Source organism: Leptonychotes weddellii, chromosome 9 (genome assembly GCF_054177405.1).
Source record: "Leptonychotes weddellii isolate Sample4059 chromosome 9, ASM5417740v2, whole genome shotgun sequence".
Lineage (NCBI taxonomy): Eukaryota > Metazoa > Chordata > Mammalia > Carnivora > Phocidae > Leptonychotes > Leptonychotes weddellii.
This window is the reverse complement of record NC_138377.1, coordinates 1640998-1702092: the sequence shown is the minus strand read 5'-3', so window position 1 is coordinate 1702092 and position 61095 is coordinate 1640998. Positions and strand designations below refer to the sequence as shown.

The following is a 61095-nucleotide window of genomic DNA, read 5'->3' as shown; positions in this document are numbered from 1 at the left end:
GATGCGGGGCTCGATCCCAGGACCCTGGGATCATGACCTGAGCTGAAGGCAGACGCTTAACGACTGAGCCACCCAGGCGCCCCTGTCCTCAAAAAATTCTTACGTTGAAGTTGTAACTCCCAACAGTACCTCAGAAGGTGACTGTATTTGGAGATAAGGCCTTTAAGAAAGTGACTAAGTTAAAATGAGGCCATTAGGGTGAGTCCTAATCCTATATGACTGGTGTCCTTATAAGAACAGGAGACACGCACAGACACGCACAGAGGGACGACTGTGTGAGGATGTGGGGAGAGGATAGCGTCTACCCGCCCAGAGAGAGGGCTCAGGAGACGCCTGCTCTGCTGACACTTGGATCTCGGATTTCCAGCCTCCAGAACTTTGAAAAAATAAATGTCTGCTGTTTAAGCCCCCCAGCCAGGGGTACTGTGTTCTGGCAGAGCCCTCGGACACTAACGCACGAGCTTGTCTCCACCTGCCCTCCTCTGCCCCCTGCCCCAGTGGCTCCAGCCTGCTTGGGACAGGCCTGGATCAGTCCTCCTTGGATTTTCCCTAAGTTTTTTCCAAGGATGCCAGCAGCGGAATCCCCCCATGAAGACATGTGGCCTGCCTCTTCTGGGAAGTCTCGGTGACCCTCTCCACAAATCATCTCCAGCCTGATCCACTGTGGAGGAGGAGGCCTGTGCTCACAGCCTCGCTGACCCCTGCCCAGAAGGCCATCGCTCCTCACTCCTGAGGGGAATCCTTCTCTCCTTTAGCCCCCTTCCACGCCAGCTCCTGAAGCCCTCTGGAATGGCCTGTGGCTTCTGATACTCCCTTTGCTGTCACTGTGACATCCTCCCCGAACCGCCCTCACCCCCAGTGCCCCGTGGCCCACGTTTCTGCGCTCCTGGCTCTCGATGCCAGGCAGGGGCTCTCAGGATGAGCTTGGCACACAGGCCCTGGAGGGAGGGCTACTTCCGGGCTGGGGTGCTGTGGGCTCGTGTCCCCCTCCCACACCCCGCGCACCCCGGCAGGCCGGCGCCTCTGGCCTCTGGCCTCAGTGTGCCCCCAGAAGGGGCTGTCCAGCAGTCCCTGCAGGGTCCCTCCCCCACTGCCTTGAGCCGTGAGGGGCTGCCCCTCCCCTCGCGTGCTCCCTGAAGCCTGAGCCATGGATGGCTAGGAATCAAAGGTTGGAGTGATAGTGTCTGGAATGGAAAGGGGGTGGGAGCACTTCTGAAAGTGAAACTACGGGGTTGGAGTGGGGGGGTGGGGCAAGGGGTGGGGCCGGTGGGCCCAGGGCAGCGCAGACCAGGCCGGGAAGTCCCAGCTGTTGGTCACTCACTCTCCAACAGTGTTGTGAGAGTGAGTGACTGCCCCAGCGGCCTCACCACCGAGGCCCAGCTCTGGGGCCCTGGCTCCGCTGGCTTCCCCTGGCCGCCCTGTCTTGCCTGGGGCCCCGGGCTCTCCTCACCCAGCAGGTATGTTTGGTGCAGGTGGAGCAGGAGAGCTGCAGGGATGCTGTGGGCAGTGGGCGGGGACTCAGGGGACTGAGGACAGATCCCGGCCTGCCCAGTGGCTTTCCGGGCCAAGGGCCTCAGCTCGGAGCCCAGGCCGGAGTGCCAGCTCAAATCGCCGTGTGCAGACACAGACACGCAGAACGCGGATGTGCAGACGTAAAGACACGCACGCGGGCCCAGACAGACACACACGGACGCACGGCCAGAGCCGCTCGCAGGCCTCTGAGGCACACGGAGTTGGAGACACACGAGGCCCCTCCGCACAAAAGTGGCAACATTCCCCCCCCCCCCAGGGCTTACCCTCACATTAGGTTGCTTATCTGTTTTCCTTGGGTCCCTGCCATGTACTGGCCGGGCCTGGCTGGGGTGCTGAGTCAGGCCCACTCCCTGCCCTGGGGGGCTCGTGGCCAAGGGGCAGAGGCCCCGGACCATGCCACCGTCCCTCAGCCACGGGAGAAGTTATGCCCAGGGCTGGGACCAGGTCCGCAGCGGGAGGCGCTGGGGGGGAAGGGCTGCTGGGTGCTGGGTGCTGAGGCTTGCGGGAGCTGGGACAGCCTGTGTGGAGGTGTGGAAGGGAAGGGAGCTGGTTAGGGTGGGGGAGTGGGTGGGAGCGGGCACGGAGGGGTGGATGATGAAGGGCCTCGAGGGCCCACCCATGGAGGGGTCAGCTTCTCCTGCAGGCGCTGCGGGTCCCGGAGTCTTTTCTGTTGTCGCTTCTGAGAAGAGGAGCCTTTCAAGCGCCCTTTTCTACAGGCTTTGCTAATATATAGGAAAACTCTTTTCTAAGCAAATGATCACCTTGCCCACGAATAATGACAGATTTACCAGGTCCTTCCCAATATTGAAACCTCACTTATTTTCTTGTCTTATTGCCTTAACTAATCTTTCAAATGTTGAATAGAATGGCAAGAACATACACCAGTCCCGAGCCCCCCGCGTAGGAGCCGGGGCCTCTGAACGTTCAGGGCAATGGGGCCAGAGGGCCAGGGAGAGAAAGAGCCAGAGAGAGTCCTCACAGGTATGAGGAGGCAGGTACGGGTCAGGGACCAAGGTAGAGTCAGCAGGGCACCGAGTCCAACAGATACCGGTGTGGTGCCTGGCCAGGCAAACCTGGGAGAGGGGTGACCCTGACCCTGATGGTCCACTCCTCCTCCAGGCTGGCTCTGGGCTGATGGGGAGGGGGCGGATAGACAGAGGCTCCCGGGACGGTAAGGAAGGCCCCATTGCCACAGGGACAGTGGGGCAGCACAGCCCAAAGACACCTTGGAGGTGGGGGCACCCATACCCCTGGGCCCTGAAATCTGGGTCAGATTTGGAGAGCAAAGATGGGGAGGCTAGGAGAGGGAGCAGCCTGAGAGGAAGCTGGGAGGCTGGACATTTGAGGGACAGAGAGGCACCGGGAGGCAGGATGGGTGCAGGTCAAGGAGGCCCAGAGGTCAGGTTGGAGGAAGTTCGGGGATGGGAAGGCTTTGGGTGCCAGGCTCTGGGGAGCCACGGAATGGTTTAAAACAAGGGAGTGACCTCGTTGACTTGTGCTGTGGGAAGGTCAATAATGGATTGGGAAACTGTGGGAGCAAGGTCAGAGGGGGCAGAGAGACCAGCCGGGGGCCTCGATGGGCCTTCAGGACAGGTCCAGTTCCAGATGAGGGTGGGGGGGACCCGTGTGCTTGTGTCCTCACATAAGACCCAAACTGCCAGCCGCCCTTCCTCCCCCCAGAACCTGCCTCTCGGCCCCACTCCTGGCATCTGGACGCTGCCCCCACCGTGGGCCCAGTGACCAGGGGAAAGGGTTCCTTGGGCAGCAGCCCTGGCTCACTGGGGCTGGGAGACTCGGGGGAACCTGGCCTCTGCTCCTGGGGCCGCACGGGCCTGGGTTGGCCGAGGCTCCCTGACCCTGAGCTGTGTGGCTGGAGGCAAGACCCTGCCTCTTTTCAGAGCCTGTTTGCTCACCTATGAGATGAAGTGACACCCTACAACTTTGTTGTTAGGGGGATCTGATGTGCGCCAGGCCTTGGGCTGGGCACACAGTAGGTGCTTACTAAGTGTGAACTCTCCCCAGCCAAGCCCTTGCCCACATGCCCCTGGTGATGGCACTCAAAGCACATCTGGGCAGAGCACAGGCCACCCGGACCCTGCTGGTGACTGAGGGGCCCCAGGGAGAGGGGAGTTGGGGGTGGGGAGGGCAGAAAGCTCTTGGGACAATGTTCCCTGCATGTGTGGAACAGTCAAATCAGGGCAGGGTCCCCGAGTCCCGGTGCCCAGGAGAGGACGATGACCTGTGGCCTGGGCAGGGCTGATAAGAACCCATCAATCACCTGGGCCTGCCTCTCCCTCAACAGGGCCTCTCTCCAGCTGTTAGGTGGCCTCTGGGCAGAGGGAGGGAGGCCTCCGCTGACCACCTGCGTGTCTGACCCCTGGAGGGCTTTGGGGGTGGGTGAGGGTCTGGGCCCTGCCCATCCCAGTGTCATCCCCCCCAAGGCAAATGGGGACCTGGGGAGAGGTGTTCCTGCCCGATGTCACCCAAGGGTCAGGTGATAGCCTGACCTTTGTCCTGTGGGTGGGGGGAGCCGGGGGATGGGCTGGGGGCTCTGGCCTCTGGTTGGCCAGTGACTTCAGTAAGTCCAGCCTTCCTTTTGGCCAGCTTCTCCAAGGCTAAAGTAAGACCTTGCTGGTCTAAGACAGCCCCCCCACCCATAACACCCTCACAGAGGGGTGGGTGGGAGGTCCCCTCAGGCTGAGGAGGTCCCACCTCAGCTTAACCTAAAGCCAGAAAATCAAACATGGGCCAGGCTGTGCCGGAAGGGAGTGCGGGTACAGCCTATGGAAGGCCTGAGGCCCAGGTGGGCAGGGGCAGCCCCTGCTTTGCACCTCCTGCCCTAGGGACCCCCTCATCACCCCCTCTGGGGGGGGCAGAGCACACCAGGGCTGGGTGGGGAGGAGACGCAATGGGTGAGTACTGCCCCGGGGGGCCCCCCAGCCCCGGGTTAAATATAGACCTGTGGCCCCTCCCACCACTCCCCCTACAGTGCTGCAAGCCCGGATAGGCAGATAAGCCTTAGGGGCATCCAGGGGTGGCCACAGACCTCAGGCCTGACCCCGCCTCCCTCCAGTTCTGAGCTACCCAGAGAAGGAGGTAGTCTCTTACACAGGGGTCCCTGAGCTCCCCTTTCAGCAGAAGCAGTTAGGCCTGATGGGTTGAATGGGGGTGAGCTGAGGGCTTTGGTGAGCGGGGAGGGCAGTGAAGGCTAGGGGGTGGGGAGAGTGGTCATTTTAGGCCTCAGGACCTAACATCCAGGAAATCCTGGCTGTGGTTGCTGGGCCCAGCCCCGGGGGCTGTGGGCTGTGGCTTGGGCTGTTCAACTCTCCCGCAAGTTCAACTCTCCTCTCCAGCTCTGACAGGAGGGTCTGGCCTGGCAGAGCCAGGGAGCCTGGGCACCTGGGGGTACCCTGGGGAAGGTGGTGTCACGGAAGTTTTCCAGAAGGAGGTAGCTGTCTGCATCTCAGTGCCAGCTGCAGCCTGGCACGAAGACGGCTCTGGCCTCGAGAGCTGCCTGGTGCCAGCCTGGGGGTCATCTCCTGGGAGAAGCTGGCCTGACCAGGCCCAGCCACTGGGCTCCGTCAGGCCTCACAGGGTTCTCAAGCGGTTTCTGGGCCCATTCCCCAGGGCTGGGTGCCACCCCCCTCCCTCACCCCAGGCCTCCTGAGCCTCCTTTTCATCTCCAGCTTTCCTGCTACCAAGATGTCATTGCCACGGACAGTGACCTCCGGGCCGGAGCTGCACAGCCCTGAGGGGGCTGCAAAGAAGCTGCAGACCCCACCAGTGCGGGGAACTTGGCGGGCAAGCAGTGAAGGCACACCCAGCACCCACCGTGAGGACAGTTGGCCCGGCCTGGGCACCCTTCGGCGGGCCTTCTCCCGAACAAGCCAGCAGGCCTCAGGCCAGGCCCCCGGGGAGGACGTGGGCCTGTTCCAACGCAGCTCCCGCTTCCTGTTCCGGTCTTTACGGCGTGCCCAGGATGATGGCTCCCCTGCCCACCAGCCCCAGGCCACTGCTGTGCCAGGGGTGATGACCCAAGGCCCAGAGGTGCCCTCCAGGGTCATGGATGGTGGTCGCCGGCAGTCCTCTGCTGGGGTGGGGCGTGAGGAGCTGGAACCTGAGGCAGGTGAGAGCTTCACAAACAATACTGGGCATGCGGGGAAACTGAGGCCAGAGGGTGAGCATCAGGGTCCAGGCTTCCTGACAGGCTGTCCTCCCCAGCTCCCCCAAACACTGCCCTGCACGATTGCATTTTACATTCCCCCAGCATTTCAACCAGGGGAGCATCCACTGCGCAGCTCAGAGAGCTGAGAGTGAGCCAAGTGAGACTCAAGAGAGGTTGAGTGACTTGCCTCACGTCTCACAGCCAGGGAGTGGAGAAATGGGATTTGAACCCACCCCTGCAGGACCCCAGAACCCTCACCTCTCCACAGCCTTCCAGAGCCTGGCTCCTGGCCAAACCCGAGGGCTGGACAAGGCCCTGGCCCTCTCAGGTCCCAGGGTCCCAGAGGGCGCCTGGCAGCCATGTGCGCGTGGGGGCTGCCAGGGCGGGACACACCGGAGCTGGGCCCCAAGGATGCTGAGGCGGTACCCCTCACTGCCGCTTTCCTCGCCTGTCCTTGCAAAAGGCAAATCTGTGGCCGACCTCATCACCGAGCGGCGGCTGCTGCCGGCCTTCGAACAGCTGCGGCAGCTGGAGGTGCGGCTCGTGGCCGAGAAGGCCTCGCACACCTTCGAGGAGGACCCCACCGGCTTCGCGCGGCGCGCCATGGACGTGTGCCTGCACTACGACGGGCTGGCGGCCGAGATCGGCGCCATCGTGCGCGAGACGCTGGGCCCCGACGGCGTGGACGCGGCGGCGCTGGGCGAGCTGGCCCGCGTGGTGCGCGCGGAGGAGGCGGCGCACCCGGTGCCCCCCGCCGACGGCGACTTCCTGCTCACCCCGCGCCGCTGGCGCCAGCACTGGGAGGACGCGGTGAGGCGCAGCGCGCAGGAGCGCGTGCGGCAGGCGGGCGCCGGGGAGGCTCGGGGGGCAGCCGAGGCCGAGGGCGCATCGGGCCTCGCCCAGCTTCTGGCCGAGCTCGGCCACTTGGTTCGCAGCGACCTGCACAAGGTGCGGCGGGAGGTGCAGCCGGCTTACTCGGCCGCCGGCCTCCCGGCGTGGGAAGCCTACCTGCGCGCCTTCCACGGCGCGGTGGCCCAGCGCCTGCAGGAGCTCGCGCAGGACGCCCGGGGCTGCGAGCAGCTCTATGTCCTGCTGGACTGGGCGGCCAATGTCTACGGCAGGTGAGGCCCCAGCCAGAGCGCCGCGGGGGGGGGGGGGCGGAGGGGCTGGCACTGCCCGCCCGGAGACCTTTGGGAGCCCCCCCGCCCCCGGCTCTGAGGAGCATGGGGCACTTTTCTTCTCTCTTTCCTCCCTGGGAGAGGCTGGTGGTTGGGCGTCCGAGATCCCTGGGACTTGGACATCCTTTTCTTCCTGCTCTGGGCCATGGTACTCTCCCGTCAGGATTTTCTTAAGGGGCCACCCATGCACCTGTTCCTGAAAGCAGGAAAGCATCTGAAGGGAGTCCAGGTAGAGGGCTCATGCTAGTCCACAGGGCACCTGTGTGCATTTACAAAAGGGCAGCCCTCCAGGCAGGACACGGCTGCGGATCACAGATGCTGGGCATGGGTTGGATCTCACCGCCACTCTTCCCTTTGGACGGGCACCTAGGTACAGGGCCCAGCCTGTTATCAGCTCCCACCCCCAGCTCTGCGCGGTGTGATGGGGTGGATTGCCTTTGCTGCTGAGCACTCCTCGGCTCTGAAGGCCAGAGAGCAGGTGGGAAGAGGGTGACTAAACACTCCTGGGTTCATGAATTGGCTGTGTGGCCTCAGGCAGGTGCCCATCACTCTCTGGACCTCCCTGGCGTGGGCTGGAGAGTGGCAGATCCCTGAGCTGTGTGGTGCTTGGTGATGGTGTCAGGCTTTGGCCAGGGGGAAACTGGGACAGCCGCTAGGCCCTCAGCCCCTCCCCTGCCTTCCAGTCCTGACTTCCTGGGTGCCCCGGACCTGACTCTGTCCACAGAGCCACTACCCCCACTCCTGGCACCTGCCTTGTGGGCCCGCCTGCAGAGTGACTACACCAGCTTCCTAGAGGTGAGGCCGGGGCAGGGCCAGGCCTGAGGGGCACGAGCCAGGTTGAACGTGGCTCCCTCACTGTGGGGAGGTGTGGCACCCAGAATCACCCTGGGTCGGTGGCCCTGGCTCAGGCCAGAGCCACTTCTCACCCTGTGGCCTTTGGCATGGGCCTATGCCCTGGCAGGGTGGTCCTTTTCTCCAAGGGCACACGACAGAGTGCTGGAGGTAGGGGAACTGGGACCTCCTTCTTGGGAGGGTCTCACTGTGCCCCTCTCCCCACCTGTCACAGACCAAGATCACGAGCTGCTTCGATAGCATCCTGCAGCTAGAACAGAGTCGTTGGGCGGACGCTAAGGCCCCCGATGTGCTACAGGGCCTCTACCACACACCGCTATCCGTTGATGTCCACATGGTGAGCCTCAGGAGGAGGGATGTATATTTGGGCCCCTGGTGGTGTTTGGTCCCCCTTGAGGTGAGGACACCCAGAACTATACAACCCAGTCCCAAACTCCCTTCCCCAGTAGCCGAGAGCCTGAGGACCCACCTGGGGCGGAATCAGGGACCCCGGGTCTCCTGCCAGCTTGGGAGCCCCGGGGCATAGCGCCCAGCTTAGCCAGTGGCCGGTGGATGTGGGGAGTCGGGAAGAGCTTCTGGAAGCTGTAGCCGAGATGGGGAGACGTCGCTGGGCCACAGGTGGGGGACAGGGGGCGTCGGGATCTGGGCTCTGATGTGGGTTCAGCGGGCGGCATCTCTTGCAGCTCGTGGCAGAGCACGTGAAGGCGGCTGGTGCCATCTCTGCGGAACTGGAGGCCACCACCCTGTGCATCTGCACGCGGGCGCTCAGCCTCTTCTTGCCCAGGTGCGGGCACATCCTCCCCACCAGGATGGGTGGGTGGAGTGGCCAGGGTTGGACGGCTGTCGTCCCTGGGGGAGGGCCCAACCTGCTTGCTCAAAGTCTGAGATCCCGGGACAGGGGAGAGGAAGGGGCCTCGTTATAAGGCTGGGGGTCTGGGTGGGGACCTGAGGGGAGGGCGGACCCTGGGTCATAGCGCCTCCAGTAAGGGTCCCTATGCCCTCTGCATACTTCACCCCCAGGTTTGAAAAGGCTTTTCTAGAGTCGAAGGCAGTGAACGAGCCTCATCTGGGCGCCAATATCAACGCCTGCGAGGAGCTCAGGTGGGTCTCCCCGCTCCTCCGCAGGGGAGGTGCCCGGAACGGCCAGCAGGGGGCGCGCGAGCTCGGGGAGCGGGGTAGAGTAAGCTCCTGGCGGCCAGCGCAGGGGAGAAGAATCTGGCGCCGGCGGCCGCCTTGGGGGACTTCCCAGAAGGCCTCCATGGATGGCCCCCCTCTCCGCTCCCGCCCCCGCTGTGAGGTCCTCCCTCCGCCCTGCAGAGCTGGGGCCCTGGAAGGGACGCAGGGAGTTTCAACGCTGAGCCGAGGCTAAGTTCCAGCCACCCCAGTCATGGCCGTTGCCTGCCCAGTGTGTCCCACGCCACCTTGGGCTCCTTTCTTTCCTCCCTTCATCCAAGTTAGCCATCTTCCTTTTCAGGGACACTCCCTTCTCCGGGAAGCCCTCCCTGACCCTCCGTCCCCCCTCCCCTCTACCCTGGGGGTGGCACCTGGGTCCCTTGGCCCCAAAAGCAGAGCCCCCGCTTTCTGCTGGCAGCAGCAGCCCCCCTTCTATGCTTTCAACACCAAGACCAGCTTCAGTGTTCCCACATGTGGAGGCACCAGCAGCTATGGGCGTGGACTTTGAGTCACCCCGGCTGGGCTCCCATCCCAGCTCGGCCACCTGCTCGCTGTGTGCCTCGAGATAAGTCACTTCCCTCTCTGTGCCTCCTTTTGTCATCTGTGAAACGGAGATCGGAGCACCTGCTCCCGAGGGCTGCATGGGGACTCAGTGCCTTAGAGGGATCATTTTGCCTTCAGGGTTACTACCCCGTGCAGCCCTAGGGGCTGCCCTTCACATTCTAGTCTAAGTGACTGGAGTTGGTGTGGCACCTAGCCTCCATGGCTGTATGCCAGAACTCGTTCCACAGCCTGCTCCTCCTTGCCCACTTCCTCCCCTGTCCTGGCCCCTCCCCAGGACCCATCTTCTGACCAGGTTCCCAGGAACCTTTGAAGAACTGGAGAAACCTCTAGTGGCTGCCACCTGTACCTTCCAGAAGCGGCTGCTCCAGGGCCTGCAGTGTGATGTGCAAGTGAGTGCGACTTCCCTCCCCACTTTCCACACCCAGCAGGTGCTACCTGTGCCCTGGAGCCCGGGGGGCCAGTTCGTAGCATTCACGTACCCCCGGGGCAGCTTCAGGGGTGGTACATTGTGGGGCGGGCAAGGGACCTGAGCTGAGCAGTGAGGTCAGGAGACACCTACTTACTTCAGTCTCCGCCTCTCAGAGAAGGTGGGTCAAGGAACCAGACCCCTCACCCAGCCCATCAAGGCCTCCCCAGGTTCCCCTCAGCAAGGCCTGCCCAGAGGCTCAAACTCAAACCCTGTCCATTGGAGCTCAGGGCCTGGAGGAGGCATTCCTGCCAAAGGCCTAGTGACATTCGTGGCCGAGAGAGGAAATGTTACGAGGGTGACTTTAGAAAGGAGTCAGATAGCCCCTCCAGAGTTTCTTCCCAGGAACAGGTTGTCCTTTGGCCTGAAACGCCCCATGAGGAGCCAGGCACTGGGCTCTGAGGGGAGGGTCTGGGGAGGAGGAGGATACGGTTGGAAGACTCCTGTCCCCCTCTGCTCCCAGCCGCTTTTCAGGGTCCTGTGCACCAAGGCCTGGCTGACACAGGACGTGCTGCAGCCGATCATGGACAAGGTGGTGGCCTTTGCCCGCCATTTGGAGCACGTGGCCCCACTGCGGGCGCAGGTATCTCAAGGCAAGGGCTCTGGAGGGGACGCACCCTGGGCTGGGGCTGTTAGCTCTGACTGACCCTGACCCTGCTCCCTGGCCCGCCCAGGAGACTCTGCAGGAGGTGCATCGGTACGTGGTCCGTGAGTACCTGGCCCAGGTGCTGAGCCCGCGTGAGCGGTTCCGGGGTGAGGAGCGCATGACTGGCTCCCAGAAGATGGGCCTCGACAGCCAGGCCATTGGCGATACCTTCCAGGGCTTGGTAGGAGCATCAGCTGACGGCCCCAAGTGCTTGCCTCCTCTAGGGCCTCTGGCCTGTGGACCCTCCACTGGCACCCCCATTCCCATTTTAGTGGCCTCCGCAAGAGCCCCCGCGGGGTGGGCTTTGGCAGAAGTGGCTCTCCCCACTCTCCATCAACCAGGAGAGGGATTGGGGGTTCTGGCATGGCTGGGGCGGGGCCAGGTGGAGGTCATCTCCATATATTTGCATACAGTTGGGGGGGTGAGTAGGGAAGGGGCGGGGCCTGTGGGAGGCTTTTCCAGCACCCCTGACCCAGCCGTTGGAGCTGAGGCACTTCATACACACACACCCCTTATCTGGGCCGTTGGTCCCCCACAGGCTGTAGGATTCCGGGCAGTACTTCCGGGCCAGGGCCTCAGTTTACCCATCTGAGCAGAGATGGGAAGACGTCTCTGCACTGTATCGTGGGAGGGGAAGACGAATATTGCTCCGTGGCTGAGTCCACAGCACCAGGCCCGAGTCCCCAGTCACAGCGGGGACACGGTGGTGGCTGCAGGGGGCGGGCTTGCTGTGCCCTGTGGAGGGGTTGCGGGCATGGATGGCAAGGAGGCTCCCCGGGCAGGTGGCCGGTCTGGCACTGTCTCCGTGTCTCCACAGGGCTCTGAGGCCACGTGGCTGGACCAGGCTATCCCGTGTGTAGCTGACATCCTGGGCGAGACTTACAAAGACGACATCCGGAGGCACCTGGAGACACTCATCGGGAGCTACCCTGACATCAGGTCCGTTACCCACCTGCTCCCTCACTGGGCGCCGAGGACAGAGCACCGCCAGGCCCGGGGGCGGGGGGCGGGCAGGGACCCTTCAGAGGGTCCCTGTGGTTCTAGGTGGGCAGGTGAGGAGCCACAGGGAGGCACAGCTTGTTCCAGTGGGGAGGGGAGCCACGGTGCAGGTGGGGTGGGCACCCCCCCCCCCGCCGCGGGCTACTATGTGCATGTGCGTGGGGACCTGGGGACGGTGGCCCCTGACCTTCAGGCCGGGGTGGGGGTGGGGCGGAGGAGCGGGGGCTGCCCCTCCTTCAGAAGCTATTCTTGGCCATTCTCCTTCAGTGCCGTGGGGTGGGGAGGACCCTAGAGCCTGGGATGGGGGTCGGGGTCCGGGCCCCTTCCTGGTCATCAGGCGTGGAGACAAGTACCCGCATCCGCGAGTCTGAAGGGGAGGGGCAGCCCTCTCTGCGAGAAAGCCCTGTTGGGAGCCCGACTCCTGACACCAGCCAGGAGGAAGGAGGCTTTGATCCCCGGGCGTGTGTTGGGGGGAATGGTGAGTCATCGATCCTGTGGAAATTCCAGCCCGAATCTCTCCCTAGCCTTGGAGATTCCAGGATGGAGAGGCCACAGAGAGCCCCGGGCAAAGCCCTTTTCCCCAGCCGGGACTGTCTCTGCCTTTGGCTGGAAATGACTACCCCTCACAGCTCAGGGGTTTCCGCCCTGGTCCCTGGGGTTCCCCTACACTCAGCCGGCTCTGCCCTCTGGGGGGCAGGAGGAGGGACTCCGTCCATATGCTGCTGGGCCAGGGCTCCCGCAGTGCCTCTCTCCCTGCTGCATGTCCGTGTGGCTCCCTGCACAGTGGTCTCAGGAAGAGGCCTGGGACATCTCCTGGCCTGGACCGGCTCTCCTTGAAGCCGTATCACTCCCTCGCTCACTCCTCCACTGTTTCTTGAAGCTCAGCTTAGACTGTTTTGCCTGATGGGCATGCCCCTCCTCCTCCCCACCCAGCTCCACACCCTTGGAGCCCCAGCCACCCTGTCCAGGGGCACTGCCCGCCCCCCCCACACCGGCCTTGGTCATTCTTGGCCTTTCTCGGTCCAGGCCCCAGGAATGCCAGGTGCCCCTGTACTTAAGGTTCCCCTCACTTAAGGTTGGGACTGCCGATGGAGATGTTGGGCCTACGGTGACCGGGGCGTGTCTTTGCAGGCGGGACCATGTGCTGGCCATTCTGGCTCTGCGCAGACTGGGCCGCCGGCGGAACCAGCGGCTCCTGCAACATGCCCAGTACCTGCTGAGGGCTGCGGCCGAGGCGGGCGGCTCCGGGGCTGCTGGGGGACACGTGCTCTTCGAAGAGATCGAGGTGCCTACCTCCATGGACCTGCTGATCACCTGCATCTAATGCTCCTGGGTCTGACAGGGGGCGGGCTCAGGTGGGGGGCTGCATCAGCTAAAAGGTCTAAGCCCCAAGCTTGGAGCCCAGGGAGGCACGCTCAGCCCCACTCCCAACCTTGAAGCCCATCATAAGGAATCCTCATCCTCAGCCCTGCGCGGCTGCTTACCAGAAGGCACGGCAAGAAGAGAGGCATTTCAGGCATGTGTGGGGGAGTGCTTGGGGTGGCAGAGGTTCCCTTCGGTACAGCCCACCCCCTGCCTCCCTGCCTAACTGTCCAGCACCACCCCCAGTGTGAATGTGAAGACCAGAGTATTTATTTTTAAAATAAAGGTGAATTAAAATGTGCCTCCCTAAAGAGGGGGTGGGTCCGAGTTGGCCAGGAGCAGGAGGTATGGGTCCCCATGTAGTGAGGGGTCAGGATGGAAAGTTCTGTGATGACTCCATTTGGTTGATGGACCTTTCCTGCCCATTGTACAAATGGGGAGACTGAGGCAGGTCCAGAGCTGGGAAAGCCCGTGCCTATGGCTGTGCGGATTAAACAGCCTTTAACCCTGGGATCCTGGGTCCACTGGCCTCATGGGCCAAGTGAGCCTCACTCAGCAGGGGTGGGCACTGTTCTGTCGTGTTCTAAACAGGCCTGGGCTCCTGGTCTTGTCTCCTGGGAGACAAGAAAAGGCCAAGGCATGTTCTGCAGCTTGAAGTGTTTGGGTTAGATGTAAGAGGGACTTTCTAGCAGGGCAAGTGTCACCCAAGGAGTATGTGGGGAGGGTGCTGATCCTGCTGGCCTCAGCTCTGCAGGCGGAGCTGCAAGGAGATTGCCCCAGTGTGCACCTGTCCCCCCCCCCCCTGCCCCCCCTTCGCTCCCAGAAGGCTGGCACTGGAATTTGACTCCAGCCTCCTGGCAAGGCTACAAGGAAACTCATTTGCATGAGCAGCCTCCAGCTTGCCAGGGAGGCTGAGCGCTGAGATGGTGGGGGGAGACACTGAGACGGGCAGCCGTGGGTGCCTTCCCACCGCCCTTCTGCAGCAGACCAGCGGCTCTCTGAGCCTGACCTTGACCCCGGCAGTGGTAGGAGGCAAGTGACTGCAGGTGGGCCAAGGTTCTAAGAACCCAGGGATGTTGAGTCTCCTGAGCACAGGGCGAGGGTTCTAACAGACTGCAGGCCCAGGCAGGTGGGGGATAGGACTCTCCTGCCTCCCCCGGGCCCACCTCCCCACACCACAGACAGCGAGGGGCAGTGCCCGGGCAGGTCTGCCACGGCCCCTATGCCAAGGCTGGAGAACACAGCCAGATCTGAGTGTTGTCGGGGTCCTGAAGGGAGTGGAAGCAGGTACCAGGGGCAGCCCCCTCCACGAATACCTGGGGGCTGGGGGTCAGGGGTGGGGCAGGAAGGAGGCTGAGGGGGTGTCCAGACCTCCCTAAGCGGGGAACCCAGTGGGGTGGGGCAGGAATGAGGATGAGGAGAGGCTGCGGTTCAGTTTGCAGGCTCCAGGTCGGGGCGGGCGGTGGGGGGGGGGGCTGTTCCGGCGCTGCTGATGACAAGCAGTTGTCGTGTCTTTCCTCTGTGGGGAAACTGAGGCCCACAGAGGGTGGAGGTTGCTGCACACCAGGCCCCAGCACAGGTAGCCTGAGACCCTCAGAGCCAGGGGGAAGGGAGGTGTTGGAGGGGCACCGCCTGGCTGGGGTGGGCTGTAGGAGGGCTGGATCAGATCCTGTCCAGGTTCTCCCTAGGAGCCCATACCCCATGTTGGAGCCCCAGTCGCCTCGTGGAAGCCTCCTCCTGCAGCCCCTGGCCCTGACCCTAACAGGCCTGGCCCTGCCTGAGCCCCTTGGCTGGAGGCTGAGGGTCCCGGCGCTGGGTTTCCAAGACAGGTTGGAGAGGTAGGGAGGGGTTCAGTCCCAGCCATGAGACAGCAGGCAAATTCCTTTACTTCCCTGTGCCTCTGTTTTCCCTAGCCATGAAATGGGGGTGCTGTCTGTGCCCCCCGGGCTGGGGAGGCTGAAGTATAAGCCAGCCTGAAAGCCAGAACCCTGGCCCTCCTGTCACCCCGTGTGCCCGGGGCCCGGCCAGACCATAGTCTGCAAACAGAAGCTAAGCGGTTCTGGGCAGGAGTGGGGGTGCTCTGAGTGGTAGCGAAGCCTGAGGTCTGTGAGGTCGGTGAGTGGGGCAGGTGCCCGGGAGGAGGCTGGGAAGAGGCACTGAAGCTGAGGAGCTGCTCTCTGACAGGAGCTTCCTGCCTCAGTGGAAAGGGTTCAGGCTGAGACCCGGGCCATCTTCCTGAGCGCGTCTGGGCCTGGAGACAGGAAGTCAGGTTTTCCTGGCTGGAACCTTCATGCCCAAGCGGGTATGTGTGCGTCGTGTGTGTTCCTGTGAGCCTAGCAGTGTCTGGACACTGGGGCTGGCTTCCCGAGATTAAGTTGGGATGAGCAGAAAGCTGGATAGCAGCTCCTACGAAGGTGGAGTCAGGAAGGCTGGGGCCCAGAGGAGGACCAGACCAAGGGAGCCGGTGTTTGGCCATTGACCATTCTGCCCGAGACCCTCCCGTTCTCCCTGCCCACCAGGTCCTAGGAGGCCTTGCCGAGAGTCTAGCGTATTTCCTTGGCCATCCTGTTGTCCAGGCCAAGCATGGGGGAGGGGCCGGCGCTCAGAGGGCAGCTTCCGGACTTGTGGGCCAGGTTGTCTGGCTGATAAGGAAGCCCGTGTGCATGTGTGTTCCTGCAGTGCCTGGGGATGGAGGAGCCATGCCCAGTGTCTGTATTCCCCTGCATTCTGGAGCAAGACATCCTATTTGCCCCCAGAACTTGGGTCCTGGGCCCTACCAGCTGATCCCTGGTGTCATCTCTGCCTGGCCACTCTTTCTCTGGCATAGCTCCCTGCTCTTTCTCCTCCAGCTCAGCTTGGCTTCCTTCAGTGCCACACTTCCTGGGGCTCCTTCATGGATCGGGGGTTGCTTCTGGTCTCTGGCCCCGAGCCTGTGGGACAAACAAGGCCCCCTCTAGCAGTTTTTGGGACCCCAGCCCAGCCTGGGGAGGGCAGTGAGAAAGTGCAGAGGGGCATCCTGCCCAGGGCAGAGGGCTCAGGTCCAAGGACACGATGGGTACCACAGCCTGCCAGTCCTCTGCCAGGCCAAAGACAATCCTGGGGTGTCGGGAGGGGATCTGAGTGCCCCTACCCCTAGCTCAGCCTGGGCCTTGTGCCTTCTCTGGGTACCTCTCCCTGCTGGTCCCCTGGCGCTCAGGCCCAGCTCCCCTCAAGCGTGTTGTGTGTACACACCCACGGGGCCACACCAGGCGGGAGGAGTGTGTTCAGGTCTCGGCCCTGCCCTCCTCTTGCCGATGACCATTTCCACTCAGAGGCTCCGTCTCCTCTGAGGCACGGGGTAGATGAGAGCATCCACAGGTCCTGGAAGCGTCGCGTCAGCATGTCGTCTCCGTGCCTGCATAGTCTCTCCCTCTTCCTTGTTTGCCTGGTGACCCCAGCCCCTTCCTTCCTGGCCCCACACCTCATGCGGTCAGCATCCTCATCGGCCAGGATGCGGTCCTTGCAGGCCCCCACCACTGCAGGGGAGGGGAGAGGAGGAGGCTGCAGCATTCCCAGGGTCAGCCCCCATCCCATCGTCACTTCCTTCCTTTGCTACCATGAGGTCCCTCTGGGAATTCAGCAGGCCGGAGGGGCCCTTCTCCTCGTGGAGCTCTGGGCAGTGGGCCTGTGCGCAGGTCTGGGGAGACCAGGATGCTGCTGACAAGGGCCAGCCTCGCAGAGCCCTGGCTCTGGGGGAATCAGCCCCCTGCCCCCGGTGGCGGTGCAGGCCCTCCTTGCAGGGGAGATGTGCCGGGGGCCAGGAGCTCCCACGGGTGAGTGCTGCCAGGGTCTCAGCCCAGCCTCCCTGGGCCCCCTCCTCTGGTGAAATGGTTGGAAGGGACGAACCCCAGACAAGTCAAACCCACCCCTGGGTCTGCTTCTCTCCTGGGACCTATGGGGCCTGGACTAGTCATTGCAAAGACTTTCCTCTTCGCAGGATTCCCGTACTGTGTCTGCACGCATACATCCCCACCTCTTGGTGGCCTTTAAAAGGTATTTGTTAGATGTTTCCAGTGTTGTTGTTTTTTTTTTTTTTAAGATTTTATTTATTTGACAGAGAGACACACAGTGAGAGAGGGAACACAAGCAGGGGGAGTGGGAGAGGGAGAAGCAGGCTTCCCCCGGAGCAGGGAGCCCGATGTGGGGCTCGATCCCAGGACTCTGGGATCATGACCTGAGCCAAAGGCAGATGCTTAACAACTGAGGCACCCAGGCGCCCCAGGACCACAGTTTTTGTGTTTTTTTTTTTTAAGATTTTTATTTATTTATTTGACAGAGAGACACAGCGAGAGAGGGAACACAAGCAGGGGGAGCGGGAGAGGGAGAAGCAGGCTTCCCGCCGAGCAGGGAGCCAGATAGAGGGCTGATCCCAGGACCCTGGGATCATGACCTGAGCCGAAGGCAGCCGCCCAACCGACTGAGCCACCCAGGCGCCCCAGATGTTTTCAGTGTTTAACTCTCATCATGTTTTGGATAGCAACACCATCACATAGCTCAGAATTTAAAAAGTACAAAAAAGTTATACGGGGAGATGTCTCCTATTTCCATCCCTCGTGTCCTTCCCCAGAAGCAACCAGGCCTCCTCACAGGATAAGAAGCAATGCTCATCCAAGGAATGTTCGTGAATAATGAAGTGTCAGGTGCTGCTGAGGCACCTGGGTTGGGGGAATGGGGCAGCCCCTCTTGAGCGCTGCTGTAAAAGCAAATGATAAAGAACCTAATGCTCTTACATTGACAGAATCCTCAAATAATGAAATCTCAGGATCTTGGAGAAGAGGAAGGTCGTGAGAAGTCCTGCCATTTCTGGGGCACCCACCGTGTGTGCCTGGCTGTGCTCGCTGATTCATGGCTTTCCTCCTTCCCGTGGATTCGGTGCAGGGGTTAAGAATCAGCTTCTGGGGCGCCTGGGTGGCTCAGTTGGTTAAGCGACTGCCTTCGGCTCAGGTCATGATCCTGGAGTCCCGGGATCGAGTCCCGCATCGGGCTCCCTGCTCGGCAGGGAGTCTGCTTCTCCCTCTGACCCTCCCCCCTCTCATGTGCTCTCTCTCTCTCATTCTCTCTGTCTCAAATAAGTAAATAAAATCTTTAAAAAAAAAAAAAAAAAAGAATCAGCTTCTGGGTCCAGACACCTCTGGGCTGGGACCCCAGCTCTGCACCTTCCTAGCTGTGTGACTTTGGGCAAGTTACTCCGCCTCTCTGGGCTCTATCTCCAGGTGTAAAATGGGGAGCATTCCATGAGAAAATGCAAATGTGGTGCTGGCTGAGGGCCTGGCCTGCAGTCGGCATTATTGTTATTTACGTGCACCATCTCCTCTAACCCTTTCCTGGCAACCTCCCAAGCACGTGTCACCTCCATTTCCAAGAGGGAAGACTGAGGCCTGAGGGATGGAGCCACGTGTCTAAAAATGCAGATGTCGGTAATGGAGCTCCCCAGGGGCCAGGTGGTCTTCATGCCTCAGCCCCCACCATTCTGCCTTCCTTCTCCAAAGTCCAGAAGCCCAGAGCTGCGGGGTGTCCTCTCTGTCTTATCGGAGGAGGAGTTCCCAACACCCAGGCCCTGAGGGTTTGGGGGCAGCCTTGCTCCCCTCCTGGCCCGGCCAGGCCCCTGAAATGCTGGGATTCCCAGGGTGCTCCTGTCACGTGACTTGCCTCTGTCATTGGGTGGGGCCTGATGGGGAGCAAGTTTCCTCGGCTGTTTTCCTGGAAATCCAGGTCTGAAGAGGTGGGAACTGAACTTGGCCACCTTCCACCTCCGCCGGCAAGGGCGCCCGACTTGAGGTGGGCCAGCCTCCTGGGACTCGCGCAAAAGCCACTTACCCTCACCTCAGTTTCTCCATCTGCCAGACACAAAAAGGACCACATGACCTGGCTTCCTCCATGGGTGGAGGGAGGGGCACTCTCTGTTGGTAAACACCTGGTATGGTGATCGCCCTGGTGGGTGGGGATGCCCTGTGAGGGAGGTTCCGGGTCAGCTGTCCCTGGGCATCCCGTGGTCCCTGGGGAGGTCAGCAGACCCCGGCTGAGGTCCGGTGTGGCTTCAAATACCCCGGAGCAAGTGACTTCCCCTTTTGGGGAAGGCCGGGTGGTAGCAGGGACCACAGCCTCAAGGCCTCAAACTTGGTGTCCGCTTACCACTCTGAGACTCAGTTTCTTCATCTGTCACCAGGGGGTACAATGGCTCTGCCCAGTGCAGCTGGTGAGTGGGGTATCCCTGGAAACAAGAGGCCCTAGGAGGGATCCTGGGTCAGGTGATGGCTGGCCTGGGAAGTAAAGGAAGCTGTGGGGCTGGGGTGGAGGTGGGGGGAAGTGCAAGTCATCTCTCAGAGGGAAGTGGGCCTGGCCATGGGGGAAGGGCTCCGTGATATCCTGGAATGCCCTCATTTCCCAGTCCTGGGGAGCCCTCCCCTTGTGATCAAGGCACCCTGGCCAGGTGCTCCCAGGGTAGCCAGGCCCAGTGACCCACAGCCCCTTCATTCCCATGCAATGCCCTCCCGGGCCTTTGCACCCGCTGACACCCCGCACCAAACCGCACTCTCCTTCTGCCTGCAGCGTCCCCCTCTTCCGGGAGATTTTCTCCAGCAAGGTTCTCAGGCAGCCGGGAGACAGAGGAGAGGGAGGACCACCAGTCACACACACACACACACACACACACACACACACACTGCCCTGTATTATTCTCTGACCCAACCCGGCTGGGCTGCCAGGACGGAGTTGGCCCCACCTGCTGCCCCACAGGTTGAAGGTGAAGACTCAAGTAATTGACCAAACAAGTCATTGACCAAAGAGATTGGGGATATTCTTTTTCAGAGACGAAAAAGAAGTGGAGGGCAATAAAACCTCCCGTTTTTGCATCTCAGCTCTCTGCTCTGGCAGCCTTTCCTTGAGTCTGACTTAAGTATGTCAAGCTGCATTTCAGACTGGGGGAGAAGCAATATAGCGCAGTGCTTACTAATGGCACCCCGAGCTCCATACCCACTGGCACATGACTGAACCTGTTTTCCTCATCTGTGAAAAGGGAATAATTAAGGAGTACCCATTTCCTAAGGTGGTGTGACGAAATCAGTTAATGCACGCAAAGCACTTAGGACAGAGCTTGGCACCTGCGGAGGTCAACGGAATCAGATGTCTACCCACAGAATTGAAAGCAGGGTCTTGGGTATTTGCTCACGCATGTTCAAAGCAGCATTATTCACAATAGCCAAGAGGTGGCAGCAACCCCAGCGTCCACTGATAAACAATGAGATATTATTCAATATTAGAAAGGAAGGAAAATCGGACACCTGCTGTAACATGGAGGGACCTTGGGGGCATTATGCTGAGTGAAATAAGCCAGTTACAGAAGGATAATACTGTTAGGATTCCACTTCTATGAGCTACTTAGAATAGTCAAATTTATGAAAAGAAAGTAGAACGGTGATTGCCAGGGGCTCAGGGAAGAAGCAAAGGGGAAATAGTGTTATAAGTCCGGGGTCTCATTCTTGCAAGGTGAGAAATGTCCTGGAGATGGATGGTGGGGGTGGTTGCATAATAATGTAAATGTCCCCGAACTGTATGCTTAAAAAGGTCAATATGGTAAATTTGGTTCCATGTATTTTATCACAATTCAAAAAACTGGTCCGCTGTCATGTCTGAGCAGAGGGCAGGGAGGCCAGCGCACATGGGTCCTGGGCTTCTGAGGCCCCGGGTTGCCTGCAAGGAGCTGGCCACTGCTCCTGGCCCAGCCCGGTGCCGGCACCCTTGACTTCTGGGCTGGCCTGGGGAGGTCTGTTGCCAGTCAGTTTCTGCCTGCTGTCCTCTCTTCCAGGTGGAACTGGCCTGGTCTCCCCTGCCCATCCCCTGGGGAGATGGCAAATGGGACAGCAGCTGGCCAGGAACACTCCCAACCAGCATCTGATGCTCATTTCCTGCTGGGGGTGGAATTCTTGGCTGGCCTTTGGCTCCCTCTGGAAGCATCTGGCCTCTTGAGGATGGTTTCCTCATCTATCACGAGGGGTAAGGCTAGTGCCTGCCCCGCCGGCTATCATCCCTTGGCTCTATGCAACCCTGTTTTCAGAGGGTTTCCCTTGTGTTGGGGGCTCCATGTAGGTGACCCCTGACCCTCCTATCTTAACTCAGGAAAGGGGAAGTGACTGGTGCAAGCACAAAGGAGAAGGTGTCTTTTCCCTACTCCTGGCCGTGGAGAGGGAGCTCAGGCAGCCTGCGCGTCGGAGGACAAGGTCGGCTGCCCAGCCCCTGCCCTGGGAAGTGTCCTTCCTGCCTCTGCTGATCAGGATCCTGGGCTGGGGTGGGGGGGATAGTGGGATCTGTGGGCCTGACAACCGCCCCCCACCCACCCATGACTCAGAAAGCTTCAGATTCTCCAGCGATTTCCCAATCTGTTCAGGGTGAGAGGAGGCCTGGCAGGGAAATGTGGGGATTGCACAACGAGGGAGGTCACCGAGGCGATGAGCCAGGAGCCCTTGCTTCTCATCCTCATCGCCCCTATGTGACTGGATGAATTTGGGGACCTGGCCTTTAGTCTCCTCATCTGTTCACTGGGGAGCAAAAGGAATGACCCTCCCAGCCCTGGGGCACTGTGGCTTTGTGAGCTTGTCTGAAAACTGTCACCCTGCACCCCCCTCCCCCAGGGACTCTGGGAAAGAGAGTGTGGAATCCATCTTACTGCCACTTCCTGATGTCCCCCTCCCCACAAGGCCCCCCAGGGACATGACTATGGCCAAGCCCAAAGCTGGCACTTGACTACCACTCCCAAGGAGGAAGAGGAAGTTCTCAGTCCCAAGGGGCACCCCCAGCTCCCCTGCCCCCCACTCCCAGGCCTCAGAGATCTGTGCCCAGCTGATAGGGGGGAGTGGGGAATCCACAGGGAGGGAGAGACCAAGGGTAGGGGCAAACAAAAGGATGGGAGGAGGAGGGGCTCTAGCAATAAAGTAAAAGGGAAGCTGATGCCCAGCTGGGAAATTCCTTAATGACACGGTTCTTTCCAGAGGGCAGGAGTTCCTAAAATGAGAAAGAGGGAAGGGGGTGAGTCCCCAGTGGTTGCTCTTCACCAGCAATAGCCCCCCCAACCCCCACCCCACGACAGACCCAGACAAACGGCCACGCTGAGGAAGGACAAGTCTCCACTGACTGAGATCAAGCCTGAGCTGTTGGGGTCCGGACCTGGTGTGACCCAAAACCTGTTCTGCCCAACCCCAGTCCCAGAAAGGGAAAGTGCTCCAGTGGGAGTCCTGCAGCCGGGTGTGTGACCTCGGGCGAGTTGCAGGTCGCTTCACCTTTCTGAGCCATAGTCCCCTTTCTAGCAAGGCTTGATAATGAGAGCGAATGCCAGGCACCCAGCAAACGTGCTTTTTGTCCACAGCTGTCCTTGCCTGCACCCACTTCCCCTTAGAGCGCCTCTTCCAGCAGGGCCCCTTCCCGGGCCTCCCTGAGTGGGAACGCTCTACCCGGAGGGAGCAATCCTCCCGCGGCCCAGGGAGCTGGGGTGGGACGGTCCCTGGGACCCCGCGGGGCGAGAGTCGGGCGAGCTGGGGTGGGCGCCGCTCTGTGACGCGGGCAAGGGGTCCCGAGCGCGGAGCCCCTTCCAGCCAGCCAATCAGCAGCGGCCGTCGGACAATGGGCCAGCGGCGGGCTGAGCCCGGTCCGCCCTGGGTGCGGTTCCCTGCGCCCCACATACAGCGGCGACGCTCGGCCAGCCGCGCCACCCAGCCCGGGCCGGTGGCAAGGAGTGACACCCCCGCTCCCCTCGGCGGGGCGCGCGCGACTCCGGGCTCGGGGACGCAGGCAGCCCCGGGTCGCACTCGGCCTTGGCCTCCGCCCTCGGGTTTTCCGCGGTTGCCGCGGGCGGGGCGAGCGGGCGGCCGCGCGGGGGCGGAGTCTGCGACTATTTCAGGCGGCGCCAGGCTCTGCTGGGACAGAGGCGGCCCGGCCCGGACACAGTAAGTGACCTCCGCCCGCGCCGCGTCTGTCCCCCGCCGCTCCGCGCGGCTGCCCGCCCGCCTCCACCCCGGGGTCCCGGCCGGCTCCCCCGACGGAGCGGCCGGCACGGCCCGACCGAGGGGGCACAACGCTCCGAGGGCCCCAGGCCTCCGACAGCCCCACTTCTAGGGAAACTGAGGCCGCTGCGGCGCGCCAGGGTGCAGGGGGCCCGGGTTTGGTACTGCCACCCGGGCCTCGGTCCTGCAAAGGGCAGGGAGGGAGGAGGGTGGGGGGAAGGCGCAGGGGTCTCCGCGCCTTTTGCAGAAGGCTGGCCGGCCAAGTTACTTTGCTGCCTGTGTCTGGGTGTCCTCACTGGGGGGGTGGCTATGCCCTCCCTTTCCCGGCCAGGACAGAGGAGCCAGGCGCAGAGGCCATGGGAGGCTTTGTGGGCCTCAGCCCTGACCCAGGAAGGAGCATAGGGGGTGTGCGGTGCCTGAGGAGAAGCTGGGAGGTCAGGAGAGGGGGCCACTGTGGGGCCACAGGCTGTGGTCACATGATATGACTGAGCAGGCCCCTTTTGTCAGTGTGCCCAGCCTAGAGCCCAGGCTTGAAGGAATGCCTTTCCTGCCCTCTTCTGCTCTACCCCGGTGCTGAGCGTGGCTTGATGGACACAGGGACACGGGACACATACCCTTACGAAGGCTGGCTAGGCGCCAGCACGGGGCTGCGGGGTTTTGCCGATTCCTGCAGCAATACTGTGGGGGTGGGGGTCTTCATGCCCATTTCACAGATGGAGGTAGGGAGGTGTTGTCCACACGCTAGTGAGTGGTCCAGCCGATCCCCCTGCTGCTTCTCTTTCCACTGCACCAGCTGCCTCTGAAAACCAAGGCCTGGGATGGAGCCCAGGGGGCCGCTGCAGGACCTGGAAGGGTGAGGAGGATTTTATACCAGAGGCAAGGAGGCAGTGATGTTATATGGGGACCGGCAGGAGCCAGGTCTGAGGTCAGATAGAGCCTAGCACGTGTGTGTGTGCGCGCAGAGGTGAGGCTGGTGGGTCAGGGTGGCCCTCTCCCTCACCCTAGCTGGAGAGCAGAGGTGGGGTCTGCTCAGTCAGGGTGGTGCTAAGTAGCCCCAGCCAGTGGCCGGACCAGCTCCTGTGGGTATGTGGTGCGACAACGGGATGGATTAGGAGAGGGAGCTTGGCCAGTGGGTGGGCAGGGCAGAAGAGCCTCGTGGCCTTGCACCTTGGCTCTGCGGCTCCCCGAGCACCCCTCACTTGGCCCTGGAGGGGAACTCTCAGTCCAAATGGCACAGGAGAGGCGCCTGAGGTCCAGCAGTGTTAGACTCTGCTGAGGGCATTTGGTGAAGCCATTTGGGAGAAACTCGGGCTTCCTGCCCCCCAGGTGGCTCTGGCCAAACTCAGGGGTTGTGATGAGGCCCAGGGTAGTTGGGCTGGTGGAGAGGTAGTAGGGGCTGTGGAAAGAGTCTGACAGACCTAATCCATGCCTGCTATGTGCTTGGGGCAAGCACCTCCCAAACCCCCTCCCTGCCTCAGTTTCTCCTGGATGATGGATCATCCCATCTGCCTTGCAGGGCTATTGCAGAGGTGAATCAAAGTCATAGTGTTGCACGAGTCACAACTCATTGTACTTACTCTTGGGTGTGTGTGGGCGGGGCAGGCGCTATGGTCCTGGATCGCCCCAGTCATCAGGGAAGCCTGACCCTATCTGCTCCCCACTCCCAGCCCTGCCTTTCTCCCCTCTCCTAGGCTCAGCCCTGTTCCCATTCACTGGTCCTGGCCTTGCTTTGATTTTAGCCATGGTGCTGGGGAGGGTGCTGCTGGGCACAAGGGGGTCCTGCATCTCCGAAAGCAGCCTGCAAGGTGGTGGGGGACATGGAGGCAGGAGGACCCAGCACCGGGTGATCTGAGTTTCAAGCCTAAGCTGTCAACCATAGGGACATTTCCCTGGATCAGTTTTGTGCAATGAGGATAATACACCACCACCACCACCCCCAGAAGGGAATGAGGAAGAGATGGGATGGGTAGCAGGGAGGGCACAGAAAGTGGAAGCCTTTGTGATGATGATGTCACCCCATTTGGGAGCAGCCAGGATGAAACGGGAGCCAGGAAGCCTGGTTCCTGGCCTGAGTTCCTGGGTGACCTCAGGCAGCTCGGTGCCTCTTTGGACCCCTTGTCCCTGCTGACATGTGAAAGTCTTCAAGGTCCTTTCCCACCTCTTGAAGTTTGGGAGAGCACTATGATTTCTAGACCTGAGCCGCAAGGCCAGGGTAGGGGATCGGACTCTGCTTCCCAGAGTCCCAGACAGAGCAACCATGTTTCTGCTCGAATTGTCCCTCGGTGGCTCCACGTAGACAAGAGAAGAACCGGGCGAGAGGGAGGATGGGGTGGGGAGGATGGAGCCGCCTCCGGCGCTGCGACCTTTCTGGACCTCGATCCTTGCTCTGTGCGGTGGGACAGTGCTGTGCTCTGCCACCTCTCCCAGGGTCTCATGGGATGCAGGATGGAACTCATGCCCTCCAGTCCTTTCTCCTTGCCCAGAGGGTGGGCTGCCAAGGAAGGATTTGCCAAAATGAAGTGAAGGCCCCCTCCATCTGGGAGACTTGGCATCTCCAGATCCTTCCCTGCTTCTGGTGATTTGGGGAGGCACTGGGGGGTATTGGAAGAGGAATTGTGGGTGCTGAGAAACTGGTGTCCAGGGAGGGAGCTGAACTGTGGGTGCCCCTCTGCACCAGGAGATAGCCAGACCCTGATGGTCGTCCGGTGAGGAGAGATGGAGCGTGCTCGTTGCTACCACCGCGGCTGTGTCCTCGGGCCTGTCTACTGCAGCTGCTCTTTCATTCCCTCTCCTCTTGCCCATCCACAGGCCTGAGCCCGGGCGATGCTGAAGATGATGACTTTCTTCCAAGCCCTTCCAGGCCAGCAGACGGTGCCAGGGGTTCTTGACTTCCCCGGAAATTCCCCGAAGTTGCCCTCCACCTCCGAGGTGGAATCCGAGGCCTCCATGTCAGAGGCCTCTTCTGAAGACCTGGTGCCACCCCTGGAGGCCAAGGGAGCCCCGGAGAGGGACAAGGAAGAGGCAGAAAAGAAGAAGAAGAAGAGGCCAAAAGGACTGGCCGACGTGTTCAGCATCTTCACCAAAGGGAGGAAGAAGAAAGGTCAGCCCAGCTCAGCAGAGCCAGAGGGCGACCCCGAGTCCCAAACTGAGTCCAGCCGCCCGCGGCCCACAGGTAGGCTGGGACCCCAGGCGGGGTAGGGGTCCGGGATCAGAGCTGGCCGGGGCCCGGGCAGGGCTGGGGCTCATCCGAGTGAATGGCCCACTCACCCTGGACACAGGGAGGGCCGCAGAGATGGGCTTGGCCGTGTCTCGTCTGCCGCCTTTCGCCCGCCCGCGCCGCCTAATCCTGGGGCCGGCAGGCGGCCGGCCGGGCTTCAGTCGGTCGGGGGCGCCGACGGGCCCCGCGGGGCGCATCCCGTCCCCTCTCGGGCGCGCGGCCTCCTCTCCCGGGCCGGCGCGCTGACCCCGTGCTGTCCCGGCCGCAGTGGAGGAGCTCAAGGCGGACCTGGAGCGCGGGCGGCTGGAGGCGGCGCGGCCGCTGCTGGCGCTGGAGCGGGAGCTGCGGGCGGCGGCGGCGGCGGGCGGCGAGAGCGCCGAGGAGCTGGTGCGGCGCCAGAGCAAGGTGGAGGCGCTGTACGTGCTGCTGCGCGACCAGGTGCTCGGCCTGCTGCGGCGGCCGCTGGACGTGGCGCCCGAGCGGCTGCGCCAGGCCCTGGCCGTGCTGGCCGAGCAGGAGCGCGAGGACCGCCGCGCGGCGGCGGAGGCGGCGGCCGAGGGGCCCGGGGCCTCGGCGCTGGTGAGCGCGCGCCCGCGGCGCTGGCTGGAGCGGTGGCGGCGCGGGGTGGCGCAGGCGGCCGAGGAGCGCCTGGGTGCGCGGCCGGCCGCGGGCGCCGAGGGCCGCTCGGAGGCCGAGCGCCTCTTCCTGCACATGGGCCGCACCATGAAGGAGGACCTGGAGGCCGTGGTGGAGCGGCTGAAGCCGCTCTTCCCCGCCGAGCTGGACGTGGTGGCCGCCTACGCCGAGAGCTACCACGAGCACTTCGCGGCCCAGCTGGCGGCCGTGGCGCAGTTCGAGCTGTGTGAGCGCGACATCTACATGCTGCTGGTCTGGGTGCAGAACCTCTACCCCAAGTGAGTGGGCGCCGCGCTGCCGGAGGCTGGGAGCCTCGGGAGCAGGGCCTGCGCTCCGTGGGCTTTGCACTGGGAATCCTTGATTTCCTGGCTTCAGCCACGATCTACAGTTGGGGAAGCCGAGGCACGGGGAATGGCGGGGACTTCATCATTCATGCCTGAGCTCCCAGTCTGAGGAGCGGGGTGAGGCGGTGACCATCCAGAGCAGGGAGGGCGGTGGCAGAGGAGACCAGGGACTGTGGGAGCCACCAGCAGGGGCCCTGAGCAGCCTGAGTCGATTGAGGAAGCCATCCCTGAGGTGGTGGAGGAGGAGGAGGGAAAGAGGAGGAACCAAATTCTGCCTGCTGCTGGAAGGAAGAGAGGCAGGCAGGGGAGGGGAGAGGGCAGGCCTGGAAGAAGGTGGAGGGAGGGTGGTGTTCCCGACCAAGGGAGTCATCTTCGGCTGCCCGGGCTGAGCCCTGAGACTTCCTGGGAGTTGTGCAGAGCTGGCCAGTGTTTGGATTTACCTGGCAGGCTATGGGGGCGCTCCGGGCAGCACAGGGAATAGACGCAGAGCAGGGCCATGTGGCCATTGTGCAGGGTCACCCGGTGAGCCCACGGCAGAACTCGGTTCTGGTCCCCGAGGCTCAGAGCTCCTTGGGTGGGAGGCCGGCTCTGAGCAGAGTGCCTCAGGTACCCTCTGATTTACCGGGACTCCCTGGAATCCTGAGCACATCTGTCATTTGTCCAAGCTGGGTGAGGAGTGCAGTGCTGGGTGGGAATGCCCAGGGCATGGGAGGCCGGGGCTTCCTGTGGGGGCTAACTCTGGCCCCCAGGGTAAAGCCTGCAGGAAGCCTGGACGTGTGTGAGCAGTGACTGAGGGTCTCGGGGACACATCTGGGTGGCCGGTGGTCTCGGGGGGTGCCAGTGGCTCAGCCTCCAGCGGGGGGCCAGAGGAAGGGTGCCGTGGGGGTGGTGGGTGAGTCAGCAGGGCATAGGGAAATTGGCATAGGGCAGGGATGGCGGGCTAGACAGGCCAGTCGTGAACCAGTTTCTCCTTGCTTATCCTGACTCACCAGGAAATACTGGGCATTTGCACCTCAGCCTTCCTGTCCCAGTGACCTCAGGGCTTTTGGCCTGGGGCCCACTGGGGTCAGCACGGCAGGAAACTGAGGCCAGCAGGGCAGAGCCCTGGGGAGAGGGAGTGCAGGGGGCTGCCGTTGAGGACTGTGTGGCCAGAGTGGCCAGAAGACAGGGAGCACAGGGTCCCAGCCACATCCAGGCTGGGAGAGGGGTGAGAGGGCGGTTCTTGAGTGTCCGGGCAGACAAAGGCCCCTGAGGAAGTGCCAGGGAGGGCTGGACGGTCCCTGGGGCTCCCGGATCCCACACAGGCGCCACGAGAGTGAGTGGAGTAGCTGGGGTGGGGCAGCCCTTCCTGCCTGCACCGACCCGCCCTCGGGGGGCAGCAGGGCCGGCCTGGGGGTGCTGGTCCCGGGCTGGCAGGATTCCCAAGGCCAGCAGGCCTGGAGTGCAGTGAGGGAATGAGGTGGGGGGGGGGGGCTGGAGAGCGAGCGGCCGGTCTGCAGCCGAAGGAGCCGTTTTGTATCTGTGTGAGCTGGAGGCCTTGTGGCAGGGAGGGGGCCAGACTCCAAAGTCGTGCTTGCTGGGCGGAGGAGGGACTGCTGGGGCCCAGGAGGCTGGAGAGCAGGCCCCTGCAGCCAGCCAGGCGAGAGATGATGGTGGTGGTTAGGGCCTCGGGCAGGGTGACTTGAGGCTGATCTGCTTCAGTAGGAGTGGATGGGGGGGAATGAGTCAGAGCAGGCATGAAGATTCCAAGGTTTCTGACCCAAACCCAACTGCACAGACCGGGGACCCATCCTCTGAGCTGGAGAAGCAGGGATGGGGGAGGGCGATCAAATTCTGGGCCTGCGGGAGACCGAGGCTGAGAAGGTGGGCTCTTGCATGAGTGCTGGTGCTAAGTGGGTGCAGTCTTTCTCATGCTAGCCCCCCTCTGCCTGCAGTGACATCATCAACAGCCCCAAGCTGGGGGGAGAGCTGCAGAGAGTCCAGCTTGGGAGCCTTCTGCCCCCCAGGCAGATCCGGCTGCTGGAGGCCACGTTCTTGTCCAATGAGGTGGTGAGTCCAGCGCCAGGGACCGGGGCCAGGGCAGGGCAGGAAGGAAGCTAGGGGAGGCTCGAAGACAGGTGGGACGCAGGCAAGGAGCTTGACAGGGACTCCCACGTGGGCCCGGCCGATGGGCTCTGTGCTGCCCTGACCTGCCTCTCCTGCCCCCAGGCCAGTGTGAGGGAGCTGATGGCCCGGGCCCTGGAGCTGGAGTCACAACGCTGGGCCCGGGATGTGGCTCCCCAGAGGCTGGACGGCCATTGCCACAGCGAGCTGGCCATCGACGTCATCCAGGTAACACAGCCCGCCCGCTGGGCTCTCGCACAGCCCACGCCTACCCCATGTGTGTGCATACACGTGCCCACTCTGAGCACCGCCCTCCCCTTGTGCCGGCCTACCCCCTCTCTCTCCCCCATCTCAGCTCACCCCTCACCCTTGCAGATCATCTCCCAGGGCCAGGCCAAGGCCGAGAGCATCACCCTTGACCTGGGCGTGCAGATAAAGCACCTGCTGCTGCTGGAGTTGGCTACATTCCTGAGGAGGTGGGTGTGCGCCTGCCTGTGCCGGGGAGGGGGACCTGGTCCCTATAGCCACTTCTCTCAGAGCCACCTGCGCTCCGTGTCCCACTTGGGTATCCAAGCCAGATCAGCGTCCCCTTCCTGCCTCTGGGGTGTCTGTCATTATGAGCAGGAGTCCTCCCCCCACCCCCCCCAAACCTCCCACCTGAGCCCTGAGAGCCTCAGGTGATCAGACGGCTGAGCAGGAAGCCCTTAACACTGCAGCCTCCAGCTGCGAAAAGGATGCCCCAGGAGGGACTGAGGCCCTGGCCTCCCTTCTGCGGTACCCCGGGTCTCCAGCCCTGCATTTCTCTTGGCTGCCTCCCTCCCTGCCTCTGAGGACTCCTCCATGTACCCCTTGCCTTCACCCCCCCGCCCCCGTCTTCCAGCTATAGAAGGATCTGGGGGGAAGGAGTGGGGCCGCAGGAGCTCTGCAGGGGCCTTGGCCCCACTGGCCTTGGTCTGCAAAGCCAGTTACTGATGTTCAGGGGCTAGTAGCCCCTCCCCGGGGGCCGTAGGGAGCCTGTCAACCTGACACGAGCTCTGTAAGCCCAGGGGGCCTGGGGGGCAGGCCGGAGGCTGCTATTGTCCCAGTGTTTGTGCTGATCCTTGCATGTGCCCCTTCCGGTTTCACCAGCTACCAGCGAGCCTTTGATGAATTTCTGGAGAGATGCAGACAGCTGGGAAATTACAGGGCCAATGTCATTGCCAACATCAACAACTGCTTGTCCCTCCGGTAAGGGGGTAAGGGCACTAGGAGGGGTTTGTGGGAGCGGGAATTGGGAATCGCCGGGCCTGCTGGGCTGTTGGAGGAAGAGGATGGCTGGGAGGGGGAGGGGAGGCCCGTGGGTGCGGTGTGCGGTGGGAGGTACAGCATGAGCAAAGCTGTGGGATTACAATGGGCACGGCTGTGAGGAGATGGCCGGGGTCTGTAGGGGCGGCAGCAGCAGCAGGCATTTATCAAGTGCTGCTGGGTCAAGCATCATGCGAAGGATTTATTCCTTATTTCATGCTTGTAACACCCCTCAGGAACAGATGCGGGGTTGTGTCTGTTGGGCGGATGTGGATGAGGAGCACGTAGTGCAGGTGTTCCCTGCGGGTGAGCAGGCTAGGTGCTGCCTCCGGAGCAGGGATGGGATGGTCCGGACTTGCTTCCACAGGGAGTGGGGAGTCACGGAGGCTTGTAGAGTGAAGAGATGGTTTAGGAAGGTTTGCCTAGGGCCAGTAGGCTCTCTGGGTCGGGGACTGTAGTCTGGACAGGGCTGGTCTTACCTCCCTGCCCCATCCGTGTCCTTCCAGGACCTCCATGGAGCAGAAGTGGCAGACACCACAGGACCTCCCGGGCCACCTGCTGAGCCCCCTGAGTGAGCTCAAGAGTCACGGCTTCGACACCCTGCTCCAGCGCCTGCTCGGGGACCTGAAGGTACCGGAGCCTGACTCCCTGGAGTGCCTGCTGAGCTTAGCTTTGGGGCGACGCAGAGAGGGACCAGGAGGGGAGGAATGGCAGAAGCAGGAACCCAGACGTGTGTGGCCAGCTGTCGTGAGGCCTGTGCCACCACAGTGATGGGGGCCACGAGGGCTTGTGACCTCATCCCCAGCACTTCAGCCTGGGCTTGGCCTCAGAGGGGCCCCTTGGGCTGGGAACCCGCAGAGAAGTGTTAGTGCCTCTCCCCGCTCTGAGACTCAACCCAGCCCTGAGCCTCTGTGCTCCTTCCCCAGCTCCCCCAGACCCTCCTGCCTGCGCCCTGTCCCCATGCCTTCCTCCCAGCAGGGATGCTCAGAGCCTCTGGCAGCCGCTGCCCCACCTGCTGTGGGCCAAGAAGTCCACAGAAACCCCTTGGCTCCCTTAGCAGAGGGTGAAGCAGGGGTCCCTGAAAGAAAGAGGACGAGGAGTTGCCTGCCTGTTTTCCGCGGGAGCCCGCCTTGTCCCTGCTGCCCAAGGCGGAAGGCCGTGGGTAGCCAGCCGGGGGTGAAGGCCGGGCGGTGACCCTGGATGACTTGGCACGCGTCCTCACAGGCCCCGCCAAGCACAAGTCCTTGTTTATGCAGGAATTTATTTATTTCAGAGGGGGGCGGTGGAAAAGGCCTCACGGCAGGCAGATGGCCGGCTTGGCTCCAGAGCTGCAGCTGGTTGACCTTGGAGAAGGGGCCAGGGACCCTGTCTCCACTTCCTGTCTGGGAACAGGGCCCCGAGTTCCGCCCAAGTTCCCTGGGAGTCCTCGAGCCCCCGCCCCTGCGCTGGGCCGCGAGTGTCGCTGTGCGTGGGTCTGCGGCCGGCGGGCCTTCCTCCGCAGGGCGTGACCAGACATCCTGCCTCTCTCCTGTCGCAGCCGCTGTTCAAGAGGTTCACGCAGACCCGCTGGGCGGCCCCGGCGCAGACCCTGGAAGAAATTCTCTCCACCGTGGCCAAAAGGCTGCCCGAGTTCTCGGAACTGCACGACTGCTTCCGGGAGGTGAGCAGGCGCTGGGCCGGTGGCTGGGCCTGGCGGGGCCTGGCGGGGGCGCGGGGGGCGGGGGGCGGTCTGGACACACGCCCTAGCACGTGTGCGCGGCGCGCACACACAGCACACGGATGCACCCGGCCCCGCCCGGACTCCTGGCTCCGAGGCCTGGAAGGACACTGGGGAGCTCCCCGCCCGCGGCGGCTCACCCAGCCCTGCCGGCCCGCCCCGCCAGGAGCTCGCGGAGGTCATCCACCTGCACCTGGTGAAGGAATACATCATCCGCCTCAGCAAGAGCAGCCTAGTGCTCAAGACGGCTGAGCAGCAGCAGCAGCTGGCCGAGCACATCCTGGCCAACGCCGATGTCATCCAGCGCTTCTGCACCCAGAACGTACGTAACGTATATACCGTACGTCCGCTCCTGCCTGCCCCTCCCCCAAGTCCTGCGGGGCCAGGACCGCCGCCGGGCCTCCCCAGCCCTGACCGGTCCGACCTGAACTCTGGGCCCCCGGGGGCCCTTCGGGGAAGGGGCGGCCCGCCTCCAGCCAGACCTATGCCTGCAGGGCTCCTCAGCGACCTGGCTGCAGCACGCCCTCCCCAAGCTCGCCGAGGTCATTCGCCTGCAAGACCCCAGTGCCATCAAGATCGAGGTGGCCACTTATGCTACCTGGTACCCCGACTTCAGGTGAGAGCAAGGGCACCACGGGCCGGGGCCGTCCGCAAGGCCCTGCTGGCGCTGGTCAGAGCCTGGTGGGGCTGGACTCAGGACTTCAGGGCCACTAGAGCTGATACGGGCCTCCACGCCGCCGTCCCAGCACTTAACCCTTGCGGAGTGCTGGCCGAGTGCCGGACACGGTGCTAAGATGTTACAGTGGCTCATTCACTGGAACCTCACTACAGCCTTATGAAGGAGAGGCTTTCCATCCCCATTCCCCAGAGGAGGCCTGGAGAGCTTGAGGAACTTGTCCGAGGTGACACAGCTAGCCAGGGGTGAAGCCAAGATGGAAAAGCCAGGTAGTCTGGCTCTACAGTCCACACTTTTAGCCTGATACGATACTGCCCCCCTTAGAGGGGAAACTGAGACCAGAGAGACTAGGGACCTGCTAGAAGCCATGCTAAGCTAGGATCCAGCCCTGGGGTCAGAGTGGAGGCTTACCCCCCAGCCCTCTGAGGATCTGGGGAGCTAGGGCAATTGTTTTTCAAGGCTGAGTCCTCTGACATGGTAGGGAAAGTTTGAACAGTCTTGATTTGGATTGCTCAGCCTAGTCCAGCCTAGTCTAGCCTCTGGTTGATCCACTCCATCCATCTACCTGCCTAGCTACTTATTTACACACTCATCCATTCATCCATCTACTCATACAAACACCCATCTACCCATCTACTCATCTCCCCATCCATGTAGCTATCCATCCATCTGCTCACCCACCCTTCCACCTATCTATCCAAACATCTGTCTACCCATCTACCCATCCACCCACTCATCCATCCATCCATCCATCCATTCACCTACCTATTCATCTACCCATATACCCATCCATTCATTCATCCATCCACCCATCCATCTACCCACCCACCAACCTATCCATCCACTCATCTATCTACCCACCCATCCACCCACCCATATAAAAAATCCATCTACTCGTTTACCCTCCACGTAGCTATCCATCCATCTGTTCACCCACCCTTCTACCTATCTACCCAACCATCTATCTACCCATCCACCCACTCATTCATCCAGCCATCCATCCATTCACCTGCCTATTCATACATCCATCTACCCATCCATCCATTCATCCATCTACCCATCCATCTATCCACCTACCCACTTATCCATCCACTCATCCATCCTCCAGCCAGCCAGCCAGCCAGCCAGCCAGCCATCCTACCAATTATTGAGTGGTTTCCTGTTAAGTGCCGGGCTCTGTTCTAGGTACTGGGATGCAATGAAGTATAAGACAGACCAGGTAGCGGCGACTGGGTGGCTCAGTCGTTAAGCGTCTGCCTTCGACTCAGGTCCTGATCCCAGGGTCCTGGGATCGAGCCCCGCATCGGGCTCCCTGCTCCGCAGGAAGCCTGCTTCTCCCTCTCCCACTTCCCCTGCTTGTGTTCCCTCTCTTGCTGCGTTTCTCTGTCAAATAAATAAATAAAATCTTAAAAAAAAAAAACAGACAGGGGCGCCTGGGTGGCTCAGTCGTTAAGCGTCTGCCTTCGGCTCAGGTCATGATCCCAGGGTCCTGGGATCGAGTCCCACATCGGACTCCCTGCTCGGCAGGAAGCCTGCTTCTCGCTGTCCCACTCCCCCTGCTTGTGTTCCTGCTCTCGCTATCTCTCTCTCTGTCAAATAAATAAATAAAAAAAAATCTTTAAAAAAAAAAAAACAAAACAGACAGACCAGGTCTCAGTCCTCCCTTGTGTAGCTTACAATCTAATGCAGGTTAGTAATAATGAGGTAATCAGGCAAAGAAATACAGTTATGATCTGTAAAGATTGTTTAACCAAGGTTGTGAATGACAGGAGGTGCTGACTTTAGAGATGGGAAATCTTGGGGGAGGTGACATTTTCCCTGAGGCCCAAAGTGTGAGAAGGAGCTGCTCATCTCCAGGGTGTGGGAAAGAACATTTCAGGAGGAACAGCCAGTGCAAAGACCTGAGGCCGGCAGGAGTTTAGTGCACGCTAGGGAAGGACAGGTGTCTGGGGCTGGTGGAGCACAATGGGCAAAGGAGACAGTGACCCCCTCGTGGGCAGGGGCTTGGCTGCAGGGCCCTGTGGCTTGGGCCAGGAGTCTGGGGAGCTGGGAAGAAGTGTGAGTAGGGGTGTTGGTGACTAGGCTGGACTGACAGAATGCTCTCCTTGCCAGCAAAGGCCACCTGAGTGCCATCTTGGCCATCAAGGGAAACCTGTCCAGCAGCGAGGTCAGGAGCATCCGAAGCATCCTGGACGTCAGCACGGGAATGCACCAGTCTTCCAAGCCCCTATTTTCACTTATAAAGGTCGGTTAGCTTTCCCTGCAGCCTGGCCTGCTTGTGAGCACCCAGTGAGCATCGGACACCACCCCCCTTGGTGGGCAACCACTCCACTCCACGGCCCCTCAACAGGCTTCGTGCCTACTGCTGCGGCTTCTGCCCAGCCTCGGCTAAGGCGCAAGCCCCTGGGCGGCTGGAATCGGATAGGACCGGTTTACGTGCCCGTCCCGTGCGGGCGGGAGCGCCCATTGTGGGGAGGCAGTGAGGTAATCCCCAAGAGACTCTTTGTAAATGACGGTTGATCATGCATGTACCAATGGAGGGAGCTGGGAGGGAGAGTGGCCAGGGTCAGAGATCCTGGGTCACCTCCGGTCCGTGGGGCCCCTCCACAGTCTATCATAACTGTCCTCCTCATGGCTGGGTCTGAGCGCCTTCCCAGCTGCCGAGGGCCAGGGGCTGAGCCTCGCCTATCCCGCCTCCTCTGGCCCAGGACTACGGTGAGTGGGGCTCAGCATGTCCGTGGAAGCGAAGGCAGAGCTAGAAAACAAAGGAAACAGTGAACTCCCATCTGGGCCCTGGACATCCTGGGTCTTCCATGTAGGGATAGGCCCGGTGTGGGGGGGCGGGGGTGCTCCGTGGGGCCGCTGCCTGGAAGTCAGCCTGAGGTCTGGGCGGGGCACGCTTGACCTCTGACCCCTTGGCCTCTGGACCAGCGCCCTGTTGCTGTTGTAACACATTTCCACAGACATGGTCATTGAAACCAGAACCTACCTTTCAGCTCTGGGGGGTCAGAAGTCTGACACAGGTCTCAAGGGCTAAAGCCAAGGTGTCAGCAGGAAGATTCTGGGGGGAATTTCCTTGCTTCTCCCAGTTTTTAGAGGCTGCCTGTATTCCCTGGCCTGTGGCTCCCTCCATCTTCAAAGCCAGCAGTGGCCAGTCAAATCCTTTTCACATCACAGACCTCAGATCTCCTCTCCTGCCCCTGCTTCCACTTTTAAGGACCCTTTTGATGACCTTTGGCCCACCATATAACCCAGGATCAGCCCCTATTTTAAAGTTAGCTGATTAACAGCCTTACCCCACCTGCAGCCTCAGCCCCCTTTGCCACAGACCCTGACGTAATCACAGGTTCCAGGTGTTAGGATGTGGGCTTCCCGGCGTGGGAGACATGATTTTGCCCCCTCCATGCACGCCCATCCTCCCCCTGCCCTGGACGGTGCCTTATCCCACGCCGGGGAAAACATGGCTCCGGGAATGCTCCTAGGCCTCTGCCGATCCCCGAGGCCCGCTCAGCTTGAGAGGGCGCAAGTCAGACGCAGGCAGGACTCAGCCTCATGCCTCTGAGCGTGCTGAGGTGGGGTCTGGAGCCGGAACCCTTGGGTTTGTCCCCCTCTCTCCAGGTACTGTGGCCAGGAACTGGCCCATGTAAATGGTGCACAAGGGCTTTTGTACATTTGTAGGAGTTAGTGTGTTTGATGTTGTTAATATTATTTTTGATAGCACTGCTTTTGAATGTATGTATTCAGGACAGGGTGCGAGTTTTTATAGCTTAATATAAACCTGATTTCAAAAGTGGCTTAGAGTGATTCATTTTGGGAGCCAGAAGGGGCAGCGGTGGCTTTCCCAGCCTCCTGGGGCCTGGGAAACCCTGTCTCCCCAGGCTCTGTGGCAGGATCCCTGTCCCCACTCCCTGGGAGTCCAGCCCTGTGGCGCCTCCTCCCCCTTCTCACCAATGAGCATGAGCTGGCGGGGGGGGGGGGGAGGTGGCTGCCTATGGGGCACGATCAGTCATTTCGCTCTTTTGTGCCTCAGTTTCCTTACCTGTAAACAGGGGACCATAAGCTGCTTTGGTCTTCCCCACATTCCTTTGGAGGATGAGGGGGGAGGGGTGGACTCTAGACAATCATTTCACCCACACCCTTGTGCCCAGTAGGAACCTGCCCTTCTATTTCTGGAACTGACCTCACAGAGCTGCGGCTGTGGCCAGAGGAGCCCCACAGTCTGTCTCTAGAGATGGCCCCAGCTCACCTGGACACCAGTTCACCTGGCCCAGGATTTGGGGAAGGGCAGAGTCCCTAACGACCAGAGTCCCCTCCATTCCACATAGCTGAGGGAAGGGCCCCAAGGGAGCCACATGTGGAGTCTGGGGGTCTGGGGGCCCTTTCAGCCAGTTCCAGGGGAGGAGAGAGAGGCCAGTGGGGATGGGCTGGGCGGGAGCAGCCTCGCAGTGGGGAGCAAGGAGGGAGGGGGACTGGAGCCCTGGGACACCTTCCTCCCCCTCAGTTGAGCTGGGCCCACAGGTACATGTGGCTCCCGGGGAACAGCCCGGTCCCAGGTCCCAGGCCAGCTGGAGCCTCGTGGGGGGGGGTGGCAGTGGGGATCGGGGGTGTGGGGAGTGAGGGGTTGGGGGCAGGGGGTGCTGGGGCCGGCGCGCCCCTCCCCCTTGGTACTGCCTGTGGGGAGTGAAGGCACTGAGAACCAGGTGGAAGCTTCAGATTGCTCGGGCCAGGCTGAACTGATGGACCTAAAGACATGAAAGGCTGGGGTACCAGGACCCCAGCCTGGCTGCAGCTGCGGCGGATGGGGGCCCTTGGAGCTGGGGGCAGTGGTGAGGACCCCAGAGCCCCTGCACTGCCCCCCCCACTTGGGCTGGTGGAGCTCCAGGAGGAAAGAGGAACAGGACTCAAACGGGGTGGGAAGGGGCAGGAGGTCACCGGCTCCCACTACCACCAAGGGTTCCACTTCAGGAACTTCCCCATCCTCCCCCCCTGCAGGAAAATCCCCTTAGAGGAAGGATCTAACCCCAGTGGAGGAGTCAGTCACCAGGCTCAGGGCACAGAGGGGACAGCCTGGAGAGGGCGTAGCCACCTGCTCTCAGGTCGTACATGGACACGGGGCCTGGTGTGAAGGGGAAGGGAGTCCGTAGTCAGGGCACAAGCACTGATGGGGCCCTCCAACCCTCCCCAATCCCTGCTGGGGGGGGCAGTGGGGAGAGTTGGCCAAGGCCGCCCAGAAGGACTGACATTCCCAGAGGCCCACAAAAAACACAGAGCAAGCAAACAAACAGTTCAGGTCCAAGGGCAGTGGGGTGATGGGGTGGGAGTGACTCAGTAGAGATTAAGGTGGGGCAGCTCCGGCTGTGGCCATGGGGAGTGCTCACGCAGGAGGAGACCGTTGGTTTCGGACCCCAGACTTGACAAGACCACTTACACAGACCTGGACAGAGCAGTGCAGGAGAGGGAACAGCAGGGAGGCAAAGGGTGGGGGTGGGGGTGGTGCTGGAAGGGCTCCGGTTCTAGGGCAAGAGCTCCAGGGTTGGGTGGGTGAAGGTGGGAAGCGGGGCCAGATCCCACCAAAGAGGCAGGGGTCTGAGAACCTTAGTTGGGGCTGGGAGTTGGGGTCACTCCCGCTGTAAAAGCATTGAGGATTTTGAAGCGGCAGTTGGGACTGATGTGATGCATGACTCCGAAAGACCCCTCTGGCTGCTGCCTGGAGAATGGAGGGCTGAGGGGAGGCCAGGAGACCCTTTAAGGGGTGCTGGGGTTGCCTGGGGGAGAGATGATGTTGTCAGTGAGGGCTGCGATGTGGAGGGAGATGGGGTTAGCTCTGGAGCGGGGTGTGAGAGAAGAGCAAGTTCCTGAACCATCAGAAAGCCCCTAACCAAGCCAGGGGGACAGTGGTGCCACCTCCCAGATGAGGAAGGCCTGAGGGGAGCGGGAGGAGGCCTTGGGGGAGAGATTTGGGGAGTGAAGTTTGAGAGGTCTGCAGAAAGAGTGTGTCTCAGTAGATTGTCCAAAACCCAAGTGGGTGACAACACTCTGCATGGCGAGGTTGACAGCCATTGGCCACTCCCACTAGCTATGCTGGGAGGATCATTTTACCCCCACGGAGGGCCGTCTGGCAACATGGGTCAAGTCAACAAAAACTCTGTGAACCAGCCATTCCCCTTCCAGGAATGAATCTTTTTTTTTTTTTTAAAGATTTTATTTATTTGTCAAGAGAGAGAAAGCACAAGCAGAGGGAGCGGCAGGCAGAAGGAGAGAGAGAAGCAGGCTCCTCTCTGAGCAGGGAGCCCGAGGCGGGGCTCAATCCCAGGACCCTAAGATCATGACCTGAGCCGAAGGCAGATGCTTAACGACTGAGCCGCCCAGGTGCCCCTCCAGGAATGAATCTTTTTTTTAAAGATTTTATTTATTTGTCAGAGAGAGAGAAAGCACAAGCAGAGAGAGAGGCAGAGGGAGAGAGAGAAGCAGGCTTTCCGCTGAGCAGGGAGCCTGATGCAGGGCTCGATCCCAGGACCCTGGGATCATGACCTGAGCCGAAGACAGATGCTTAACGACTGAGCCACCCAGGGGCCCCTCCAGGAATGAATCTTTTTTTTTTTTTTAAGATTTTATTTTTTTGTCAGAGAGAGAGAAAGCACAAGCAGAGGGAGTGGCAGGCAGAGGGAGAGAGAGAAGCAGGCTTTCCGCTGAGCAGGGAGCCTGATGCGGGGCTCGATCCCAGGACCCTGGGATCATGACCTGAGCCCGAAGGCAGACGCTTAATGACTGAGCCGCCCAGGCACCCCTCCAGGAATGAATCTTATCCATACTCTAATATCCATGGAAAGTGATGCAGGTACCAGGCCAGTCACCGTGTAGTAGCAAAGTGTTGGAAACTCCCTACCTGTCCATCAGTAGCCCCAGGCAAATAATCGTAGCTCACCAGACAATGGAGTACTATATAGCTGTACAAAAGCATGAGTAAGTTCTCTCTGTCCTGATGTGGAAATTGTTCCAATACAGAATGTCATGGAGAAAACACAATGCAGAACAGTTTATGGTTGCGTTCAAATAAATAAAAGTGGGGAAAGATATAGAGAGAATTTTGTATCTTACATATCATATGTATTTCTATAATATGTTCATTTGTATTTGCCTGTGTGTGCATTCAGGCAGCCTAGAAGAATACACCAGGAACTAATAAGAGTGATTACTTGTGAGTGGGTGGGCACACACACACCAGAAGTGGGGAGGAAAAGAGCAGGAGGTAGGAGGGTGACAGGGAGGGAGACAGAGATTGGGAAGGAGACAGTTCACTGTATATCCTGTTTTAAATTTTTATTACTGAACCACATGAATGTGTTATACGTGAACATTTTATAATCTGACATTATTTGAGAATGGAAGCCAGTGTGGTGGGAGGTTCAAGGGAAGAGGAGATGAGGCCCCGGGTCTCGGGTGTGGGATTGTCCAGCAATGTCAAGTGCCCTTTGAAGTGGGTTCATCAGCAGCCTGAGATTTTCTCCAGCCAAGTTTAGTCCTCAGGTGTCCATCCAGAGTCCCAGAGTTGGGTTTAACTGAGAATAGGGCTTTGGTCAGGCGGTCACACCAGGCTCACCGGCATGACCCCGGGGGCTGCTGGCAGGAGGACTGAGTGGAATCAGACTGAGTGAGAGGAGGGGCGGGGGGTGGTGGAGGATTACTGGGGTAGAGTCCCAAGAGGGAGGGAGTCACAGAGGAGGACCCTTACAGTTGAGGTCATGGAAGTGATGCAGTTACTGGTGAGGACAAGAGGTGGGGTGGGGTGGGGGCACGATCTTGAGAGAGTGTGCTGACACTGGGAGGTGCTGAGGGCTCAAGGAACCAGGAGGCAGCCTGTGGATACTGAAGCCCCCAAGAACGCTGACGAAATCATGGGGCTGATGTCCTCTGAGGACGCCAGGGAGAGACCCAGCGGTGAGTGGAGGGCAGCAAGGACGAGAAGCCGGATGGTGTGCCTGCCAGTGTAGGTGGGCGCTGATCAGCTTTAGCCCCTGGCTTCTGTCCCTTGTCTAGAGCAGGAGACAGTCCCGGGACTTAGTGGATGGATCAGGTTTGTGATGGGCTGTGCCCAAGCTCAGGTGAGAAAGCTGTGTTGGGGTGACCCCAGGAAGGAGTGGTACCCTGATTCTCTGAGCCTGCTAGGTGGGTGGTGCATTAAGGATGGCAGCGCGTCAGGTGGTTGATGCTCCCATAGGCACAGTGACTGTCCCTGCAGAGACACCCTGAGGGCCTGGGGGTTGTCAGGGTCAAGAGGGGCTAGCCTGGGCTAGTTCACACACAGGCCGGAAGGTTCTGGAAACAAGCAAAGGTGAGCCTGGTGCAAGAGTTCTTTTCCAGCTTCTGCTTGTGCTCATTTGCTAATGTTCCCGTGGTCAGAGGCAGTCACGCTCACACAAGCAGGTCCAGATTCAAGGGCTGGAGAAACAGGATCCCCTCTGATGGGAGAAACTGGAGTGTTTGTGGCATATCCCCCAATCTGCCTTGTGACTATAAGTACTTACATGCTTCCCTTGTGAAACACAGATTTGCCCCATCCCCAGATCGCCCAGTCTCATCCAGTCATAGATCAGGCGGGCCATGCATGATCTCTGACCTTTTAGTGGGACCAAATGTAGATGAGTTTCTCCAGCACAACTCCTTGGGCCAGCAACTCCAGACCCACACCCCATGAACTAAAAAGACAAGTCAAGTTGCCTGACATGCTCAACACAGAGTCGAGGTGCAGGGACAGGATGGCCACGGTTGACGACCTTGTTTGGGGTGCCTGGGTGGCTCAGTGGTTTGAGCACCTGACTCTTGATTTCGGCTCAGGTCATGATCTCTGGGTTGTGGGATCGAGCCCCACATTGGGCTCTGCACCAAGTGGGGAGTCTGCTTGAGATTCTCTCCCTTTCCCTCTGCCCTTCTCCCCACTTGCTCTCTCCCTCTCTCAAAAATAAATAAATAAATCTTTAAAAAATAAGGCGGGGGGCACGCCTGGGTGGCTCAGTCGGTTAAACGACTGCCTTCGGCTCAGGTCATGATCCTGGAGTCCCGGGATCGAGTCCCACATCGGGCTCCCTGCTCCGCAGGGAGTCTGCTTCTCCCTCTGACCCTCCTCCCTCTCATGCTCTCTGTCTCTCATTCTCTCTCTCTCAAATAAATAAATAAAATCTTTAAAAAAAAATAAATAAGGCGGGGGGCTATCGCTCAGAAGGCCGGCCGCTGCATGCTGTCTCCCGGACAGTCCTAGACTCCACCACCCTGCATCTGTGCCTGAGCTCTACCCTCCGAGGGGCCTTCCTTTGCCGTAACCAACGGCCCATGTTGGTAGCTGAGCAACTTCCTAGTCTTTCCATCATTCAGTGTCCAATCAAGAGTGGGGAACCCCCCGGGAATTGGAACAGGGGATGTTGAAAGGACTGTAGCAGGGGTTTGGGGTAACAAGGGGTCAGCTAGTAAGAGGATGAGAACTCCAAAAATACAGCCACCACCTGAGGGCTGAGGCAGAGCGCCAAGGAAGGGGTAAATCTAGAAGAGTCTCCTCACCCCCCAGACCGGCACTGGGATTCAGTCAGGCCTCACCAGAGAGGATGCAGCCTTGGTGAAATTCACCAAGGTGCTCTGCCAGCAGAACTTGCTGGAAACTTGCTACCTGGGATCCAGGTAAGCCATGCACAGGCAAGTGCTGTGCTCAAACTTGCTGCAAAGCCCCTGGAGGTCGAGGTCTTCGACCTTGGAGGACGAGGGCAGAGGAAGCTGTCCTTGAGGAGACTCGCCAGTTGTGCACTAGAACCCCCTTCCTCCTTTACTGTCTTTCCAGCACCTTCTACTGACAGAGTTTAGCACTCCGCCAGTGGACAAGGGAGAAAGTTCCAGAATGCCCAAACAGGCCAATGAAAGATGAGTTTGGGCCAGGGAGGCAAGAGATTGACGGGAGGCACTCAGCTTCCACACACACTCTTCTACACACATCAGACTTTCATGAAAATGCCCGCCGAACACTGCCCATCTGTCCTTCCCACAAGGGAAGACACTTCACAGTGAGGAGACGCAGCGCCGAGAGTAACTGTATCCATCCCTGTGGGTACCAATAACTCCAAGTGGAATCCTGTGAGACAGAGCCCCATCCTTCCTGGCTGCTGTCTCCCACCTGGCACCATAACTGAATCTTCAGGAGGTCCCTCAGCCTTTCAATCAGGCCGCCACTTCCGGGCGAGAGGATATGTGGTAAGACCAGTGAAGTCCATGGCTGTGAGCCCACACTGCGGCATTTCCTTGGTGGGGACCTAATTCCTTGGTCGGAAGCGGTGCTGTGTGAATACCATGATGGAACATGAGGCATCCTGTGAGTCTGTGAATGGTGGTGCCAACAGCAGCATTAGCGGGGGCAAGGAAGCCAAATCCATGTCCAGAATGTGTCTCTTCCAGAGGATGACTCATTGCCCCCTCCCTGACGGAAGAGGTCCAGGGCAATCAACCTGCTACCAGGTGGTTGGCTGCTTTCTCCAGGGAACGGGCTGTCAAGGGCTAAGCGCTGGTCTGCACTGTTGTCGGATAAGGCACTCGGCAGTGGCCAGAGCACCTGGTAAGAGGAAGGCTGAGTCATTGAGCTCACGAATAACCTCCATCCCTGTCACCATAGCTACTTTGTTTGTGGGTCCATTGAGAAAGCACCGGAGTGGCTGGGGAAAGAGGCTGTTATGGGCTAAACTGTGTCCCCCTAAATTCATATCAAAGTCCTAATGCCCAGTACCTGAGAATATGACATTATTTGGAGATAAGATCTTTGGAGATAAGATTAAGATCTTTACAGAGATAAGATCTTTACAGAGGTGAACAAGTTAAAATGAAATCATGAGGGTAGGTCCTAATCCAATATGACTGTGTCCTTAGAGAAGGGGGAATTTTGGAGGTAGACACACACATGGGGAGAACACCATGTGAAGATGAAGGCAGAACCTGGGGTGATGCTTCTCCAAGCCAAGAAACCCAGACTTCCAGAGAACCACCAGCATGGAAAAGACAGCTTCTCCCAGCCTCAGAAGGAAGCAACCTGCCAACAACTTTCTCTTCAGCTTCTAGCTTCCAGAACTGAAACATACATTTCTGTTGTTTAAACCACCCAGTCGGTGGTACTTGTTTATGGCACCCTAGCAAGCGAAGACAGAGGCTGACAGACATCTCTACGGAGCTTCATTCTCTCATCTCATTATTAAGGGTCTCTTCTGGAGTGGATGCCCTTGGGTGGGCAGTCATACTGTGTACAAATGTCTCCATAGTCTCTGTCCACTTGGAGATGTCCATCGACACACTTCCTCCCCAGTTTTTCTTGTCACCAAATTCCCAGTTCTGTTTTTTGTTTGTTTTTTTTTCCCCTGAGGCCCTGACCATCCGACCGACTGTCTAGGTTAGTGTAGATCTGTACCTCTGGCCATCTCTCAGTTGAGACCTAGTGGACAACCAAAGGTATTGCTCAGAGTTCTGCCCCCTAGGGGGATGTTCCTTCCACACTGTCCAGGATCACCCCTGATTTCGGCTGCGGCTGCAGCTGTCCACAGACACATTGAACTAGCACATTGTGCAGACCCATCTGTCAACTAGGCTTGAGTTTTTCTTGCTCAACACTGCAAGAGGCCACGGGCACAGGCGGCAGGAAGGAAAGCAATGCAGTAGGAGTTGGTGTTGAAGGAGTCTGAGCCACCTTCCGTGAACACTACTTGTGCCTCCTGGACCTGCCTGAGCTCAGACTCTCACGTAGTACTTCCATATGATGATAGAATGTTGCCACATGCACGAAACCTTATGGCGAGGTGGGTCTAACAACTCTCAGCTCATGATGGGAAACTCAGGCAAAATGGTCACCAGTGTCCCATGGTTGGACATTCAGTCTCCATTGAATCCCAGATGAAGGTCAGAAGCAGTTTCTCAGAAGGAAAATAGTCATCTCCAGAAGAGAGCATAGACTTGCTCCCAAATTCTAAAGATCTGGCTGTGATTCTCCCATTGACACAAATCATGGATATCGTGAGTACTGGTGGATCTGCTGGATCATAGGGCCCAGGTGGTAGAGGGGCTGGTATGTGTAGAGCAGCCTGGATCTGCAGAACCTGGTCTCCTCTTAAAACTAGCTAGATAGATAATAGTACAGCACACTAAAATGTATTGCTTCCAAAATCCAAGAAGACCTACCAAGCATTTGCCTCTTTTTTCATGGTAGATGGTAAGAGGCCCAACAACTTGTCTTTTAACTTATATTCAAAAATCCTCCAGACCAAATAACTCCCAGAAACTGAGAAATCACAGGCTCCTGAGTTTTTTGAGGGGAGGGGTGTTTCCCACTCTCAGGTTCACACATGTCTTCTTAAGGCATCTCACGTACTTGCTGTTTCTTGTTTATCAGATCCAATCAGTATAATGTCATCAATGTGGTGGCCAGTGTGATCTAATGTGGAATGTTAAGATTAAAAAAAAGATTAATTCATAGAGATGGGAAGTAGAATGACGGTTGCCAAGGGCTGGCAGGGGGAGAGAACGGGGAGTTATTATTTAATGGGTACAGAGTTTTGGTTTAGCAAGATGAAAAAACTTCCAGAGATGACTGGTGGGGCTGGTTGCTCAACGACGTGAATGTACATCATGCCACCACCTTGTGCATTTTAAATTGGCTAACATGGAAAGTTCCAGGTTATGTTCATTTTATCTCAATTTTTAAAAGACAGGAGTAAATTAAGCATAGATTAAAATAAATTTTTTTGGTGTTTTTATTTGACTACATTAAAAAACATCAGCATGTTAAGATCTTGATACTAATAGAGTGGTCAAAAGATTACCCACATTGGCATACACTGGAAGATTTTTATAAATGCAGAATGCCTGCCTTGGACCTACTGGATTAGAATCTGTACTTGAACAATCCCCAGGGGACTCATATGCAAATTAAATATTTTTCTCAGCTTATTTTGAAGCATAAGTGACAAACAGTGAAAAGACATAATAGAGATCTCTGTGGACTATATTGTGACAGAGAGCAGGAGAATTTACGTAGTGAGAAGGCAACATTGTGAAGGTGTACTGTTGGCCCAGCCAGGTGAAAGAAAACTGTTTCTGGTGGTCCTTAAAAATTAACAGGGCGGAAAAGGCATTAGCTAGGCCAATAGCTCCATACCAAGGGCCAGGGGCCATGTTGATCTGCTCCGGTAAACTTACTACACATGGGACAGCAGGTTCAGGTTGGGCCACCACGTGATCATGCTTATCATTGTTCACAGTCATACTCCAGGATCCATCCAATATCTGGACAGGCTAAGCTGGTGAGTTAGATGTATGGGAATGTGATAGGTATTTGTATTCCCGCTTCTTTCAAGTCTTCAGTGGTGGCATTAATCTCTGTAATGACCCAGGGACACAATCAGGGACACACACCCAGGATGAAGTGAGGCACGAGGACACAAAATTTAAGGAGGTGCTCACTCCCAGGATTATGCAAATACTGAACCTGAACTCAAATGTTGTTCCTTAGGTGGCTCGCTCTGAAGGAAACACTCTCAGGGCTGTGTAAGTGAAGTGTGGGAAGTTAATACGTGCATCTGCCATTGTGGGGACTGTAACTTAGCACAAAATTCCTGGAGGGCATTCGAGTATTTATTTAACAAAATGTGGTTCCAAGTTTCCAAAATTACCTTGTAACTTCTCATAAATGTGCTCTGTCTTGTGAATTTTTAAGTTTTCAATTTAAATTTTTAGCAGACTAACATGTAAACATAGTTTAAAAAGTCAAATAACAGTTTTAGGCTTATAATGAAAAAGTCAGTCCTCTGCTCTCCACACATCCCCCACCACACCAGGCAGCCACTTTCACCTCAGCCTGTGACTTCTGATCCTCCTTTCTGATTTTTTAGTTTTGGATGTTCTCCATGAAGCTATTATGAAGCTATTATATAGGTCTTGAACAGTTCTTTTCATAGTTTTAGCCAATATTGTGAAGCAGACCATTTCCCATAAAAATTATCTTACTAGGTACTGGGCATGAAGTGTTAGTCTAGTGAGTTTTGTACCTTTATCTTGTAATCAGTGACCTTATCAAATTGTATTATTTGTTCTAAAAGCCTTTTAGTTTAGTCTTTTTTATTTTCTGGATGAACAATCCTATCATTTGGGGGGGGATTATGCATTCATATATGTATTGTGTAATGTCTCTATAAATATACATGCCTTGGAGAAGATCCTGGGAAGACAGCTGAGTAGGAAGCATCAGGAATCTGCTTCCCCGCTTAGACAACAATTGGGCCAGCAGAATCTGTCTGATATAACTATTTTGGAGCTCTGGAGTTTGTTGGAGGCTTGCAACTTCTAGGGCAAGGCTTGGACAATAAATTGTGGTTAATTTTGGTCAATCTCAGCTCTTAGCACAGTAGCAACTACCCATACCCCACCCCCATACCTGCCACGAGGCAGGCAGCTGTGCACACATTCCTGGAGCAGCCTGCACACAGCTGTGGGAATCAGGGTGGGCAAAAAGACCCTGTCCTCCAAATACTGGGGATCTGTGCTCTGATCACTGCTTGCTGTGTCTGGTCACAGAGTGCAGACAAGAAGCAAGGGGCCACTGTTGTTGCACATCCTCCACATTGTAGCAAGACCCTCCCCCTCTGGCTGAAGTGACTTCCGGGAAATTTAAGGGGCTAGTGCCCTTCTACCCCCTTCATTTTTAACTTCCTCCCCCTCTGGAAGCCAGAGAGTAATGAGTAGGGCATTCAAAAAGAACTGCATATATGGGGGAAATTAGGAAATGACCGTGAATACCCAGGGAAAGTCTCAAAAAAGACCCAAGAAGATATTATAGTTAGACTTCAGACATCCTTGGCACAGAGACAGCCTACAATGATCAAAAAAATAAAAACAAGAAACAAAAATAGTAAAAACAAAGAGCAAACCCTGGGGAAGGGGGAGAACCCGATTTCCAGAGTTCCCACATTATTACATTCAAATGTCCATGGCTCAACAAAAAGTTACAAGATGTACAAAAACAAACAAACAAACAAATGAGGAAGTGTGGCTCATTCAAAGAAAAAAGAAATACATAAACCAAAACTGCCCCTGAAAAAGACCGGATGACAGATCTACTAGACAAAAACTTTAAAACAACTATCTTAAAGATGTTCAAAGATCTAAAGGAATATGTGGAGAAAGGTAAGAGAGTGATGTGTGAACAAAATGGAGATATCAAACAAAGAGATAGAAACCTAAGTTGAAATAAAAAAGAAATTCTGGAGCAATCTGAGAAGTGCAATACCTGAAATGAAACATTTGCTAGAGGGACTCAAAGACAGATTTGAGCAAGAAGAATCAGTGAAGGTAGGACAATAGAAATTATCAAGGCTGAGGAACAGAAAGAGAACAGATGGAAAAAAAAATGAACAGAACCTAAGGGACCTGTGTATGCAGAGGACTGACATACACATTGTGAGAGTGGCAGAGGGAAAAGAAAGAGGGTGGGTAGAGAGAATATTTGAGTATGTAATGGTGGAAAACTTCCCACATTTGATGAAAAACATGAATATAAACATGCAAGAAGTTCAACAAACTTTAAGTAAGATGAACTCAAAGAGATCAACACCATGACACATTATAATCAAACTTTCAAAAGAAAAAGAGAATCTTGAAAGCAGCAAGAGAAGCAAATCATCACATCTGAGTGATCCTCAGTGAGATGATCAGCAGATTTTTCATCAGAAACTTTGGAAGCCTGGGTGGCTCAGTTGGTAAGTGTCTGACTCTTAATTTCAATTCAGGTCTTGATCTCAGGGTCTTGAGATCAAGCCCCATGCCAGATTCTGTGCTCAGCAGGGAGTCTGCTTGAAATTCTCTCTCTCTCCTTCTGCCCCTCCCTCTGCTTCTGCTAAATGAATGAATGAATGAATAAATAAATAAATAAATAAAATTTTTTGGGGAAAAGAAACTGGATGCCAGAAGACAGTGGGTTGATATGTGCAGATGGCTAAAAGAAAAAACATCAACCAAGAATCTTGTATCTGACAAAAGTGAAAGAAAAATGAACACATTCCCAGATCAGCAAAAGTGGAGAGACTTTGTGACTGCTAGTCCCACCCGGCAATTAATACCCTAACCCTAACCCCTCACCCTAACCCTAACCCTAATCTCCAACCCTAGCCCTAACCCTAACCCAAGTCCTATGAAATGAAATGAAAAGACATCAGACAGTAACTTGAAGATATATGGGGGAAATAAAGCTAGTATTGTTGTAACAATGGTTTATAATTGTACATTTGCTGATTTCCTACATGATTAAGAGTCTAATAACAAAAAAACAATTACTAGTGTAAAAGCTAGTATTACTGTACTTGGTTTGCAACTCCAAATCTTGTTTTCTACGTAATCTAGGAGACTAATGTCTTTATTTTTTTTTTTTAAGATTTTATTTATTTATTTATTTGAGAGAGAGAGAGAGAGAAACAGCATGAGAGGGGATAGGGTCAGAGGGAGAAGCAGGCTCTCCAACGAGCCGGGAGCCCGATGTGGGACTCGATCCCAGGACTCCGGGATCATGACCTGAGCCGAAGGCAGTCGCTTAACCAACTGAGCCACCCAGGCGCCCGACTAAAGTCTTTAAAAGAATTATTAGTTTATGTTTTTGAGAACACAGGTGGAAGTGCCTGACATTAAACTTTTGGTTGCTGAGGCATTCATTTCATTTGAATAAACATATTGCCAGCTGTAAGGCACAGCAAAACAACCAGCTGAGGAATGAGGCCAACCACACCCAGGAAGTTCCCCTTGCAGAAAACTGAGGGCAATCTAGGTAACTTACCACTTGACTGACCTCCACCCTCCCACACTCTAATTCCCATTCATATGCTTCAAATTAGGCAATAATGAGAGACACCACAAAACCCCAGAAACTCCACCCTTGGACCCTAATAGAAGCAGAGCTCCAGATCCACATTCCTTCTCCCTCTCCCTCTCTCTCTCACCCTCCATGACCTCACTCTGTGGCCCTCAGGTGTGCTGTGTATCCCCCTAAACGTGTAAAGCTTGTTCCTCAAAGTTCCTCGGTTTTTTGGGTTTTTTTGTTTGTTTGTTTTTGTTTTTGTTTTCTGGAGTACATCCTACCATCACAATAAGAAATCAAGGGCCAGCCCAGCTATAATTGGCCCCAGCGAGGGAGATGTCTGTGGGGCTCTCTATGAGTAATGCTGGCCTGGGCCGGTGCCTGAGACATTCCTAGCCGAGGGTATTACCACTAATAGGCTGGGACTGACACCATGACAATGTATAAGGATGTAATTTTGTGCTATCAGTAACCAAAAGGGGTGGGGACAGAACTGTAAAGCAGCAGAGTTTTTGTATGTTACTGAAGTTAAGCTGGTATAAATTCAAATTAGGGTGTTATAACCTTAGGATGTTAAATGCAATCCATAGGGCAACCACAAGGAAAACAGCTATAGAATATACACAAAAAGAAATTGAACATTTTACTACAAAAAAAAAAAATCAACTAATCACAAAAGAAGATAGTAATGCTGAAAATGAAGAACAAGAAAGCTACATGGCGTATAGAAAATGAATAGCACATTATCGGTAATTACCTTAAATGTAAATTGTTAAACTGTCCAATCAAAAGACAGAGGCTGGCAGAATGGATAAAAACACATGACCCAACAACATACTGCCTACAAGAGCTTCTACTGAGATCCAAAGACACAGACAGGTTGAAAGTGAAAGGATAAAAAAGATAGGCCATGGAAATAGCACCAAAACAGAGCAGGTGACTATACCAACATCAGACAAAATAGACTATAAATCAACAAAGTTTACAAGAGACAAAGACTATTTATATGTTAATATGAGGTTCATGTATAAAATTGTCAAATCGCTAAGTTGTACCTGAAACTAATATAACATTGCATGTCAACTATACTCAAATAAAAAAAATTGATAAAAATAAAATCACAAGCAAATAAATAAAAGGTTCAAAGTGACTGGAAGATATAACAATTACAGTATTTATACACAATGACAGACCATCAAAATGTATGAAGGAAAAATTGACGAAATTGAAGAACAGACAGTTCTACAATAATAGTCAGAGGCTTCAATCCCCCACTCCCAACTGATAGAACAACCAGACAGAAGATAAGTCAGGAAACAGGACTTGAACAACACAATAAACTGACCAGATCTCTCTCTCTCTCTCTCTCTCTCTCTCTCTCACACACACAGAACACCCCACTCAACAACAACATACATCTTCTTCTCAAGTGCACAAGGGGCATCCTCCAGGATAGACCATAAGTTAGGCCACAGATTAAGTCCCAATAGATTTAAGAAGACAAATATCACACAAATACCTTCTCTGACCACAGTGGGATGACGTTAGAAATCAATGCCAAGAGTAAAACTAGAAAATTCACAAAATTGTGGAAATTAAACAACATACTTTTAAACGACCAAGAGATCAAAGAAGAAATCATAAGGGAAATTAGAAAATACTTAGAGATGAATGAATCAAAAGCACAACATACCAAAACTTATGGGACACAGTGAAAGTTGTGCAAAGGGGAAATTGTATTACTATCTATGCTTACATTAAAAAACAAGAAAGATCTCAAATCAACAAGCTAACTTTAAAAATAAAGAAACTAGAAAAAGAACAAACTGAGCCCACAGCTATCAGAAGGAAGGAAACAATAAAGATTGGAGTAGAGATAAATGAGAGAGGAAACAGAAAGGCAATAGAGAAAACCAAAGAAACGAAAAGTTGGTTCTTTTAAAAAATCAACAAAATTGACAAACTGTTAGCTGGGTGGACTAAGAAAAAGAAAGAAGACTCAAATTACTAAAATCAGAAATGAAAGTGAGGACATTACCACTGATTCCTACAGAAATAAAAAGGATTATAAGAGAGTAATATGAACAATTGTACAGGAAAAAATTGGGTAGCCTAGATGAAATGGACAAATTTCTAGAAAAAGGAAACCTACTAAGACCAAGTCATGAAGAAATAGAAGAACTGACTAGACCTATAACTAATAAGGAGATTGTATCAGTCATCGAAAATCTCCCAACATAGGGGCGGCTGGGTGGCTCAGTCAGTTAAGCATCTGACTCTTGATCTTAGCTCAGATCTTGATCTCAGGGTCATGAGTTCAAGCCCCGCATCAGACTCCACACTGGCATGGAGACTACTTAAATTAAAAAAAAAAATCTCCCAACATAGAAAAGTCTTGGACCTGATAACTTCACTGGTAAATTCTACCAAGCATTTAAACAAGAACTAATTACCATTCTTCTCAAACTTTTCCAAAAAACTGAAGAGGGAACACTGCCTAACTCATTCAGCGAGGCTAGCATAACCCTGATGCCAAAGCCAGACAAACACCACAGGAAAAGAAATTACAGACCAGTATTCCTTATGAGCATTGATGCAAAAATCCTCAACAAAATATTCCAAACCAAATTCAGCAGCACATTAAAAGGATCATGTACCATGACCAAATAGGATTTATTACTGGAAGGCAAAGATGGTTTGACATATTAGACTCAATCAGTGTAGTACACCACAGCAACAAAATGAAGTTAAGAAACTACATGATCATCTCAACTGATGCAGAAAAAGCACTGGGCAAAATTCGTCGCCCTTTCATAATCAAACACTCAACAAAATTGGAATAGAAGGAAAATAACTCAAACATAATAAAAGCCACATACTAAAAAAAAAAAAATCCACAGCAAACATCATTCTCACTGGTGAAAGACTGAAAGCTTTTCCTTCAATATCAGGAACAAGGTAAGGATGCCCATTTTCACTACCTTCCTTCAACATAGTATTGGAAGTTCTACCCAAATCAATTAGGCAAGAAAAAGAACTAAAAGGCATCCTATTTGGAAAAGAAGTAAATTATGTGTTTGCCCATGACATGATCTTATATGTAGAAAACCCTAAAGACTCCACAAAAAGCTATCAGAACTAATAAATAAATTCAGCAAAGTAGGGGGCGGCTGGGTGGCTCAGTTGCTTAAGCAACTGCCTTCAGCTCGGATCATGATCCTGGAGTCCCGGGATCGAGTCCCGCATCAGGCTCCCCGCTCAGCGGGGGTTCTGCTTCTCCCTCTGACCCTCTTCCCTCTCGTGCTCTCTGTCTCTCATTCTCTCTCTCTCAAATAAAAAAAAAAAAAATTCAGCAAAGTAGGACACAAAGTCAAAACACAAAAAATCCATTGCATTTCTATTTGCAATGAACAATCTGAAAAGGAAAATACAAAATCAAAACAATTTACAGTAGCATCAAAAAGAATAAAATACTTAATAATTAACTGGGGGTGGGGGTGGTGAAAGACTTGCACAATGCAAACAACAAGACATTGCTAAAATAAAATAAAGAAGACATAAATAAATGGAAACACATTGATGTTCATGGATTGGAAGACTTAATATTGTCAAAATGTCAATACTGCCCAAAGTAATCTACAGATTTGATGCAATTCCTATCAAAACCCCAATGACATTATTTGCAGAAATAGAAAAACCCATTCTAAAATTCACATGGAATCTCAAGGGACCTTGAATAGTCAAAACAATCTTGAAAAAGAAGTACAAAACCGGAGAACTCACACTTACTGATTTCAAAACTACTACAAATCTATAGTAATCAAAGTAGTGTGGTTTTGGCATAAAGGTAGGCATAGACCAATGGAATAGAGTGAAGAGCTCAGATATAAACCCTCACATATAGCATCAAATTACTTTTTTAAGTTTACTTTTTTTTTTGTAGTACTCTCCACACCCAATGTGGGGCTCGAACTCATGACCCTGAGATCAAAAGTTGCTTGTTCTTACAACTGAGCCAGCCAGGCGCCCCTCATCAAATGATTTTATTTTAATAAGAGTTCCAAGACCATTCAAAGGGGAAAGGAGTCTTTTCAACAGATGGTTTTGGGGAAACTGGATATCTACATGTAAAAGACTGAATTTGTACCCTTACCTCACACCATGTACAAAAATTAACTTGACATGGATCAAGGACCTAAATGATAGACCTAAAACTATCAAACTCTTAGAAGAAAACACAAGTCAAAAGCTGTACAACACTGGAACTGGCAGTGATTTCTTGGCTGCGACACTGAAGGCGGAGGTAACAAAATAAAAAATCGACAAACGGAACTTCATGAAAACTTGAAAAAATGTCTACATCAAAAAACACGAACCACAGAGTAAAAAAATGCAGCCCACAGAATGGGAGAAAATGAGAAAATATTTGCAAACCAGAGATCTGATAAGGGATTAATATCCAGAATATGTTGAGAACTCCTAAAACTCAATAATAATAAAACACAACTACCTCGTTCAAAAATGGGCAAAAGACTTGACTAGACATTTCTCCAAAGAAGATCTATGAATGGCCAACAAGCACATGAAAAGATGTTCAAGGAAATGCAAACCACAACTACAAGAAGAGACCATCTCATATCCAGTAGGATGGCTGCCATCAAGGGAAATGAAAAACAGAAAACAAGTGTTGGCAGGGATGTGGGGAAATTGGAACACTTGTGCACTGTCGGTGGGATGTAAAATGGTACGGCCATGGTGGAAAACAGAACAGTGGCTCCCCAAAAACTCAAAAGTGGAATTACCACATGATCCAGCAGTTCCTCTTCTGGGTATGTACCCTAAAGAAGTGAAAGGAAGGTCTCCAGGAGATATTTGCTCACTCATGTTCAGAGCAGCATTATTCATAATATTGAAAACATGGAAGCAGCCAAAGTGTCCGTGGATGGATGAATGGATAAGCCAAGTGTGGTATATACATACAATGGAATTAAAATGGAATTATGGAATTTATTGAATGAAAAAGGAATTAATTATTCAGATTTTTATAGCCTAAAAATAGAATTAAGCATTCAGTCTTAATTATTCTACAACTCACTACCACATAGATGAACCTTAAGGACATTATGCTGAGTGAAATAAGCCAGTCACAGAAAGAGAAAGATGATATGATTCCACTTAGATGAAGTACTTAGAGCAGCCAAAATCGTAAGGACAGAGAGTATAATGGTTATTGAGTGCTTTCTCTTCTCCTGACGTGAGGGGTAGGGGAAAATAAAAGAGGCAAGGTCAGGGTCATGGCTCTCATGGATCCCTCCCAAATAGGAAAGAGGCACACTTAACACCCACCTCTGCACACCCACTTCCCCTTTACCTCCTATCTTGGAGCAATTTCTGCATCAGGACAGAGAGAACTTCCCCCTTCTTTTTACAGCTGTATAGTACTCCATTGTTTGGTGCACTGGAATTATTTCCCTGAGTTTTTACTGATGGGCATTTAGGGAGTTTCCAATATTTTGCTACTACAATCGAAGTAACTGACCTGGTACCTGCATCATTCTGCATGGATGTTAGAGTATCGATAAGATAAATTCCTAGAAGGGGGGTGGCTGGTTCACAGGAGGCTTTGTCAGCTGGCCTGATATTGCCAAAGGGCCCTCCACAGGGACGTGCAAAATTACATTCCCAGAGCAGTGAGTGAGCACTCTGGTGGCCGTGAGCCTCGCCGTTAGAAAATGTTAAGTGATCTAGCTAAGAAAGCAGATCGGTCCGTGCCTGTGCCTGGGTGAGGAGGGAGGGCTAGGGGCATGATCTCAAAGGGCCATGGGAAAACTTTCAGTGATGAAGGACATGTTAATTATCTTTATTATTGTGATAGTTTCATGATTATATGCATACATAAAAGCTTATTAACATACTTTAAAAATGTGCGGTTTATCGAATGCCAATCATGTCTCAGTAAAGCTGTTTCTTAAAAAAACATGAACACATGGTAATTTCTTGGTCTTATTAGATTGTCAAAAAATAAACAAGATAATTGCCTCCAGGTCTGGCAAAGCTGTGAGGAAACTGGCTTCACTCTCCCTGGAAGAATGAATTGACGTAGTTCTTTCTGGAATTAATTTTTGCAGTATCCATTAAAAAGTGTTTCTATTCTTCGGGGAAGAAGAAATGTCATAAGCTGTTATTAAGATCCTATTCATTTATTTCTTTTTTTGTCTCAGTAAAATTAAACTCCACAGCTTCTAGGGCCAACTAATGAATCTCCACAGCCTGGCTTTAAAAATGAAAGTCTAGAGGCACCTGGGTGGCTCAGTCAGTGAAGCGTCTGCCTTCGGCTCAGGTCATGATCTCGGGGTCCTGGGATGGAGTCTCGCATGGGGCTCCTTGCTCAGCAGGGAGCCTGTTTCTCCCTCTCCTTCTGCCCCTCCTCCCCACTCCTGCTCCCTCTCTGTCTCTCTATCTCAAATAAATAAATAGTGTTAAAAAAAAGAAAGTCTACATAATTAACAAAAGGAACCTAAGAAAGAGTTAAAGATGTCTCTTTTCCCCTGAAATCATGAAGGGAAAGATAATCATTCTGAATTATGAAACTCAAAGAATTTGATTTGGTAAGTTGTTGAATCAGATCATTTACAAGTGTGTAAATCTTGCAAATCTATGCAAACCCGGGACTTGTCTGCACATTCCTAACTGTTACCACCTTGCTCATTTCTCGGTTTCAGTGAATCTGGTATTTAAAGAGAAGGGTCTTACAATATTTCTAAGAAGATCACTTCAGATAGAAAGCTGGAACTCTGCTTGTCTTACTTGGTAACTGTTGCCCAGGCAGGGATATGCAATCATGTTTCTGGATTCTTACACAGAACAAGAACCTGGCAGATTTCTCAAACACAAGACAGTGTCCATCTCTGCTAGATTTCTTATTGCAATGAAGATGTTGAGTCTTGGCTTACCTTAAATAAGATCTTTGAGGTAATAATTCTACTTCTAGGGAATATGTTTCAAAATAATAGGACAAACATACGTCATACACACACACACAAGATTTTCATTGTAGGGAAAACTGGAAAATCCCCAAATATCCAGCAAGAGGGAAAGAGGCAAACAATTACACCACATAGGACAGTGTGGCCATTCAGATGACACGTTGGTTCCATTGTCACGGGTGGGGAAAAGGTCCTTGACATGGCGTTAAGTGAACATGCAAATTTGCAGAACAATGTCTATAGCAGGATCGCTCATAAATATAGAGGTGTTTGTACCAAAATGCTAACGTGGCCTATGCCTGGGGCAGGGGCGTGAGAGCATTGTTGGGCTGAGGGGAAGAGTGGCATCCAGTCTGTACTCCACCTAATTCCTTAGAATCTATTCTTTCTGAGCCATTCATTCTCTACAAGTAGAATTCTTACCTCAAAGATCTTGTTTAAGGTGAACCAAGACTATCAACCTATGAGATTCTTCTTTGTTCAGATTTTTGAGAACAGTATTTTTGTACAGGGTGGGCAAAGGCGTTTCAGACCTATGTCTAGGGGCGCTGGGTGGTTCAGTGGGTTAAGCATCAGACTTCATTTCGGCACAGGTCACGATCTTGGGTGGTGGGATCCAGTCCCCAGTGGGCTCCACGCTCAGCGCGGAGTCTGCTTCAGATTCTCTCTCTCCCTCTCCCTCTGCTCTTCCCCCCTTCTCTCTCCTCTCTCTTTCTCAAAAAAAGAAAAAAGAAAAAAAGGACCTACGTCTAGTGCTTGAGTCTAATGGGATTTGTGAGTGATTTTCAATTCCTTATTTCAATATTTTATTCAGTTTGGCTATTTTCTCCAATGAAGTGTTTTTGAAGCTGGAAAACACTTCATTGTCTATGTAGTAGAGGAAAGGACGCCGAGGATGTTCTTAAACCTGGGGCCGGGTCACCCGGAGAGCCGAGAGCGGACCGCGGACCGGCCTCTGGGGGCGGGGCTGGTTCTTCTCCCACCCGATTGGTCAATCGTTCTGCCAGTTCCTCCGCCAGCTCCGGCTGGAAGCTGGAGGCTGGGGCAGGCCGGGGGCGGGTAGGAGGGAGGGACAGACTGCGGGCCTGGGGCTTGGCAGAGCACAGCCAGGAGGGGCGGGCGGCGGCCGGCTGTGGACCCCCAGGGTGTGGGTTTGGGGCAGAGCCACAGGAAGGTGGAGCCCGCGCGGGGCCGCCAAGTTCCCCGGGGGTGAGGTGGGGGGGCGGGGTTCTTGCCATCGGGCCACAGAGTGAAAAGGGTCAGGCGTGGTCAGCAGATAGGCTCCTGGACGGGGAGGGCGGCTGTTTCTCAGGGGTGTGCAAGGTCTGGAACTTGTAGGGCAGGAACTGCCTCCCAGGACCAGCCCCATCAACTTAGCCATGCCGTCCTGTTCCCCGGACCGTCATCCTGCTCCCTGAGAAGTGGAGACCCAGCCCCACTGGGTGCAGGAGACCTTGGGTCCTCCTCCAGCTCGGCCAGGGGTGCAAGAGTCCCCCTTTAGCCAGGAGGGCTTCTGCCTCGGGCCCCCCAAGCCCATACGGAGGAGGGGGCGGCTCTGTCAGGTGCCTGAGTGCCGTGAGTAGAGAATCCTGGTGAGACCTGGAAGAACAGAAGGGGGACTCGGTTTTCCAGAGTACCCAGGGGTGGTTTCAGACTGTTTAGCAAGGGCTGAGCCGCCTTGTGAACTTCCACACTGACAGAGCAACCACATGGTTGGCGTTCCCGAGGAGACGGCACCATGGCTGGATGGAGCAAAACCAGGCAGCCTGAGGCCGCAGGAGCCCCAGAAAGAGGAGGCGACCCGAGCCCAGCACCAGCCCCTCCCCTCTGCCTGGTGGCAAGGGGTCCTTGGGCCCAGGGACAGGGAACAGGCTGGGTCACCCATGGGGACGCCCCTGGATAGTGGACGCTGGGCTGGTTGTTTCCTCACTGGTAAGATGCAAAACCCATCCTGGAGAGGCTTTGGAGAGGATGGGAGGTCCAGCACTCTCCCTGCTGGCCAGAGCCAGCGTTACTCTGGGTTCCCCTTCTGGATGTTGTCCTGATGACATACATCCTACATCCGCCCTGTTCCCATCACTCAGCCTTCCGTCCGTCCGTGGCCCCGGAGATCAGGGCAAAGACACACACAGCCCACCTGTGTGCCCAGGTGCTGTGTGTGTGTGTTTGGGTGGGGGAGGAGGGGGCAGATGGCAGCCCAGATTCCAGCCTGGGGCAGGCAGCTCTCGGGATGGGTGCGACCCCCAGAAGGAGGGTGTCGGTCAGCAGTGGCCCCCGGGACTGCCCTGGACTGTGGGACACTGGGCTTCAGAGACCAGTGCTTTTGGACACTGAGGAGACCATAGCTGGAGAAAAAGCTGGGGGTGAGGGTGAGGCGATTTCCAGGAGCCCTTCCCCCCAGGGGAGCCTCAGAGAGTAGGGTCCCCTGGGGGAGAGAAGACAGGCCATCTAGGCTTTGCAGGTAGCTCCCTGGGGTTGCAGGCCGGGGCCTGATACCCTGATCTGGAAGCCAGGGCCTGCTGGAAGCTTCTCTTCCACCGTGCTGGTTCTGCCCCCTAGTGGTGGCAGCGAGGAATGTGCCCGGGAGAGGAACCCCTTGGTTACTCCCCCTGAGCTAAGGGTGTAAGACCCAGTTCTCACTACAAGGTCAAGGCAGCTCGTCGGCACCCAATGAATGGCACAGAAGATCACTCCAAGGAAAAGCATGGAGTAGACAGCGACACTTGTTGCTAAAGTACTCTCTGAAACAATTTTGAAATCTGTTGAAATGTCCCACACATTTTTATGGGAACATATAACTTTTTTTTAAACAGAATTTTAAATTGTTTCCAGAGATGTAATTTCTGGGATACTGCCAACATTGACATTTAAAAATAAAACGGTCACATCACTCTCCTGAATGTGTCTAACTGAATGTAAATACCACAGTGACTTATGGAGCTATAACTTATGTTCAGTGGCATGCACAAACCTCGAGTGTAGTTTTTACATCTGTGAAACTAGTAGAACCAGATCAAGATGTGGACAGTTTCCTGACCCCAGTTATTCCTTTGTGTCCCTACCCGAGCAATATACACCCCCCAGAAGGGCGGTCCTCTTAATCTATTACCATGGATTAACTTTGCCTGCTTTTGATCATATAAATGGACGCATACATGGTGTTCTCTCTCATCTGACTCCTCTCACCGGGCACCGTGTCTGTGAGATTCATCCCTTTTGTCGAATGTATCTGCAGATTATATTTTCCCATCGTTGCAGATTATTCCATTTTACGACTATCCCACAATTTATTTACTCATTCTACTACTGATGGGCATTTGGCTTCCAGTTTGGGAATAAAGCTGCTATAAACATTTTCACACATGCCTCGTGAGACAGAAGCCCTAATTTTGTTACACACACACACACACATGCACGCACGCGTGCACACACCCAGGAGTAACACTGCAGGTCTGGGCCCCCACACGCTTGGCTCTAGGGGGCGCTGCCTGGAGCTTCTCCAGGGTGCTCTAGTGTTCTGCCCCCCTGCCACCCATCTAGCTATACCTGATTATTATTTTTTTCTATGTCTTCTTTTATCTCCTGGACTTTGGGCCAACAGAAGTTAAATTGACAGAAATAATAAGGTGGACGACGGAAGATCTACACAACCAATAAAGCACATCATATATATGTAAACTGTGCCACTGAGTAAAAGAAAACACGTATTTGTAAATGTATGTTGAACATTCATGACAAAGGAGCCATCATACCTAGATGACCAGGTCACAAAGAAAGATCCATAAAGTAGAAATAACATAAACAAATGTCATCACAATGCAATAAAACTCAAATTTGAAAAAAACGTTCCATCTTGAAGGGAAAAGATTACCTCTTTGTTAAACAATTAGGGAGAATACAACTAAAATTGAAGACCTTCTAAAAACTAATGATAATGGAGGGCGCCTGGGTGGCTCAGTTGGTTGAGCGACTGCCTTCGGCTCAGGTCATGATCCTGGAGTCCCTGGATCGAGTCCCGCATCGGCTCCCTGCTCGGCAGGGAGTCTGCTTCTCCCTCTGACCCTCCCCCATCTCATGTGCTCTCTCTCATTCTCTCTCTCTCAAATAAATAAAATCTTTAAAAAAAATAAATAAATAAATAAAATAAAAACTAATGATAATGGAAATGCTATATACCAGAATCTATGGGAAACAATTACAGAAAGAAAAGAGCGTAGCTTTAATTACATCATCCAATAAAAATTCCAAAACAAAAATAAGTTAATGAGGTATGGCTTAGTCTGGGTTTCCTAGAAAACTGCCCGAGGC

At 55.6% G+C, this 61095-nt stretch overlaps 2 protein-coding genes across 3 annotated transcripts; both read left to right on the top strand.

Moving 5' to 3' along the window:
* The first annotated feature begins 1305 nt into the window (after positions 1 to 1305).
* EXOC3L4 (exocyst complex component 3 like 4) lies at positions 1306 to 13239 on the top strand. Its single transcript, XM_081829862.1, has 12 exons — positions 1306 to 1457; positions 5220 to 5659; positions 6162 to 6819; positions 7560 to 7671; positions 7943 to 8065; positions 8412 to 8512; positions 8749 to 8829; positions 9740 to 9854; positions 10395 to 10514; positions 10606 to 10758; positions 11395 to 11516; positions 12708 to 13239. The coding sequence occupies exons 2-12, from the start codon at positions 5236 to 5238 to the stop codon at positions 12898 to 12900; spliced, it is 2202 nt and encodes a 733-aa protein (XP_081685988.1). The 5' UTR covers positions 1306 to 1457; positions 5220 to 5235; the 3' UTR covers positions 12901 to 13239.
* Positions 13240 to 22756: 9517 nt separating this feature from the next.
* TNFAIP2 (TNF alpha induced protein 2) lies at positions 22757 to 36736 on the top strand. 2 transcript variants are annotated; one of them, XM_081829860.1, is made up of 12 exons: positions 22758 to 22912; positions 25778 to 26141; positions 26455 to 27100; positions 29101 to 29215; positions 29375 to 29497; positions 29645 to 29745; positions 30398 to 30496; positions 31060 to 31183; positions 32091 to 32213; positions 32437 to 32592; positions 32765 to 32886; positions 35059 to 36736. In XM_081829860.1, the coding sequence occupies exons 2-12, from the start codon at positions 25793 to 25795 to the stop codon at positions 35198 to 35200; spliced, it is 2100 nt and encodes a 699-aa protein (XP_081685986.1). In that variant the 5' UTR covers positions 22758 to 22912; positions 25778 to 25792; the 3' UTR covers positions 35201 to 36736. The 2 variants fall into 2 exon arrangements, with proteins under 2 accessions (XP_081685987.1, XP_081685986.1); XM_081829861.1 differs by lacking the exon at positions 32437 to 32592 and having other exon boundaries at positions 22757 to 22912; positions 32091 to 32214; positions 32802 to 32886.
* The last annotated feature ends 24359 nt before the right edge of the window (positions 36737 to 61095 follow it).

Excerpts from the sequence above, each read along its gene's own strand:
- TNFAIP2 (XM_081829860.1), top strand. The coding sequence starts at position 25,793 with ATGCTGAAGATGATGACTTTCTTCCAAGCCCTTCCAGGCCAGCAGACG. Across the intron at positions 26,142-26,454 it reads CAGCCGCCCGCGGCCCACAG|TGGAGGAGCTCAAGGCGGAC; the intron begins GTAGGCTGGGAC and ends TCCCGGCCGCAG. Across the intron at positions 29,498-29,644 it reads TGGCCATCGACGTCATCCAG|ATCATCTCCCAGGGCCAGGC; the intron begins GTAACACAGCCC and ends TCACCCTTGCAG.
- EXOC3L4 (XM_081829862.1), top strand. The coding sequence starts at position 5,236 with ATGTCATTGCCACGGACAGTGACCTCCGGGCCGGAGCTGCACAGCCCT. Across the intron at positions 8,513-8,748 it reads CTCAGCCTCTTCTTGCCCAG|GTTTGAAAAGGCTTTTCTAG; the intron begins GTGCGGGCACAT and ends CTTCACCCCCAG. Across the intron at positions 8,830-9,739 it reads AACGCCTGCGAGGAGCTCAG|GACCCATCTTCTGACCAGGT; the intron begins GTGGGTCTCCCC and ends GCCCCTCCCCAG.